The 71,155-nt window shown below is 47.3% G+C and overlaps 1 protein-coding gene across 1 annotated transcript; it reads right to left on the bottom strand.

Moving 5' to 3' along the window:
* Window positions 1-13,955: 13,955 nt before the first annotated feature.
* Ca12 (carbonic anhydrase 12) lies at window positions 13,956-70,717 on the bottom strand. The gene is made up of 10 exons (XM_052712925.1): window positions 70,128-70,717; window positions 66,657-66,677; window positions 35,243-35,422; window positions 33,839-33,984; window positions 30,528-30,623; window positions 29,526-29,589; window positions 29,111-29,268; window positions 27,788-27,914; window positions 17,355-17,442; window positions 13,956-16,621 (listed from the first exon to the last, which is right to left on the bottom strand). The coding sequence occupies exons 1-10, from the start codon at window positions 70,210-70,212 to the stop codon at window positions 16,552-16,554; spliced, it is 1,035 nt and encodes a 344-aa protein (XP_052568885.1). The 5' UTR covers window positions 70,213-70,717; the 3' UTR covers window positions 13,956-16,551.
* Window positions 70,718-71,155: the final 438 nt, after the last annotated feature.

Genomic DNA, 71,155 nt, shown 5'->3' with positions numbered 1-71,155 from the left:
TGCTAAGGGTGAACCTGCAGATAGACATTAAGCTACCAGATTTCAAGCTGGCATGTAACTTTTAATCTTCAGCAGGTTGGTCTAGGTTTTGGTTGCAGTGAAATAGAATTCTCTTTATAAGAATACCCAGGGGCTTTGTTGGGCTTATTTAGGTCACCTGACTTCCTTTTTATGATAAATGCTACTTATGGAACTGAGTGTACTAACTGTTCCCAGTCGAAGTCTTTTGGGAGCTTAGAGTGTAAAGTAGAAATTACCTCTCAGGAAAGTGGTGAGCCCAGCACATCCTTGCACATTTACAGAAGCAGGAGCAGCAGGGAGAGGGCTTGCAGTGCATGGAGATGAGCACGACAGCATGTGGTGACAGGAAGAACATGTGTGTTTTTTACCTCTGATCCAAACCTTAATTGGGGAACAAACACCATGCTTAAAATGTTTGAGTGTCTCAGCCGGGCGGTGGCGGCGCACGCCTTTAATCCCAGCACTCGGGAAGCAGAGCCAGGTGGATCTCTGTGAGTTCGAGGCCAGCCTGGGCTACCAAGTGAGTTCCAGGAAAGGCGCAAAGCTACACAGAGAAACCCTGTCTGGAAAAACCAAAAAAAAAAAAAAAAATGTTTGAGTGTCTCAGTGTAGAGATGCAAGAGGAGTGCAGCTTCTAGGAAGATTACCTATCACCAGAGAAACACTGCAGTTATGCCCTTAAAGGTTACTTCAGCACTAAGTCACAGCAGTGCTTCTGCTGGAGTTGGTGGGTTTTGCAGCTTTATATAAGATTTTCCCTGGACTAAAAAAAAACAAAGATATAGAATCCAAACAGTGACCATCACTGTGCTGAACCGAGAGCAAGAAGATGCCCATAGAGCTGGGATGTGTTCCTACCCAAGCATAGTATTTTCTTTTGTTAAGCTAAGTAAGAAACACATTAGTTGGTTATTACTGCTGTCTTACAAACCTTGTATGTAGCTATTCTGATAAAGTGTTTGTTCATCTGAGGTATGGAGAACCTGAGGATTTTACTGCTATGCATACTTGTTGAGTTCTAAGGAAGTTCTCTAAGTACTAACACCATGATATTTGAAATGGGACAATTATAAAATCTCATTTAATAAAAACTCAGATGAAGGGCTGGGAAGATGGCTCAGTGGTTAAGAGCACATATTGTTCTTGCAGAGGACCCAAGTCCAGTTCCCAGCACCCACTTTGGACAGCTATCTACCACTTGTAACTCCAGCCCCAGCAGATCAAGGCATCTGGCCTTCAGCTGCAACTGCATTCATATACTTACACAGACAGGAACATACATATTAAACAACAACAACAAAACCAACACACATGAAAAGGACATGACCCAGTGAAACTGTTGTCTTGTTGAGGAAATTATCCAACAGTCCTTGGTTGCCTGTGGGTGTTCTTACACTGATGGTTGTAGCAGCTGGGGCACAGCTGTGTCAAATAGCCTGCTTTGCCCCTTGCTAAGGCAGCCTCGAGAGAGGTGGAGTCTTCTACATGCACATGGAAATGCTGCTCTTATTAACAGTGAAGAGGAGCAGGGCTTGATGTTGTATGCTGTCCTTCACACAGGTTTTCTGTGCAGAGAGAAAACTGCACATAGGATAGACCTTGCAATTGTGAATGTTGTTTTAGTGCGTGAGTAACAGAGAGTCAGTGGCCATGTGAAAACAGGAATAGATCCGGTTGCTCTCTAATATAAGCCACCTTTATCTTTAGTCTGTTTGAACCAGTGCTCATAACTGGAGGTGTGTGTCCAGTCTGTTCTTCTGGTCTGCCTGACTAGCAGTGCAGTAGCAGTGACCTCTTCAGAGCATCTCGATGATATGTGCTAAAGGAAGTGAGGATAACATCTGCAGACTGCACAGAAAATGACTTCTGTTCCCAGTAAAGAGAAGTCATGTGATGGAAGGTTGTCTCTACCCAGTTCTTGTTACATTAGCTTCAGCCCTGTACCAAAACAGGTGTTAACAGTAGTAGATGTGGGCCCCACAGTGACACTGAAGCCTCACTGGGGATTAGAGGCATGCACCACCCATCAGCGAAAGGATCCTGTTGATGATTACAATGCTTATCTTTTTAGTCTTACTTTAGGCTTTTAATATTTTAATATTAAAATGTTAATATTAGGCTTTACTCTTTTTTAGTGTTCAGATGGGCACTGTCTGTGTATCATACATTGGGTTTTTAGATGCTGAATCTTTATGTCCTTGATTCTGCAGCAGCAGGCCCTCCCCCACCCCCACCCCCAGGTCTGTAGTTTTCAGTGGACAGTAAAAAGATTGTGGACACTTCATTCTCTCTTATTTGGAAAAGAACATCCTTCAGTATCTGTTACTATAGTTTTTGCCTCATTTGAAACTGGACTGTGCATTCTGTTGTCTATTATTGATCAGCTATGAGACTTTTCAAAGTGAGGTCTATTGGCTAATTTAAAATTCACAAAGCATGTCTCATATCTGTGTGTTCAGAAGCAATTTGGTGCAGAGCTGTTCCTTGAGGCTTCTTAACCCAAGTAGAGAAAAATCCTCAAAGATCTTGGAGCCTCACTTTGAAAAATCTCCTAAGTAATTGTGAAAGAGTGTACTTACCAAACATCACATAGCAGTGGCTCAGACCAGAGACAGGTGTAAAAGAGCGTGATTTAGCTTCTACTTGGTAGCTTTGGGTAGTTTAATCTTTTCATTTTGCCTCCTCCTGGTGAGATGGGGCAGACAGAAGTTCCCTGACAGAAGGTTCAGGGAACTGTGAGGACCAATCACTGGAATCCATATGGTGGCAGTTGGCTCTGTTTGAAATGAGGCTGTTCCAGGTTTATACTGATCATGGCTCTGAGCTACTGGCCTGTAATACAGGTGAAGAGGTGCACACTCCTCAGCTGTCAGCCCAAAGTCGGCTACAGTTTCCTTGGCCCTTTCTCAGTAACGCTGTGAGTCTTGTTAGTTGTCATTTGTTTGGCTTTAAGTTAGAATGGAGATTTCCCAGTGACCAGCCTGGACACGTGAGAAACCTCCAGTGGAAAAATGTAAGGATTTTGCTTTTTATCTCATCAAAACTTAGAACAGAAGAACCACTCAGCTGGCTTATTGTCCACTTTTGTGTAGAGCACTTTTATTCCATGCAACAAGCTCTAAAATGACCGTTCTAACTTGTGAGTTTCAAGATTTTAAGGCTCAATGACTTGTATGTGATACTTGTTATTTGAGTGTAAATCGTGGTAAATCTTGTAAAACTATGTTTTTATGTACTTGTGTAAAATCAGAAATGGAGCTTATAGTGCTTTCTCCAGGTTGGCCATCCCCACAACACGGTTCAGACAGACTTATCGGGTGGCAGAAACAAGATACTCTAGAGAGTCTGTCATTGGAGAACTTGTAGTTAACCACGTAGATTAGTACATCTAAGTTTTAACCAGCCATGAAGCTCATACCTGTAATCCCAATGCCTGGAAGGATGAGTTAGGAAGAGCACTGTCATCTCAAGGCCAGCCTGAGCTACAGTGAGACCCTGCCTCAAAGATCTGTAACTATTATGTTAAGGCACTTAGAACATATACTACAAATTATGAGTAATACAAAAAGCTTGAATATATACCATTTCAGATTTTAGGATGACCCTGGGTAGTTTATATAGATACAAAATAACGGGTCCTGGCTGAGAACCCTGGGCTGGAACCCGAGTGGGAACTGGAAAGCGGGAGAAAGAAGTGAGAGAGGAAGGGGGGAGGGAGGGAGGGAGGAAGAGAGGGAGGAAAAGTCATGGAAGGTGTTCTGCTGGGAGCAAGAGCAAATGCTATCAAATGCTTCGGACTGGTGAGTAAGCAGAGCAGGAGCAGATGGTAATGTTCAGAGAGATGAAACTCGCTGGTGACCTTTATGAAAGCAATTTCATGGTGGAGATAAGGCTGACCACTTAAATGGAGTGGTTTCTGGAGAATGGGAGGACTTCCCAGCTTCTTGGGTGCAGTATTGTAAGAGCAGTGGGATGGCCTGAGGAGGGTGTGGGAGCTGTGGAGGCTGTTCTTTTGTGTTATGATAAGGGCTGTATCTATGTTGGGGATTTATTATGATGGGAATGATTCAGTAGAAAGGAAAAAAGTTGATGTAGGAGAGAGGAAAACAGTTACTCAATCAGAGTCCCTAGAGAGTGGGTAGAAGGGATATATTTAGCTTCAAAAGCTTGTTAGATAAACATGGATGTTCAAAATCAGAAAATAGGAAAAGAAGGAAAAGCCAAAGCTAAAGGAAGAAGAAAGTGAACAACATAGATAAGAGCAAAAAGAAATCAAGGACTAGCACTAAAACAGCGGAGGAAAAGAAACGTCTATCATCTGGTTCTTTAGGATAAGATCAATAACATTAGTAAAGCCAGTTAGATTGATAAGGACAAAAGAAAGGTCACCAAGGTCATAAATGAAACATCACTAGAGATCTCACATTAATAGATAAAAAGGGAATACTGTGATCAGCTTAATATCAATAATTTAAATTTTCAGATGAGGGCTAAAGAAATGGCTCTGCAGTTAAGAACAGTCGACTGTTCTTCCAAAGGAACTGATGTGGCTCCTAGCAACCATGTTTGGCAGCTCAGAATCATTTGGAATGCCAACTTCAAAGGGATCTCGCACCCCTGGCTTCCATAGGTACCTTTGCTCACATGCATATACCCACATACAGGCAAATACATGTGCATAGTTAAAAATAGTATTTTTTAAATTTTAGATTAAATGGACCAGGTCCTTTAAGAAGCAATCATAAAGCTTACTCAATAATTAGAAAAGCTTGGGGGTAAGAGAGGTAGCTCAGTGGTTAAGAGCACTTGCTGATCTTACAGAGGACACAGGATCAGTTCCTGGCACCCACATAATGGTTCATAACTTTCTGTGACTTCAGTTCCAGGGGTTTTGACACTCTCCTCTTTCTTCTGAGGGCACTGCATTCATGTGGTGCACATATATGCAAGCAAACATACATATTGATAGAAATAAACGTATTTTTAAAGAATATTTAAAAAATCTATATCTTTTGCAGACTCAGCTTTTTTTTGAGTCTTTTCCCATTTCCGTGTGTGTGTGTGTGTGTGTGTGTGTGTGTGTGTGTGTGTGTGTGTATAGAGACACATGCACATGAATGCTGAGGTTGATATCAAGAATCACCCTTGGTTTGGTTGTTCTTCACCTTATTTATTGAGACAGGATCTCTCAATCAAACTCAATACTTGAAATATGGCTACTCTTGCTATCTAGCTTGCTCTGGGAATCCCGTCTGTCCACACTCTGAGGCTGGAATTACAAGCAGGCCATCACATCCACCTGGCATATACATGAGTTCTGGGAATCTGAACTCCTGTCCTCATTCTTGAACAAGTGCTTTAACCACCGAGCAGGAGCCCCCTTTTCTTGCCTCTTAATATGGCTTGTCATTATCTCTTGAGAGCTGGAGATCACTTAGTAAGTAAAATAAACCATTAGGGTGAGTTTCATGTTAAACTGCATAGAATTAGACTACATTTAATGTTTGCTGATTTGTACCAGAAACTTGGGGTTCTCTTGTTTTGCCGTCCTCTTGACTTGGGCCTCCCTGAGTGCTTATTTTAGAGACTCTGTCTTGACTTGGGCCTCCCTGAGTGCTTGTCTTAGAGACTCTGAGTCTTGACTTGGGCCTCCCTGAGTGCTTGTTTTAGAGACTCTGTCTTGACTTGTCCCTCCCTGAGTGCTTGTTTTAGAGACTCTGAGTCTTGACTTGGGCCTTCCTGAGTGCTTGTTTTAGAGACTCTGAGTCTTGACTTGGGCCTCCCTGGGTGCTTGTCTTAGAGACTCTGAGTCTTGACTTGGGCCTTCCTGAGTGCTTGTTTTAGAGACTCTGAGTCTTGACTTGGGCCTCCCTGGGTGCTTGTCTTAGAGACTCTGAGTCTTGACTTGGGCCTTCCTGAGTGCTTGTTTTAGAGACTCTGAGTCTTGACTTGGGCCTCCCCGAGTGCTTGTTTTAGAGACTCTCTGAGTCTTGCACCTCTTTCTGCTGTAACACACTCTTGCATACTGGAGCTCTACTGTTGCGGCAGTAAGATGGGGATCATATCCTGTAATCTTCAAATTAAGTGTCAGCTTTTCAGTGAGGTTTATCCTCGGCTTTCGCTTAGCTTTCTCCTCATTTGTTAAGATGGGAAGAATTAAAGGGGAGGGAAGTTGGAGAAACCCCCTTGATCCACATAATATGAGGCTCTGATAAACATTTTTTTCTCTGAAATCAGGAATGAGGAAGACACTAGTATCCACTTGTTCTACTCTTACATGGCACAGTAATTGAAGTCATAACTAGAGCAATAAGGGACGAGAAAGAAGAGACATCCAGATAAGAAAGAAAGAAAAATCAAATCGTCCTGTACTTAAAAGGCTTAAGGGCTCTACCAGAAACCTCTTTGATCTGAAAACACTTTCAGTAAAGTAGCAGAATATAAAATCAACATACATAATCACCTTTTCTATTACCAATAATGAACATGCTGAGAAAGAAATCAGAAAAACAATCCTGTTCATGATAGCCTAAAAATATTCCTAAACATAACCAAGGAGGTAAACAGCATGTACAATGAAAACTTTGAGAGAGAGAGAGAGAGAGAGAGAGAGAGAGAGAGAGAGAGAGAGAGAGAGAGAGAGAGAACAGCAAACTGATGAAAACAATAGGAAAGGCTTCCCATGTTCATGGGTCAGAAAGTTGATATTATGAAGCTAGGTTTGGGAGCACAGAGCTATAATCCCAGCACTTTGGAGGCAGCTTGGTCTGTCTATATAGCAAGTTCCAGTCAGCGCTATAGAGCAAAACACTTTCTTTAAAAAATATTATTGTGGGCTGGAGAGATAGCTCAGAGATTAAGAGCACTGGCTGTTCTTCCAGAGGTCCTGAGTTCAATTCCCAGCAACTGTAGCTAGAGTTTTCCTGCCTGGCCCACAGTCAGGACAAATCTCTCTCATCTGCCAGTCCCACAGCCGCTCAGACCCAACCAAGTAAACACAGAGACTTATATTGCTTACCAACTGTATGGCCGTAGCAGGCTTCTTGCTAACTGTTCTTATATCTTAAATTAATCCATTTCTATAAATCTATACCTTGCCACATGGCTTGTGGCTTACCAGCATCTTCACATGCTGCTAGTCATGGCAGCGGCTGGCAGTGTCTCTCTGACTCCGCCTTCCACTTCCCAGAATTCTCTTCTCTGCTTGTCCCGCCTACCCTTCCTGCCTGGCTACTGGCCAATCAGTGTTTTATTTACTAACCAATCAGAGCAACATATTTGACATACAGAACATCCCACAGCAAGCAACCACAAGGTGGCTCACTCACAACCATCTGTAATGAGATCTGGTGCCCTCTTCTGGTGTCTAAGCACACATGCAGACAGAACACTGTATACATAATAAATAAATAAATCTTTAAAAAATAGTATTATAAAAACAGCTATATTACTGAGAATGGTCTGTAAATTCAGTGAAGTCATCATTACAATGCCAATTATACTCTTCACCAAATTAAAAAAAAAAATCAAACCTAGACTTCATCTGGAAGCAAAACCCCAAACTGCTAAAGCAGTCCTAGACAGAAAGAGCAATGCTGGGAGTTTCACAGTCCCTGGTTTCCAAACATACCACACATCCATAGGAACGGAAACAGCACAGTACTGACGCAGGAACAGACATATGGACTAATGGACTAGAAGAGTATCCAGAAGTAAACCTCAGAGCTGTAGCCAGCTAACTTCTGACAAAGAGGCTTTGAAAAACATATACTGGAGGAAAAGCCAGCTCTTCAAATAAAGCTGAGAAAACAATATTCACATTGAAATTAGGATATCTCACCCTGCACAAAAATCAATTCAAAATGAACCAAAGGTCTACCCTCCCTTCTTGGATATTCTCAACTACATCCCTGGGGCTTCCTTTATTTAGTTGTGCCATGAACTTTCATACCTCCACATTTTTATTCTTTTTAGTTCCAACTAGGAAGCCCCTGATTTTAAGTCTTTCTCAAGTGTCATTTCCTGTGATGCCTTACCTGACTTGAGCAGACTTGGAAAGGTAAGTGGCTTTCTCTACCATGATCGCTTACATGCTTTATTCTTAAATCGGGATAACTGGCATACAATAAAATAACTTGTGGTTGAATGTATGTACACATTGGCCCCCATGTACTCTGCTGTCAATCCTCTCCTGCCAAGACAGAATATTTCCTTCCCTCAATGGGTGCTCCTCCTCCTTTCAAGCCACTCCACATTGACACAACCAGTGGCCCTCACTTCTATCATCAGAGATAAATTTTGCTTGTTTTGGGCCATCAGGATGGCCCAATGGATAAGGGTGCTTGCCACACAAGCCTGGTGACCCGAGTTCAATTCCCCAGAACCCACGTAAAAGTCGACTTGTCCTCTGACCTCCATGTGCCCAGTGTAGCTTACATGCCCTTTCCCCAGACACACACAAATATATATATATTTTAATTTTCAAAAATACTTTGTTTATTTTTGAGCTTTATGTAACTAGAATAATATGAAGTATACTTCTGTCTTTGGCTTCTTTTGCCCAACAATATCCCAAGATTCATTTGTTTTTGTGAATATCAATCAGTATTTACCACTTTTTATTGCTAAATAGAATTCAGTTTTGTGTATATGCCATTATTTGTCTAGCCATTCTTCTGTAATGGACAACATAGCATTGTGTTCAGGTTACTATATGTTACAGTTAGTGCCTTTTGTCTCCCTAAATGAGACTGTGAGCTCATTGATAGAGAGATCCTGTCGAAATCATGCCAGAGTCCCCACCACTTACTCTGCACCTAACAGATAATAGTTGCTCATTAAATCTTGGCTTTCAAATGAGATGGTATATGTGAAAGTCAATTGAAAGTGACTTTAATCGATAGGAAGGACATTATCTTCATTTCACTGGTGGTTAAAAGGGAACGTTAAGCTCCTGAGCTGTGTTTGTTAATGGCTACATGGTCCTCCATGGAAAGGATTCAAATGGTTCTATGTGAGTCATAAGGCGAGACACTAAGATATGTGAGACCTGGTTTAATCAGATATGCTAACTAGTTATATTATATCCGTCACTAGACAAGTCTTTGCTTCTCCAAGAGAAGCCTGGCTGTATCATCACTGAGTAGCTGTAGAGGTCTCAGTATGCCCTTGAACTCAGAGATCCTGTGTTTGTTGTGCACATTGTAGGCAATTAAAAGAGTTAATGTTTGAAAGGAGTGAACTCAAGTGGAAATGATGAGTTTGACTTACAATATTGAAGGTCATACATAGCTGGGCAAGTGAATAGAGATCATGTTTCTTCCCATGATAGGAGTCCAAGGGAAGGGTGAGGCCAGCCCTGGCCAAACCTCTCCTACTTGGTGGCCAGGAGGAGATAAGGTGTGGTTTGCCTATATATGGTTGCCCCTTTCCCTCCATATTTATTGAATTATGTAATTGCTATAATTGTATTTAAAGTGTAAAATTTGAACATTCTTGGCATACATGGAGAAACCAAGCCAAGATAATGAACATATCCACCAGTTCAGCCGCTTTTCATATACTTTATATTATACTCATATACTCCTTAAACACACACACACATACACACACACCACTCCACCTCCCCAGGCAACCATTAATCTGTTTTCTGTCACTATGTTTCTATTCTTTTGAATTCTCTCATATGAAGTGATGTCTAAATATTGATTGAGAAGCACACACTCACACTGTGTGTATTTAGTGTTTTTCTCTAGACTTGCCTTAGGAAAAGAGAAAGCCCAATAAATGTGGCCATGGAAATTTAGTTTTACTGAAATAAGTGGTAAAGATAATACCCTGGGAGCTGAGGCAACTTCTCTACCCAACTGTAATTGGTGGTGCCGGATCAGACTGTACCTAAATGGAAGTCAGAGCTTAATGTCACCAAGCAGGCTGGAGGCAGGAGGTTATTGACTTCCTGGAAATCATTTAGTGCCTTCAGGCTACGGGATCATTGCATGATTGAGGTAAGGATAGTGAGTTCTATTACAAGAAAGTGCTTCCAGACCAGAGAGATGACTCTGAGCAGAAGTGGCTGCTGGCAAGGCTGTAGGCCGAGGTTGGACCGACAGGACCCACATGGTGGAAGGAGAAAAATGAGGCCTGCAAGTTGTTCTCTGATTTCTGCGTGTGCACTATGGCAACTGCCTGAGCACACATGTGTACACCACACACACACACACACACACACACACACACACACACACACACACACAGAGAGAGAGAGAGAGAGAGAGAGAGAGAGAGACAGAGACAGAGACAGAGACAGAGACAGAGATAGACAGAAACAGAGAAATGAAATATTAAAAAAAAATAAGTTGCTTTCATGGGTCCTGTGGAGGGGACCCTCATTCTGATGACCATAATGCTCTTTAGCTAGCCAGATAATTGTTTCCTACTTAGGAGATGGAGGCACCCTTTCCCTGGGTGACCACATCATGGGATAAAAGTCAAGGCTGGTCAAGGCACTACCAAATTGCTGGTTGACCTACAATCATAATGGTTCAGTCCAATGTATGTCACCTGGTGACACATACTTTTATGGTGAATCATTCAGTGCAGCAAAGCACTCTGGTCTTTCTCTGTGCCAAGTCATTATGTAATGAAGGGGCTTAAGTGGAACAGGGTTCTCCCCATGGCAGCCAGCCTTACATCTCCCTGCACCCTTGCAACAGTCAAATCTAAGTCATAGGAGCCACTGTGAGCCCCTGGCTGGGCGACCTTCAGAGTAGATGGCAGCTCAGTGTGGCCATACCCAGATCTATCCTGCAGATGGTGACTAAGGGTTGTGCCTCTGCTTTCTGCAGCTGCCCCGGAGGTCTCCATTCCTCCTGGGAGTGAGCCTCGTGAGACTTGTGACTCCCTGACATACAGCAGATCCATAGTGAGCCATGCAGGCGACAGGGTTCGTGTGTGCATGACTCTGCTAGAACACAGCCTCTTCAGCCTGACTGGCACCCAGAGCCTAGAAATGCCTTGTAGGTGGAAGGACCTAACGACTTTAAGGAGCTGGAGGTGCGGGGGAGGGAAAGAGGAAGGGGAGGTTCTACTGAGGATAATCAGGCGCCAGCTAAGTGGGAGTTAGGCAAAAGCGCTCGGACACCCCAGGTCCAAGTCACTCCTCTGCACCTGGACCCCCCAGGCAGTATCCAGGGTCAAGAAGGCTAAGAAGTTGAGCCGGGCGGTGGTGGCACACGCCTTTAATGCCAGCACTCGGGAGGCAGAGCCAGGCGGATCTCTGTGAGTTCGAGGCCAGCCTGGTCTCCAAAGCGAGTTCCAGGAAAGGCGCAAAGCTACACAGAGAAACCCTGTCTCGAAAAACCAAAAAAAAAAAAAAAAAAAAGAAGGCTAAGAAGCTGCTGATACTACAAGGAAGAAATCGGAGGAGAGGAGGGACCAAGTCCAAGGTCTGGTGCTAACCTGCTCACCTTGGCTTGATTTTCCTATTCCTCCTGTCTCATTGCCTCTCTGGTGTCCTCCATAATCTGTCTCCCATCTCCATTCTTCTAACCCCAAGTTGGTCCTCTAGACCTGCCCCTCCTGTGCAGTAAAATATGGTGCACATGTAAAATATACGATAGATTTTAAAAATAGGTAATAGCATAATTGAAATACCCCATTAAAGTGCTGATTACACATTGGAACAACACTATCTCAGGTCCTTTGGATTATATAAGATGATAAAATGTCGCTGCTTTCTTTACCCCTTTTTGTGTGGGTTCTAGAAAGTCTAAAGTGTACTGTATGTGGCATTATACTTTATCTCTATTGGATGGTACATTCATTGTCCTTTGGTTTGGGATGCCTCCTTTCCATACATCTGTTCAAATCTACTTTTTTTTTTCAAGATGGGGTCTCGTTATGTAGTCAAGGCTGGTCTTGAACTCTTTGTTTGTTTTTGTTTTTTGTTTTTCGAGACAGGGTTTCTCTGTGTAGTTTTGGAGCCTTTCCTGGAACTCACTCTATAGCCCAGGCTGGCCTCGCACTCACAGAGATCTGCCTGCCTCTGCCTCCCTGAGATTAAAGGGATTAAAGGCGTGCGCCACCACCGCCCGGCTGGTTTGAACTCTTGATCCTCCTTACCTCAGCCTCTCAAGGGCCAGGAACACAAGTATCAAGTGACTTTCTCTTCAAGGCCCAGCTTAGGTAGTTTTAGCTATATTTAGAGGAGGGAATGATAAAGCTGAGGGAAGAATGAATGCTTTATACCCCTGGCAGCTCCCACCTCCACGCTTTATACCCCTGGCAGCTCCCACCTCCACGCTTTATACCCCTGGCAGCTCCCACCTCCACGCTTTATACCCCTGGCAGCTCCCACCTCCACGCTTTATACCCCTGGCAGCTCCCACCTCCACGCTTTATACCCCTGGCAGCTCCCACCTCCACGCTTTATACCCCTGGCAGCTCCCACCTCCACGCTTTATACCCCTGGCAGCTCCCACCTCCACGCTTTATACCCCTGGCAGCTCCCACCTCCACGCTTTATACCCCTGGCAGCTCCCACCTCCACGCTTTATACCCCTGGCAGCTCCCACCTCCACGCTTTATACCCCTGGCAGCTCCCACCTCCACGCTTTATACCCCTGGCAGCTCCCACCTCCACGCTTTATACCCCTGGCAGCTCCCACCTCCACGCTTTATACCCCTGGCAGCTCCCACCTCCACGCTTTATACCCCTGGCAGCTCCCACCTCCACGCTTTATACCCCTGGCAGCTCCCACCTCCACGCTTTATACCCCTGACAGCTCCCACCTCCACGCTTTCCTGGCTTAACCCAGACGAGTCTTGATTGTATAGAATGGGGAGAAAGGCTGCAGAGAGAGGAGATACTCACTACCTGGTTCAGGAAGTGTCTTCCTAGCTTCCTGCCTAGACACAAGAGCAGGTCCAAAGCATGAGCATTTCAGGGAGCTCTATGTCTTGCTCCCAACCTGTCTGCATCCCTGCAACTGTCCATGACACATGGGAGGATGTGAAAGCGAAGAGCTGGAAAATGCTCTGGTTCTCAATAAAGCAGCCGTCAATACCCATGGTTTGTAATGTTTCTAATCCAAAGCTGGGTCAGCTGCTATGTCACCTCCCAGGGCATGTTATTCATGAATAGAAGGAAAATTGGAGGCTTCTCTGAATAACATACACAAACAATGATGGGACCTCTTGTAACCTGCACAGCACCTCTTCTTTAGCAAAGCAGTGTGTGAAGTCTAGATTCAGACAAAAAGTGATAGCATGTTTGCAAAAGGATTCAAAATAAGGGAACGGCAGCCAAGAGAGGCCATCCTCTCAGCATTCTCAGAGTAAGAAGAGACACAGACCTGTTCCCTGTAGTCATAGCCCTGTGGTTTGGGATCCCTCCTCTTTTTCCATCCATCTGTTCAAATCTAATATGGGTATGGGTACACAAGAGCCATAAGAGGGTGTTAAATCCCCTGGAGCTGGAGTCACAGGTGATTGTGAGCCACTGGACATGGGTAGTAGGAAGCAAACCTCAGTTCTCTGCAAGAGCACCAAGGACTCTTAACTACTTAGACATCTCTCCAGTCCCTGGCCTTCGACTCCTGATGTTCCTATCTCAGCCTCTCAATGGCTGGGAAAGCAGGCATCCTGTGACTTGTTCTTCAAGGCCCAGCTTATACCCTGTTTCCCCCCTAAGCTCTCCCCTAATTACTCTGGATTTCCCAGCCTCACTAATAAGCAGTTACATGACTCAGAGCTACACACACCATATATCTTCATACCCCTCCATCCTGAGGGATTAAGTCCATCTCTGTGTTTTCCTGTGGAGCCAGAGTCTAAGAGCTGGATGCAAACGACAAGACCATTTGTTCTCATTAGTTACTTATCACCAATAGAAATGCTTCATCCACTCTTACCTTTGGGGGGAAAAATCAATCTGATGTGAAAAACATTTTTATTATAATTTCTTATATTTTCAGTGTATGTCTTCATTACAATCATTGGTACAATAAATATAGAAGTGCTAAACAGGCCATCATCACAGTGGCCTATGGATGAGAGACACAGGGACCCAGGGATACTGTCACCCCTGGTACTTTCTCAGGGCCGATCAGGAGGCCTTCAAAGAGTACTGAGAGGACGAGGAATAGAAATATGATTAAGACAGTCAGTGCAGCAAATTCTAGAATACTATGAAAGCCACGGATACATGTTTTACTATAACAGAAGACAGACCCTAAAAAAACCACAGCGAGACTCAAGTTCTCCAGTTAGAGGCCTAGGAAAACTGCAGAAACCAGTGCCTCCCCCAGGTCCCGGGTGCATGCCCCACCCGCCCATGCCTGGTGTCGGTCTTCTTCACCTGCCATGTGCCCAGCCCTGTGCCCACGCAGGCTCTCCTAGGCACCCACCTTACACCTCACACAGCCGAGTTAAGGCGTGTAAGGCAAGCTGTGCTTCATCCCCCACAGCACTGGTTTCCCTCAGTGGTGGCCAGAATGACTGGGAATACGAAGAAAGCTGCATCTTCAAGAGTTACCGGTTGACAGCGCTGATTCTCGGAGCGCTCTTTCTGCTCTCTGGCTTTGTTTCATCTCAGCCATGAGGACTGAACGAGGACTGAATGTCTGGGCCATGCTGAATGGGAAGAGGGAAGGAGAAAGGCCGCTGTTTCCACCTCCTAGCACATCTCCCCTTAGGACCAGTCTTCGTGCCAGGGATGACAGTCTCGCTGTGCTCTCACATAACTGGTCGGCGCATAGTTCTTTGAGACAGTCTTGCTGTCCTGGAGGGCTTTATGCTAGTTTCTGGCTGACCGTTCTGGCCCCCTGCATTGTGCTGCTGCTGCTTCTTGAGGGTTTTCTTTTCTGTGATGATACCATTGGGCATGTCAGCTGCAAGGCCAGGATGGCACCCAGACTCCAAGGCTGTTAGTGATCTTGTGTGCATGCACATACACTGCACACACACACACACACACACACACACACACACACACACACACACACAAGCCCCCATTGGATCACCTGTAACCTCGCCCAGTGAATTATGTTACAAAGACACAGGGCTGGCCACCGTGAAAAGTTGTAATGGTAGAAAAAGATTTTTTTTATCAAATCAGAGGAAGGAGTAGAAGGAAAAAGATATAAAAAAAAAAAAACAAAAACAAAAACCCTTGTGCTTCAAGAGGACATTCCATGCTGTCAAAATGAGACTAAATCAGAGAACTGCAAGGAACTAGGAATTAGGGGCTGGTGGCCGAGGCTCCTGTAGGGCTGTGGAGCTGACTGCACTCCACAGAGTTCTCACCTCTGTGGGAGGGACATGAAGAAGGAATTAAGTATTCTCAGAAACTGTGTGACTGAGGGGGAAGAACAGGCAGAACCTGGGGAACATTCCATTGGTTTTGGTACTTAAATACCAGGACCTGGTTTGGCTCTGTGCATCTAGCTTCCTGCTTTGATAGTATGAAAATACATTTTGACTAAACATCGTTTAGACTTCTCCACAGCCAGAGGAGTAGACAGTCCTGACACTGAGTTGGCAGAAGGGATATCAGACAAGGTTGAACTGACATTTGGGCAAAAGAGACAAAGCTGCACAGTAGTCTTGCTTCTGTCTGTTTCCCATGGGTTCAAAGCAGAGCAGATCATTCATAAATCACATCTACTCCAGGAGAGAGAAAGCAACTCCTTTTTCCAGCAATGGAGTAGAGTATGAAACACAACTACCCTCCTGAGGCTAAGTAGGCGGTAACTTAGACTCAGTTTCTCTTCCACTGTCTCTTGATTCCAGTTCTGACTCCAAAGGAAGACTCCCGGACAATGTATGCCTTCCCATTGCCTCCGTTTCCCCTTTCCCTGTCTCCCTTTTATCCCCACTAAGAAACAGAACTTGAGCCTACATGGCTGTAAGGTTTGGTCAGTGTCTCTAGCCCAAAAGACAGGACTGTGGAAATGCCCTAGTATATTATAGTTTTTCTTTTTTTCTGATCATCTGATGCTTCCTGTCGCAATTCTCCATAGGCATGAGGTCAGGCTGGAGGGTCTGTCAGGGCAGAAGGAAATCCAAGGAAGACAGTTCCTCGCTGAGGAAGGAAGCTGAGTTTCAAAAGCGTCACCTGAGCAAAGGACACACACTCTGGTCTGGAAGGTCAGAGAATAACTGGAATGTCCATGGCACTGGGGACATATCAAGATTAACCTAGAATGGAAGTGGTTTCCAAACCCTAATAGTTCACCAGCAGGTTCGGTTTGTGACCCAGAATCCTAAATCTTCAGTTATCTCACGCAGCTAGAGAAATCCACTGAAAGCTCCTGCCCCCTAGATCAGTTCATCCCACTCACTGGTCACCCTGGGGTGGTTGTGACAGCAGAACAGGGGAGGACCAACTGGAAGCCTCACAAGAGTCTGGGGAAGGGGTTACAGTTGGGCTCGAGAGAACACCTTGAGGTATTTCAAGTGTCCAGAGAGCCAAAGTATGTAGTGTCCAAAGCAAGGTCCTTCCTTGGATGTCTGAGAGTGCCAGGGACCTCAGGCGTGGGCCTCAGTCTCCTTCTTGATGGCTGGCTTATAAATGACTCCCTTGTTGTCACTTTTTCTGCTATAGGAACAATAAGAACACAAGTCTTGTTAGTCAAGAGGAGAGAGAGGAAGCCAGAGAGCAGCCTGGCTCAGGCATGGAATAAAGGAGTTTTAGAAGTCCAGATTCCTCTCTGGGGGACATTTCCTCTGTTGGACTTGAGAGAAAATGGTGTTACACCAAGCTTTAACTAAAACAGAACCTATTTGTTTTCTGTTTGCAAGGCCTGGTCATAGCAGACCTGCATCCTGAAGCAGGTTTTACTATTACTCCCACTCCAAACTTCTCATGCCATAATTGGAAACCTTATTTTCCATACCAAGAAAAATAAATTGAGTTAAGAAAAGCCAAGCATGGCAATAAAACTATGGGCAAAGGCATTTATAGCTAATATGAGTGAGGGACCTGATTTTTCTTCATTTTTCATTTTGGATTCATAGAAGAAACACCAGATGGAAAGATCTTAGTGCCAAGCAAACACACATCAGAAGACTCGCCTAAGGTCTCACAGCTAACTAGTAATGGAGAAAGGCTGGTAAAGTCACCAGCACACCTGAGCACAGTAACCCTTAAATGACCAGTATTTCATGCAAGGAGCTAGACCCTGGTGTTTGGAGAGCAGCGCTCTTAGGGTAGTGTGGGTTATACAACAGGAGCTCTTCCTTCTGCAGAGCTGCCTCTCCAGATAGACCAATCATCACAGGCACATAAGCCACACATTCAGAATGGGAATTCTGAATCCAAACCAACTCACCTCTTCTTCCTTCTGAAGAGCCAAATAGACACTGCCAGAACAATGGAGATGCCAAGAATACCAGCCAGGACCACGGAAAGGATGATACCTGGTGAGGAGGCAGGGAGCCCATGTCACATTCCTCCTTTTCCTCATTGATCCCCATAGCACATGGGTGTGAAATGATGAACTAGCTATACAGTTGTCCCCAGGGCATTGTGATCCCCCCACCTCTGTTCTCAGGATTCTGGCCTCTGGCTTTGTGGGACTGACTGGCTGGAGTGCTTAGGGGGCACCTGTAAATTGCAGTGGTTTTCCCTCAGGGGCTCTCAAAGTTGCACAAGGATCATCTGAGGATCATGTTCACAATGTAGACTTCCCGAAAGGTCAGCCCTAAGAGACTTGGTTTGGTCTATTGGGCCTGGGACCCAGGAAGCTACATTTTATTTTCCAACATCTCCAGCTGATGCTGATGCTGATGCTTGCGGTCTGTGAACCACACCTTGAGAAACCCTGGGCTACAGAATAAGATCTCAGTCTGCTTTTGCTTGCTGGATGTAAGGTCTCTTGGGACGATTCTATCAATGTTGTCCCCAATTTTCACTCCTGCAGTCCCAAACAACCAACCCTATGGCCAAGGTCATGTGACCAGCCACCTGACCTTGGGCTTAGGTATGTTTTTAAGCAGTGCCTTCCAACCTTAACCAACAGAATGTCTTAAATGGGATTTTTGCATACACACCACAGAGTGATTCAGTCTTTTCATTAGAGAAACATTTGATTGGCAGTTCATTTTTTTTAATTAAAGACCAGCTTGAGGGATACCAGAAGCCAAAGCGACAGCAGAGAAGCAGAAGAGATGGGCTGAAAGTATCACAAAGCCCAGATCACATGAAAATCACGGGATCACCCAGGTGTAACATGCACACTCAGGAGGTCACATACCCAAACTCAGTCCTGTGTCGGTAAGGAGTCCTACTTCAAAGGGGGAGAAAAGACTGGAAGTTAATCTAGAGCCAGACCGTGATGGATCTAACCAGTGCATAGCATAAAACTCTTATTTTTGGTTGGTATTCCAGGGCTTATTCAGATTTTAGGATGGTGACCCCTGTCTTAGGTTGATGGGGTAGGGAAATTCCCACCTAGGGATCCATACTGTTTCCTCCTCCATCCCCTGTTCCTTTACCACAGTCACTTTCTTTGCTAGGGCAAGACTTCAATTTTTTTTTTTTTTTTGGTTTTTTTGAGACAGGGTTTCTCTGTGTAGCTTTGAGCCTTTCCTGGTACTCGCTTTGGAGACCAGGCTGGCCTCGAACTCACAGAGATCCACCTGCCTCTGCCTCCCAAGTGCTGGGATTAAAGGCGTGCGCCACCACCGCCTGGCCTAGACTTCAATTTTTAATCATGGTGGCCAAAGAGGCAAAATGAAGCTGGATAAGAATTAGCCTACCTTGGCAAGTTTTCTATTTCTCTGGCACCTGTCTTTCTCAGTGAGGAACCTGCCACCAGCCTTCTCTCCTCTCCCATCTACTCTAATGTCATGCTTTGGCTCTTTCTTTTCCACATCTGCTTGACCCTACTGGACAAACTCCTCTGCTATACCAATCTATCTTCTCTGCTTCATGAGACTGAGGTATTATGACTTCCCCCAAGGAATCACTATTAGGAAAAAGTAGGATGAATTGAGAGTTCTAAGGGGTACCCAGCCATCGAAGGTAAAATCCCACAGCCTAATAGGGATCTCCAAGGGCGTAGTCACCTGTGACTGCATCTTTCTGAATAAACAGAGGACCCCAATCACAACATCCTCCCTGAGCAGCCCCTAGCCTGCCTCCTATGGTTTCTCACTACTCTTCTCTTCCTCTCAGCCAGGTCCTCCATCTAAAGAAGTCTGTTTACATACACCCTCTTCTCGGGTGCTTTTCTGAAACTTTACAGAACGTGTGCGTGCGTGCGTGTGTGCGTGTGTGTGTGGGGGGGGGGGTTGCATGTGCACGCGTGCGTGTGCCTCCCTGCCTGCTTTTCTGTCTATTCGTGGTGTTTGTTCTAACTCACACTGGAAGCCTGAGTGTGACAGGCTGTGGTAACCTGGTACAGTCTGTACCTGTATAGCCCACCATAGGAACCAAGATACTAGGTGAACCCTGGCCAAGTGTGAGGGGCCAGCAGAGGGTAATAATTCACCCTTGGGGCTTTCATCATATGGAGGCACAAGACCTGAGGCTGCAGGGTAAGGTTTTGCTCACCTGCCTTCTCCTATCCTGTGGCCAGAGTCTGGCTGATTCCCCAGGAGCCATAATACCTGTACCCCTTTCTCTACTATCCTGCAATTTCACACCAAGCCTGCCAAGCCTCTGAGACAAGCCTGAGTGGCCCTGGCTGCTGTGAGAGTAAACTGAGTCGGCATCAGGAGAGTGTCCCCAAGGACAGGTGGACTGTTCCTGTTCTCACTGGCCACCACCAGGAGTTCATAGCTCATAAGTAGCTCCCCTGGTCAGATTGCCTGCCCAGGCCTCCCTGGTAAACTGAGCACGGGGAACAATTAATGTCTCGAGATGTACATAGGACAGGTTCCCACTCAGGGAGAATTTTATGCATATTGTGTGCTCCCCCTAGCCTGGGGTCCCAGCACAGTACAACTTAGTATTTGAGTTTGCTGGGGTTGTTTGTTTGTTTGTTTGTTTGTTTGTTTTTAAATGGTACCCAGAGACCTTGCTCATTTCTATCTTAAACAAGCTCTGGCCTTTCTTCTCTAGCCCTGTCATGAAACACGATTTTGTTCCTCAAGCTCCAGAAGCTCATAGTGCTGATCCAGCCACATAAGACTGTCACTAGCTAGCCACCTGGCTAGGTTGTCCAAGCTGGACCGTCTCTTTCACAGTCACCATAAACATGTGAGAGTCACATGGGCCCAAACAGCTGAGCCTTCCTACCACATGGCTGAAGGAGTTGTCTGTGTGCTATGGGTCTTGGGTTGCTGAGCAAAGCCCATGGAGATCTAGGCCCTACGGTGATCTAGGCCCAGCTTGGTGGCTTCTCTGGAAGAGGAGTCCAGCGTTTCCTTGCTTGCTCTGCAACGTTTTGACAATAGCATAATTGAACCCAGTGCTCCAACCCAACTTTTTCACTCCTAAGTGGACTCTGTCAGGGACTAAATTGTCTCTCTTTGGAAACAATGATGTGAGCCCACACAGCAATGGAGACAAAGAAAGTTCCAGAGACTGGAATAAGTGAATTTTCAGCTAAGACTTTGATGTTGAAAAAAACAAAGCAGCTAAGGTGCCAACGAAGAAAAAACGCTTGGCAAAGGGTGTCACCATAACAGTTCTACCTCCCCAGGATGCTCAAGGCAGGAAGGTGTGGTTAGAATGCCATCCTACCAATTTAGGCCGTACCAACCAAGGTCTGCAGAAAAAGACCTTGCTCAGAGGGTCTTTTTGAGGCCCACTGAAGATAGGGCTAAAGCATCTGCTGACTAAAGAGCCAGGGAGCTAGCAATGAGCCTTTCAGGGCATAGGGAGAAATGTCGAGATAACTTGAGAACTTGAGCCAGAAGAAGAAGAAGGCAAAGTATTTCTCAGTAGAGGCTCAGCCAGGTGAGGCTAGTCTCTGGGCAGCTAGAGTACAGGTATCAAAGACGGTGCAGGATGGGCTGATCTGGAGAAGGTTGTGTTCAGCTTAAACAAAGAAATTAGTTGTTTCCAATCAGGGACAATAACATGTAATTCCTAAAGAAGAAGGATGAGACAGATGGGGAAAATGGAGACAGGCTTGCTCTCAGAGGTGGTCCATGACAGCCAGCTGATGAGAACCTAGCGGAAAAGACTCCTGAGATAGATAACTCAAGCTTTGAAGATGGGCAAGCACTGCCTGCTCAGTGCCTCCATAGAGCACTTAGGGACCAGCCAGAGTGAACAGAGATAGAGCAATGCGACACACAAAAGGAAACTGCGCACAGGTGCAGACAGCTGCATTGTCCAGGAAGGTACAGCACCTGGAGAAGGTCAGGAACTGCTTGACACAAAGGCCCCTTACTACCTGGACTAGCTGGCTCAGGAGCTGCCTCTTCCAGTGGCATCTGGCTGCACCGAGGATGCTGGTTAACTGCTTTTGAGGTGTTCTGAAGCCTCAAGTACAAACACAGACAAGTCCAGCCCGGAGAGCAAGCACTCATTTACACATCTTGGAGTACCTGGAACAACAGTCTAGTATTTTCTAGTTCTACGTTCAATTCTGTTTGATTGTGGGATGTAATCTCTTATTTCAAAGTCCTGTCAAAGCACGGACTGTTCTCAGAGTCAACATGTTGTGCAGGGATGATATATCTTCAGTGGTCTCCAGTCTTATGACAGAAGCCAGGAGAGTTTAGGTTTACCAGGGGTTTGGTTGCTTATGAACATGACATTGACTTAGAATGATAACAAGTTACTCTTATTATATTATTATTTTGTACCCTTATGCTATAAGCCACAGAGTCAAGTGACTGCAGTGCTCATGTTCTTTTCCAGTTGTACTTGGCTTAGGAAAACGCCCTCAGTGACCAAGCACACATTGCTGCTGCCTTTGGAGGGTATCTTTCAACCAGGCAATGTTTTTCATCAACCCTGTATAATCCAGTGAGAGAATAACTTCTCCAAAGAAACCCGCCAAAAAGGCACCACTAGGCAGATTATAAAGTAGCTGGCTTATAAAACTGTGATAGAAACTGAGGGCTTTGTCTCCCAGATTGCAAGCATGCCTGCCACACTGTTCTGAGCCAGCTGCCATACCAGCTCTTGAACTTGGAGTTGCATTCAGTGGTCCAGGCTGTCAGGGATGATGGCTAATAGGATGGGGAGCTTATATCCCCGTCAGCTCAGAGCCACAACAAGTGGGGCATCATCAGCTGGCAACTTCCTCCAGGCCTTTAAAACTCGGTTGCAAGTTCTAGTCTTGAATTTCCTTTACATATGGTTTTATTTTAACATGGTTGGAAAACTTAGAAATTTGACAACTGGCCAGGTGTATGTGTAAACCATTCTAGAGAGAAGATACTGGGGAGGAAAGGGAAAAGGAAATGGTCAGTTGTATCTTTTAGCAAGCTTATAACCTGCACCAGGCACGGTGCCAGGAATAAAGAAGAAATGAGACGCGAGACATCAGGCATCCTTTCCGTAAGGATGTAAGTGTATAGTATATAATATTCTCTGTCTGTCTGTCTGTCTGTCTATCTATCTATCTATCTATCTATCTTCCTACCTACCTACCTACCTACCTATCTCTGGTTTGATTGTATTGTAATAAATAATTGCTTGGTTAAATGCCACATACCACAATAGAGATGAACAAGTCAGATGAAAGAGGCCGGTAATAAGCCACCTCCAGGGTGATAGGGAGGGCTTCTGAGAGTGTGTGATTAAAAGACTTAAAAGAACTTTGAGAATGAGAGAGAGCCATTCCAGACAAAAGGAATAGTGTATGTGCCTTCCCTGTTTTTAGGAGGCCCTGCAGTTTGGGAGGCTGAGGCTGAGAGGGCAGGGATGGCGGCCACAGAGAGCTGACATGGGAGGATCAGTCAGGGCCTCACCAGGAATGGGTCCATCCTTATGCCTGGCCCCTTTCCCAGCTGTTGTTCCTGAACTCAGCCTGCTCTGAGTCAGGGGCTTGTCAACAGGAGCAAGATGGAATGCTGGGGAGGGGGGTTGGTTTTTGATTGTTTTTTTCTGTCCCATAGTGCACAGCAAGGGCACGCTAGGGAAACTCGTGGTATGTTGAGGGGACTGGGACTTCACTTCTTAGTACATTTGATGATTGCTGATCACAGTTCAGACCCCTGATCCAGGTCTGGAAATCTGAAGGTAGAAACTTCTCTGTTTTCCCATTGGATGCCTTGGAAGAATTGATGATACTCTTCCATCTAATAGCTTTTATTTATAAATAGAAAGTTGAAGAAACACAAGGTCAATAACCACGGCATATAAGTTCTAGTCTCAAAAAAAAATTAATCAGCCATCTTAGCTGGATAAAATTTCTCTCTTTTGCAAGTTTTTCTAAAACTATGCAGGTCTGTCCAGGATAAGCAGGCTCTAATTATGTTACTGTGCAAATGGCCATTGGTTAGAGCCCTCCCCCTCGATGTCCAGCAAGCTCAATAGTACAGCACACTCACTCATCTAAATGCCCCTCAGCTGGCTCTAGATCCCTAGTGAGTGACATGCAGTTCCTCAGAGCAGGCCCACTAAAGACATGATTATAGAAACTTTTTGGCCTTTTCCTGTCTCTCCAGTTTCCCTGCCCCTAACATGCCTAAAAGGAAATAGACAATGTTAGTATTTAGGTTTGATAGACCCTTGCCTTACTATCCATCACCATTTGGACTCGGAGTTGGGGTCATTGACTGGGAAAAAATTAACCCATTTCTGGGCCCTGAACTGTGCTCTTTCCAGCATCCTCACTTAGGGTACCTGGCTCTCAGGAAACCTGAACTGACTTTAGCCTCCTCTCTGGCACCCCACCTTGAGGGCAAGCTCAAGTCTTCCTTGGAAGAAGGCATTTTCCGGAGCCCCTGCAGGATCTACAGCTTTCCATCTGGAGTAGGGACTTTAAGCCATCCAAACGGCCAACAAGTGAGGTGGGAAGGAGACAAGGGCTGACGAGGGCCCTGAAGAAAGGTGCTCAGATGAAGGGTCTGTAGACTTTCCCAAAGGAGCCTAGGTCTCTCTCTTGCCACTTCTCCTAGCTTTACTGGGTTATATAAGAAGGATATTTAGTTAAGTTCTAAAGGGCTATGGAAACAAGGCTTCTCTTGGGTTAGTTAGTTTGGCATCGTCATCACCAGACTCAGGTTTTCAGGACATAATACAATACAGACTAGAGATGGCTCCATGGTTAAGAACACTGGTTGATTTTCCAGAGGAGTTGGGTTAGATTCCCAACACCCACAGTGTTGGAAATGGTGGCTCACAACTGTCTGTAACTACAGTTCAATGGAATCCAACAGCCTATTCTGATCTCCTGGGGCACCAGGCATGCACATGGTATACAGACATACATACAGACAAAATACCTATAGACATATAAAATAAAAATTTAATAAGAAAATAAAGATCAGAGCATGTGATACTCAACTTTCGAATCCTATACTAATGGGGAGAAAACCAGTCCTAAGCCTACAAAGTCACTGACCAATCCCTGGGATAGTGGTTCCCAATGGCGCCATTTTGCCTCATCTCCCCTAGAGAACTGGGCATTGTCCAGAGATACTGTTTGAATATCACAAGTGGACACATGCCACAGGCATCTAATAGGTAAGGATGAGGGACTCCTGCTAATGCTACAGGGCATAGGGAGGCCCCACTATAAGAATTATCCTGCCCCATGTGGCAGTAGTGCCAGAGTGGAGAAACCCCTCTCTAGGGCTACATCATGGCTAAAGTACAATCCCCTTCCAGGCAGAAAGCACGTTCTGTGCTGCTTTTATAAGTCTGTTCTAGTAATAGCAGTTGAATGGTTCAGTCCTATGTGTTTCAATTTGATTAAATCTCAGAACACACACACACACAGCACACAGCACACACACCCTTGCATTTTCTCTCCTAGAGATTTTCTTTGCTTTCTTTTCCTGGAAGAATGTTTGGATTCCTTAGCTCTCATTAACTTTCGAAGGAAACTGCATAGAACAGACCCTAATCATCAATGGGCCTCCATGGAAGAGTCTGCAAAGAACTGAACCCAAATCACTCAGGGGTCCTGTGGACAAACAGGCCCACGCTATAAACCTGAAAGTGCATGTTAGCCAGACCTGCCCCAGGTTGGCTGGGAGAGGCCTTTGTGAATTCAGGCACCTGTGGGCAGAGGAGGGCAGGAGCTGAGCTTCCAAGGGGCTGCTGCTTCATCTTGCCTCAGGAAGCAGCCTTGCTTGCTGCCTGTGTTTTGGAGTATGAGGAAAGGAGTACTTTGGCCAAGTTTCTATAACCAGTGTCTAAAAGTTTGCCTTGGACTGCTGCAGATTCTCCCAGGAGAAAGCCTTGCCTCGTCTCGCCTCACGGAAGCAGCATCTCTGACCAAGCCATGCGGGAGGGCCTGTGGCAAAGCTACATTTGGGCTTTGGTCTTGATGTCCTAAGCCAGGGATTAGTCTTCAAGCTTCTGTCTAGAGCCTTCTCAGTCTACTCCAGCCAGACTTGCAGGATCTACCAAAGCACTCAGCTACAAAGCTGCCTGTATGGTCCAGTCTACAAGCAGCTACTTAGACCTGAGCCCATCTGAGAAGATGGCTAATTAGCGCCAATGCCACAGTCCATCGGTACAAGTGGGGATTACTTTTAGTTGTCATAATCAAATTCCTGCACGGTTTCTTCTGATCCTCTGTAACTGCCCCCAAACACTGACCCTGCAATGTAAAGTCAGGATTGGCAGTTATTAGTATCCATTTTGAATCATAGTATGTTGGCGCTGAAAGGATGTCAGAGTAGGTCTCCAGCCTGGCATCCTGTGGCCAAGGAAACCAGGGCCAAAGAAGGGCTTTGTTCACATCATACAGTCAGGAGAAAACAAAGCAGTGCCTTGAACCGAGGTCTCCTGACTTCAGGGAAAGCATCTGTTACCCTCTTTCCAGGTACATATACAGACTAGATTAGAGAGCAGCTCTTACAGCCCTTGAACCATAAGCAAAATCTTGCCTGATCTTTGTGGACTATGGTCCTCACCTCTAGGTGTTTAAATTTAAGAATTGAGGCCGGGCGGTGGTGGCATATGCCTTTAATCCCAGCACTCGGGAGGCAGAGACAGGCGGATCTCTGTGAGTTCGAGGCCGGCCTGGGCTACAGAGTGAGTTCCAGGAAAGGCGCAAAGCTACACAGAGAAACCCTGTCTCAAAAAACCAAAAAAAAAAAAAAAAATTTAAGAATTAAAGTATCCATACAGAGTATGATGCCTCACATCTATAACTCCAACCTCTTAAGAGGCTGAGGCAGGAGAACCACAATGGCCAGCCTGGACCTATGTAGTGGGTTGAAAGGCAGCCTGAACAATAGGAGACCTTGTCTCAAGAACACAGAGAACTGAAGCACCTTCATTCAATTCCACATACTTCATAGTCTATTTAAAAGAACAGGGAAGGAGAGTGCTGTGTCCATAATGGAGAGCAAATGAAAATCTCCCGGGCATTCAAATCATTCCCTAGAAAACAACTGAGCTGTCGCTGTCTTACACATTCTCAGGTGATAGGAAGGGCCACCCTGCTCCCAGATTGTGTTTCAGACTCAGAAACTGAAGAGACGGGGAATGACCTTAATTGAGTGGTATCTGGAGAGAATACAAGGCACAAACCCTCGGGCCTGAGGATAACCCACAGAGATAGCCTACAGACACAATGCTGGCCATGTCAATGGGTCAGTTCAGAAGGGCTGATTTCTAATGCCTCTGGGAAGGGCTTTGAAAGGCAGTCCTCACTGGCTCGTGACTAAACTGAGCAGATGACAGCTATAATCTCACACAGTAAAGGAACAACAACAATAAAAAGCATCAGGTGAGATGAAGGGCACGGCTCCTCTAGCAGGTGGGCTTATGTATTGTTTTAAAATACGAACGCCTGGCGCTGTCGAGCTCTGAGTGACATACAGAGATGATGGGGGCGCTTCTGCAGATCGCCACTGCTTCTGACCATCCAAGATTCCCAGATTTGGCAAAGCTCAGGAAGGCGTGGTGAGAAAGTCGCCTCAGAGGTCTGAAGATGGGTGTGGATGGCAAGAGCTCTCCTTCTCCCCCATGACCACTTTCAGTGTGCTGATGGAGGCACTGAGCAAGTGAAACGCTAATTTCCTCCTAGTCACCACAGTTACAGACTTAGAAGGAATGACGAGTTCCTAGTAGTTGGAATATACCAAACTATTAAGCTTTATTCAGCTCGGAATGTGTTTGCTGGTGCTTATACAAGCTCCAAGATTAGAGGGGGAAAAAAAACTGTGAACCAGAGTGCTTTCTTGCTAATGGGTCCTGCTACATTAGACTTTGAGCGACTGTGGCCATGAACATGGATTATGTCCTTGGCCTTACAAAGAAGCATCTATGGATGCTTGTAGGGCATATGTAGCCCTTGATACCAAGAGAGTCTAGGGTGGGAAGTTAGAAGTCTCTCCCCGTGCAAAGGATCCCAATGTGTTGTAGGATAAGGAATCATTCTTCAGAGCAGAGAAGTCCCCAAGAACATCTCATCCCCTACCTGTAGGTGACTCCCAGAATTAAGGGCTCTGGTCTGTGTACCTCAGGGTCCTGGCCTTCTCTCCAAGGACTTGAGGAAGTGGAGACCACTGAAGGGGCACTGCAGTAGCCCCCACACCAAAGTTCTAGACGTGCTCTGGTTCCTTGGCAGTCAGGGGACTCTTCGCCAGTCTCCTAAGGGCATTGTTTCCTTGGTAGGAAACACACATCTGGCAGCACACTGCTACCCCTCCCTTCCCCCAGGACCTTCCTCACCTTGTCGGAAGGAGATATACACCAGCCTCTCATCAAACTTCTGGACCTGCCGGAAGTTGTTGACCATTTCTCTGGGGGAAGGATCATCCATGTGTGTGAAATACAGAGCTGTCTCCAAAGCCAGCAGCTGAGGGGAAAAATGGAAACAGGTCTCATGAGCAGATAATGCTCTCTGGCCTGACCTCCTGGGGAGAGGACTGGGGACAAGCCTCTGGAATCAGCCCATGAGGTGCTTGACAGGAAGTATCTGAAAGCAATGGGAAAGCCAGAGAACTACTTCTCCATCCTGAGGGTCGCACTAACTAGCCACTGCTGGGTTGGGCTGGGTCCTTCCTGCTGTCAAGGTTCCCAGTGACCCCAGGATCTGCCCCAAGTGAAGGGAAAGCTGAAGAGGACTCCTTAGCCTCTCACCAAGACCACATTCTTCCTTTCATGACCTTGGATTGGAACCCAACTCTTAGAGCAGTGGAGGCTGGGCTTGTTTTTTATAGTCAAATCAGAAGAAAAGAGAGAGGGAGGAGGCCCGCTGGCGATCTGACTGCAGGCTCACTGGCATTGTCACACCCCCACGAATATGATACAATCTGTTTCCATGGCAGCTTCTGGGTTAGGCTATGGCTGCTTCCCCACACATCTCACCTCTGATTCAGCTCATCCCCTCTCCCGTCCACCCACCAGCTGCCATTTATCGAGGTTTCTCAGTTCAGAAACTTGTAGTAAAGAGCAGGAGTTTGTCGGAGAGGCTGGCTGGAACAACCGGGGTGGGGGTGGTTATTATGCAGCACCATCCGACCTTCTCTACACTCCTCCTTCATGCTTGTAGGCTGTGGGGTAGCAGGATGAGCAGCGACTCAACTCAGAAGTCAGGTGATCCGGAGAACTTCTAACCCCGACTTCCAACATGAGTCCTTGCTAACGGCAGGGCTCCCCAGCTTGCACCTCTAGACTGTGAGCTCCAAGGGCGGTGAGTGTCCCTCTCACCACTGCACCCCCAGGGCCCAGGTGTTAACCTGAGGTGATCTTTATTCTGCCCCACCAGCCAGGCTCTTCCACCTAGACAGCAGATGCCCCCCAGCCACTGAGGGGCATGCCAGCCAACTCAGCTCTGCCGCTCTCTTTAATGGACTGCGGGGAGTCTGTCCATGTTCCTAGCTTGATGTCTAACGCCTCCTAGAGCTCAGTCTGTAATTCCTACAGCGTTTCAGTGGCAGGTCACTGGAGAGGTTCTGAAGAGCTGCTAACGGATCTCAGAGGGAATGGAGTCGTTGATTAGAACAGCTTATGGCAGGGAGCAATGTGCTGTACAGTCCCCTGGCTTGTTACCTGATCCTGGGAAATCTGCACAGGGTTTCGGAAAACTGTCCAGAGCACGGTAGGGTAGCAAGGAGGTGTAGTCAGGGACCCTTCATAGCGGTAGTACTCGCCGGGGCTCTCAGGCAGAAGTTCTTCAATGTTGAAGCCTGGGATGAGGGCTTGTTGGCCTGGAGAGACATTTTGGGAGTGAGGGTATCAGCTACCTCCTGCCAGGAGAGGCATAAGCATAGTAACTGAGGAGCTTAAATACTCACATTCAGGCACAGGGAATGCGCTCTTTTCTGGGCCACCTGACCCGGTGCCACAACACTGCCCAGGAACACAGACAGCACCCACCCCTTACGCTGTTGTTATTCTTAAGGTGACACAGGTGTGACCACATCCTGTGTCACAGTGAATGACTAAGTAGTCAAGCACCCCTCACCTTTGTACTTAACGTGTTGAAGATGACTGAAGATCTTGTCATATGATGGGTTGATGGAGCCTATCTGCAACACAGACAAGGCAGGTTGAGCTGGGACGGAATCCACTAGGATCAGCCTGCATTCACAGGTACTATCAGCAGGCTGGGCTGGAGGCCTTCCCCGAGGAACTGCCTCACAAAGAAAATTCTGACCCATCGCCAGACTGTTGGGAGTTAATATAGTGGTCGTGACCTTTGGCATCAAACAATATCTAGTTTTCAGCTTAAGACACCAGGTTTGAGTATCCCAGTATATAGGGTGTGTTCCTGGGTATCTGATAGGAGCCCAAAACCTATACCAATCCATTTAACCCGGAACTTAACGGAGCTTTGAGTTCACAAAAGCCAAGCCAGATAAGTAAGCACATTGGGAATGGGAACATATTGCCTTTGTTTTACAAAGCAAGCTGATCATTCCCCACCCCTGCCCCCAGTTTTTGAGATAAAATCTTGATCTGTAGTCCATGCTGGCTTCAAATTCTCAACAAGCCTCCTGTCTCAACCTCCAACCTACCTGCTGGGATTATAGGCATGCACCACCATACCAGGCTCCATTCTTGTTTCCCAATATTACATAATTCATTCCAAAATGGAGTTTGGATGCTAGGTATTATAATCAGTGACAGATGCATCTGAGAGTGCAGCCTAAGGATCCGTGTACTCCACAGGCCCTCCCCAGCCAGGTGACCTCATACCATACAGTAGGGCTGGAGATAAGGGAGGAGGTGCTTTCAATATTTTCAATGTCACAAAAGCTATGTCTGTTTCAGCTGCCTAGATACAGAAAAGGCTTCCTCTGAGAAAAGAGACAAGGAGCCTTATGAGGAACAGCCCTGCTCTAGAGGCAACGCAGGGCGATCCAGGAGCAGCTCACTACCGATTGCCGTGCAGAGAACACATGCCCAGTCCTGATACCATCCCTGCTACAGACTTCATGAAGGAAGCCCTCTGACCACCTCGTACCTCAATGAGAACAGCAAGGACAGCGAGACCTTCTGACTTGTCACTGGCGGCGCTGAAGTTGGGGTACAGGTCTGAGTTATAATGGACAATGTGCAGCTGCAAAAGGAGAGGAGGGACCCATGAGGGGACAAGTGACTCACAGCAACCTTTTGTTTCTGCAGAAGACTTGAATCCAACTAGAAAGATAGACCTCTGTCCCTCCTCTCCCCCAACAGAACTGATCCCTGACCCTTAACATCTGTCCCCAGTTTCCCCTTTCCCCAGTCCTCTTCGACCTGTAAACCAGGGCACATCCTCTTTAATTCATGAGATCTCTAGTGTCTGATAAGGCGCCTGTAAAGTAGCAGAGGTACAATGGACATGAATGAATGAATGAATGAATGAATGAATGAATTGGTTTTTATATTAACCATGAGAAGACTTTGGTGCTTTGGAGCTCTTCTCCCTTCTGGTTTTTGTTTGTTTGTTTGTTTGTTTGTTTGTTTTTTTCCTGGAGTCTGGGGCCAAGTGGTCTCCTGTAATTTGGCATCTCTGTACTTGATCTGGAAGCCGTAGGGGTGAAGCAGGAAACCAGTTGCCAGCTACAACTTAATCATAATTGATAATGCATGAAACACTGGCGTTTATCCCTCAGGCAGACAGAATCACAGCATGGCTTTTACCAGCTGGGTTTAGCAGTCAGATTTTCAGAGACTATAAAACAAAATGACATTCCACAAATGCAGACTTTTATCTTTTCAAAATAAAATTGTAAATGGTGGAGTTTTTAATCAGCTCAGGAATTAATTATTAAGGTAAAGAAAAGTTTTTGAGAAATCCTAAATTTACAAAGTGTAGATACACAGTATTACCCTTGTTATTATAAATTCTGGTGATGCTTAATCTGACTTTTAATCCTAAAGATAGTATCACCTAGCTTTCAGAAAACTTTATAGTGGATAGCTCTAGATGCAAAATACATGCACTTTTATTCTGTGCCCTTGAGACTATTGCGTATTGAAATCTTTATCTCAATTTCTTTTTTCCTATTCACTTATCATCTCCCTTTTTGAAAGAAATTTAGCATAAGGTCTATTTGTAATGCCGTTACATAGCCATTTTGCTGTTTTTCATTTTATTTTATTTTATTTTTATGTGTATGGATGTTTTGCCTGCGTGTATATCTGTGCACCATGTGCATGCTTGGTTCCAGTGGGAGTCAGAAGAGGGACCTTGGTTGGAGTTACAGATGGTTGTGAAATGTCGGGTGAGTGACTAGAACCAGAGTCATTTGGGGTGGTGGGCAGAAACTTACTTGTATAGCTTAAGCTAGCCTTGGGCTTGAACTCTCCTGCCTCAGCCTCTTGAGTATTAGGGTTGCAGGCATGCACCACCACGTCTGACTTTCATGTTAATTCTTGTAAGTTATCTTCTGTTAAGGCTTCCTCGGGGGCTCTTGCTTCACCATCTTTCCCATAAAGGATGGCCCACCACATGGCCCACACCATCTTAGAATGGCACCACGGAGTAGACTTCTATTTGTGTAAATTACCCAAAGATCGTTATTGCTTGACCTTTGACCCTCTGGTGTGCGTCAGCTCTTACCATTTTCAGACGAATAAAAAAAGAGGTTGAAAACTAACCTAGGTCTGTGGGCACTCCCTGGTGGGGGCTTCAGAAAGTCTTCTGTCGTCACCACCCAACAGAAGAACCACAGCTTCAAAGAGATCTCTATAGAGAATCTGCCTGATGGTTTTTTCCTCTAGTGTTAGCAATTATGGCCTGTTTTTACCAGGCTTTGTCTGATAATTAGCTTAAGAGCAGAGAATACAATAATTAGTAATATTCTTTAAAGATTTTATTTTTGTTTTAGCTAGGCATGGTGGCACATGCCTTCAATCCCGGCACTCAAGAGGCAGAAGCAGGAGGATTTCTGTGAATTCAAGGCCAGCCTGGTCTACATAGTAAGATCCAGGCCAGTGAGAGCTACATAGTAAAACTTTGTCTCAAATGTTAAAAAGATTTTGTGTGTGTGTGTGTGTGTGTGTGTGTGTGTGTGTGTGTGTGTGTGTGTGTATGTGCACACATGTGAATGCAGTGTCTGAGGAGGCCAGAAAAAGGCATCAGACCCACTAAAGGTAGAGTTACAGGCAGTTTGAGCTCCCAAAATGGGTTCTGGGAACCAAACTCAGGTCCTCTGTAAGAGCAGTAATGCTGTCTTAATTGCTGAGCCATCTCTCCAGCACCCCGGAAATATTTTTAAATGCGTGAACTCTCCAAACCTACATCCTAGCTGCCACTTTATTCTCCCAGGGGGAAGCAGAAGCCTCAACATTGCAATTAGCTTGCAAGAAATTGCAGTTCTTGAGCTCCAGGGAAGGAAGGGTCTGCTCTGAAATACGTGCGCCTCCAGTCATACCGTTCTATCGGGCCAGAATCACATCCCCTCCACACTGGTAACAGACCTATAATTAGGTTGAGACATTAAGCAGCTCAGCAGTTGTGAACAGAGGAGAGAATGGTTGTATCATTATTTAGCATGGGATCTGCTGGCTGGCCAGCAACATTTATCCCTTCCTATCTGTTTCCCTGTATACACTCAGAGCCACATCCCCGACTCAAAACTTGGAGTGGAAGAACTCAAGACCCCTCCCCATCCCACCCCATCACATGCCTGTGGTACCGCAGGAGCATCCTGCCTCTCTTCTCATTCCCTTTGGTATGTTAGATTAGAATCTCAAGACGACATGTCACAATGCTGTGCCCACATCCCAAACCATTTCCAGAGAATCTCCGATCACAGCGATGCCCTGCACATCTTAATGCCAGTCACCCCTTACTCTATGGCAAGCTACAAGACAGTCCTGGATTGGGGTTCTCATATTCCCAAGTACAATTCATGGCTAAGAAGAGGAAGGATGATGTGGGAGAGACATTTGTAAGCAGCATGGTGTGTGACGACTGAAAAGCACAGAGGAGCAATGAGCCTGGTATGATTAAGCGATGAGCTGTGACAGCCAGGCGGGCTGTGAGGTCTTCATCTGCACAAAGCAGGAGGATGTCTAGAAAAGGGCCACGTGCATCCCACCATGCCATCTGCAAGGCTGGCCTTCCCAACAGTATCACACAGTAAGAGGAACAGGTACACTCAGTATGCTCCAGCAAAGGAAGAGACAGAGACACCCAGATAAATGCAGGGCAGTGACCTGGCTCCTAGACTTCTCTTCTAGGAGAGTGGTGGGGACAAAGACTATGAAGGTTTCTCTATCCCAGTGGCCACAGAGAGGGGAGCCAGCGCCAGGTACTCTCCACCAGACTGGCCATTCACTCACCTCGGCGGCAAAGTGCTTCCCACTCACAGTGTGTTCAGAGCCATGGGGGTCATTGCGGTTCCCCCAGTGCAAGTGCAGCTGCTCCGCCCTGTATTGGTGGGGCTGGAGGCCCTGGATGTACATGTCCGAGTTCAGATTCAGTCTCACTGTGAGGAACGGAGGAGCAGCCTTCAGAGCCCTGGCCAGCTGACCCTTGGCCAGACCAACCCTGCTAGAGAGCAGGCAGGCAGGCAGGCAGCCCCCGCACAGGTACAAGTGCCTGCAGGAACAAGGCACAGACCAGAGCAATAATGCCTGCAGGTCAGAGGCCAGGCCTCTTTCCCCCAGTGCAACTCCAGTGGCACCAGCACCTTCCTGGATCCCCCTGGAAAGCATCAACTCTACGCCAATGATGGTTGTTTCTTTACTTACCCATGTATCAGGCTCCTGTCTATGATAACAGAACTGTCAGTGAAGAACTTTCCAAGTTGGAAAATTATATTCCAATGACAATTGCTATCTAAGAAGCACTAACTATACAACAGACTGTGATGTATCCAGTCTGTAGTGTCCACGGAACAGGTCAGTGGGTCCCTCTTCCAAATGACAACTCAAGGAAGTTAAAATTCTTTTTTTTTTTTTTTTTTTTTTTTTGGTTTTTCGAGACAGGGTTTCTCTGTGTAGCTTTGCGCCTTTCCTGGAACTCGCTCTGTAGACCAGGCTGGCCTTGAACTCACAAAGATCCGCCTGCCTCTGCCTCCCGAGTGCTGGGATTAAAGGCGTGCGCCACCACTGCCCGGCCTGAAGTTAAAATTCTTACCGGGTCTGATGGCTCATTAGTATCTGTGATGGCTAATCTTGGTTGTCAACCTAATTACATCTGGAATCAATTACAACCTAAGCAGCTGGGCACTCTTGTGAGGATTTTCTTGGTTGGATTATTACAGGTGGAAAGACTTACCCTAAACCTGGACTCTCTCTCTCTCTCTCTCTCTCTCTCTCTCTCTCTCTCTGTGTGTGTGTGTGTGTGTGTGTGTAGCAGAGTTATGATTCAAACCCAGTCTGTCTGATTAAACCCCAAGTGTCCACCCTCAGCAACAGAATTGCTGGTGCCTTGGATAGTTTGTGATGACTCAGAATTCACCCTGGAAGCTTAGCCAATGGACCAATGGGATCAGACTTATCTCTTCCCTCTCCCTCAAACAAGAGATGGACTTCTGAAATATGCTGCCCAGGAAGAATCACTGGAACCAGGATTTTTAGCACACACACAAGACAGTGGGCCAGGCATGACTCACAGCCTCCCCCTACCCCCGTCTTCAGAGTGCCTCAGAGGAGCCCATCCCGGCCAGATGGGAGAGTCAGGACAGAGAGTCAACGGGGCCTTGGACCTGCCTCTCAGGGTCTCCAGGGTCTCCCCCTTACCTGAATGGCCATCATTGGTCAGGTTCAACAGCTTTTCAGCAGATACATTGTAACCTTGGAACTGTAGGGGTGCGAGGCTGGCATCGTACTGGAGGATGTCGCTGTGTAGGTCTATCGGGGACTGGAGGAGGCCCCCACATGATGGGTACTTCTTGGACCAGTTCTTTTCCCCAGCAGGACCTAGAAGGAGAGATCCAAGCTCAAGCTCTGTTCTCCACAAGGAATTTTCCTCACCTTTTGATCTCCGTTTATACAACAGTTTCTCTTTATTCCCTTGTCTTTCCATAGACAACCACACTATTCTACATGAGACAAGTGTTATGTACTGGTCCCTTGGCATCCTGTGGACTTCATCAGAGAGTGGGAAGAGTCAGAAGGAATACTTGACACCTTTGCTCATTGTAACTGCTATGAGGGAGAAGAGTTGGCCCCAGTTTTAGAGGTAAACTGTTCAAGACCTGGAGATAGCAGCTTATAGAATCAGGTCCGGCAAACATCTCAAAACCATCTGCCATTAAAGTGCTGTGGAAGGTGAAAGACTAGAGTAGCCCAGGCCAGAAACGAGGGCCCCCACAACCTCCACTTTATCCCCATGTTAACGTAATACATAGCCTCCTACACGAAGACTAGTGACATCCAGCAATTTACCATCTGCTTATTGAGCACCTACTATGTGCCAGAAATTACTCTGGGTCTTGAGGCCACCAAGCTATAGGGACATCCAAGGAGGTGTTCTAGTGGGGAAAAGTGGATGAATCTGCCAAACTCTGTCAGGTTGTGCAATTGGTATCTGACTGCCCACAGCTCAAGAAGGTCTTTGAGGCTGGTGGATTCACAGTGTGATGTTCCTGAAGGAAGCCCTGGGGATACAAACTCCTGACACCCACATCTAGAGTGCAGGACGCAGTCCCAAAGGGATGCTTGAAAAATATTGAGTAATTACAGGCCTAGGATCACAAAGCCAAGTACAGCAGGGTTTTAACTGGAAGGAAGCCTGGTAATACTACAGGCTAATTATTGTAATAAAATTGACAAGTCCTTGGTGAGGAGAAACAGGTTTAAAAGTGAAAATCATCCAGGGCTCATGCTCCTTGCTAAATACTGGCTAGCAGTCACTCCTCTGTGGATAAAAACAAAGATCCCATGGTCAGATAAACCAGTGGTTCTCAACCTGTGGGTCAGTGACCCCTGAGCTCAAACGTTTTCACAGGGGTTGCCTAAGACTATTGGAAAACACAGATATTTACATTACAATTCATAACAGAAACAAAATTGCAGTTATGGAAATAATTTAGTGGTTGGGGGTCCCCACAACATGAGGAATTATACTAAAGGGTCACAGCATTAGGAAGCTTGAGAACCGCTGAGAACTCTGTTACTCCCACAGGGAAAAGTCTTGAAAGAATGTAAATCTGTGTTTAAAAGATTATCTTCCATGGTAATTAAATGGATTTTCAAGCTACTGGCAGACATTTCCCCAAAAATAACTGAGATCTTGGGAGGCTATAAGGAGGAAATTGTGTAAATTGTGTCCTACATAGTCATCATTAGAAGTTAGAGCCATGTTAGATATTTGGGGGCAAGAGAAATAAGCATGTTAAAGACAGCAGAGTCAGTGTGGCCAAGGCCTTCAGGAGAACATAAGGTGGGAATGTGGAGTGCCTGGACAACAAGCCTGCAGCAACACCTATCCCAGGGCCTTGGTGAGTGACCACAGCCAGGTCATGTTCCCTCCTGGAGCTGCTGCCAGCCTTGGTAGAAATGGCAGGGTTGGATACTGTATTCTGGAAGGTCCCTTTGGCTCCAGAGATCCAATATTTATGAAGATTACAGGACTGAGCACCTTCACCCTCTGCACCAGGCAAGTTGGAACGGCTCGCCGAGGCTCGTTCATGTCAAGGCAGCGCTAGCGCGTGTGATGAGATGCCCGGTGGGAACCAGCTTCAAAAGTGAAGGCCCAGGATGCCGGTGTCCCTGGGCTGTCTGGGGTGTAGACAGCACCTCCCCTGTCCTGGCCTCTGTCCACAGGCAAGCTAGTCATTGGCACCAGTCACAGGCCCTTGTGGCTGCAGGGTCTAAAAGAGCCTTTTCCACCCTCCATGCATCTTTCACCGTCAGCAGCATGGCTTGTTTATTTTAGTGGTTTTGATCCTTCTAAAAATCTATAACCTTGGCATAGCCAAGGGGACAAGATGAGAGTATTTTGTAGATGAAATACTTGGAGTGGAGTGATTTGTCCAAAGATAGACTTTGGCCTAGTACCGGAGTTACCTGGCTTGGATCATGAAGCCTTGGTGTCTTCTCTCTGGGTGTTTATCTGAGACAGTTTGTGCATCTGTTTCCTCCTCGTCTCTCCTACATTCTCCTTGGGGGTAAGGAGTGTCTCATTCATCCCCACATTCCCTACAGTGCCCGGCACATGGCAGGTCCTCACAGGTTTACTAATTCTCTCACCTGGCTCCTGCTTATTCTCTCTAAGGGTACTTGATTACCCGTTTGAAGTCCCCCACATGCCCTTTCCCCTTTAAAAAGAGAGTGGGAGCTAGTTATGGTGGTGCATATCCAGAACCTTAGCACTGCTTCCTGCTCCCTCCCTCTGTCCCTCCCTCCTTTCGTTCATGTCTGTGTGTCTGTCTGTCTCTGTGTGTCTGTCTGTCTCCCTGTCTGTCTGTGTCTCTGTCTCTCCCTCTCTCTCTCTCTCTCTCTCTCTCTCTGTGTGTGTGTGTGTGTGTGTGTGTGTGTGTGTGTGTGTGTGTGTGTGTGTGTATAGGTGCATGCATACTCTAGGTTAGCCAGCCTGTGAGCTTCTGGGGAGATTAGATTCTCCTGCCTCTGCCCTCCATCTCAGGATAGGAATGCTGGGATTATAGATGTGTGCCACCATCTCCTGTTTCTTCACATGGGTCCCAGGAATTGAACTTGTGACCTCAGGCTTTCACAGTTAACACATTTACTCCCTGAGCATCCTGCTGGTCCTCTGTAATCCTAGTACTTGTGAGGTGGAGGCAAGAGGATCAAGAACTCAAGGCCAGCCTTGGCTGTAAGTTTGAGACCAGCTTGGCTACATGCGACCCTGCCTTAAAAAAGAAAAGAATGTTTGAAAATGAGTTCACTTGTTCAGGTTCAGAATGTCTCTTCTTAGCTTTGAAGTTCACCTGTGTGAGGATTGGTTCTGGGTGGCTGGGACTACTTGTTGAAAACCAAACCTGCCTCCATCCTATAGTGCAGGCTGTGGCCTGGTAACTATGACTTCATAGTGTTTATAGACCTCTCCACAACTGCATTAGGGCTCTTTCCCCTTGCACATCTGGGGACACTTATACAGCCTCATGGTTTCCTGGCTTGAGAATTAAGAAAGGGAGGCACATGGTGAGGCACCTACATAACCAATATCAATATGACAGCGGCAGACTCTGCCATTGTCCTCCAGTTTCTGCCCAGCCCATGAGTAACCTGAAGCCACAGTAAGCCTGGGAGGGTCACTAAAGGCTACAATTTCTCAGCTGAGTCTCAGCTTTCACAATCTTTTTTTTTTTTTTAACTGAGACCATGTCTTGTATATCACAGGCTGACCTTGTACCTCTGACCCTCTGCCCACATCTCTCCAGTGCTGGGATTACAGGCATGTGCCACCATGCCTAGTTTAGGTGGTGCTGGTGCTGTGTGTCAATCATTCTACCAACTGAACTCCATACCCAGCCCCAGCTTTCAAACCTTTGCCAAGTGCTCTTTGCCAGAGAGCCCGTGCTGGGAGCAACTCTTACAAAGCAGCTCCTTAAACACTTGCCTTTGCTCTGGGTTTCCATGGCACCTCTTCCATTGGTTGGACCCCCATCCCCATCCCCACCCCATGACCATGAAGGAGACCATGTACATCCCAAAGCTTGTTTTCCCAAGTAAAAGCAAGGCATTATTTCTTTCTAGTTCATGAATTTCCCTACTGGTGGCAAAAAAGAAGTGGACAAATCTTTGTTTTAAAATATAGAGGAGGATTAACATGGCACTGTTCAAAACGTCTCTCGTGACTTCTGACTGGGAATTGTGAGGCCCGGGGTACAGGACCTGCATTATCTGAGGAGCAGATTATCTGTGTAGGGAAAATTTCAAATGTGTCCAACAGCAGAGAGAGAAAAGCAAGGTGAACACCACATCACCCAGCTGTGACAGTTTATGAGTTACAGCCGATCCTGTTTCATCTTCACCGTCTGTCTGGATAACTCTGAAACAAACCAGGTTGGTTTCATCTGCACGTGTTTCAGTAGGCTTTCCTAAACCAGGAGCGCTCAGAGCAAAAACTCAATACCACTCTCACCCCTGCAAAGTTAAGTTAGAATTTAATATTACCAAATCCAATCAGCATTCAGTTTTACAACTAGATCATAACTTCTTTTTTTTCCCAAGGAAGCAAAGTTGGAGTTTATTAAGAAATGGTGCTAAACTGGCCAGTGGTGGTGGTGGTGCATGCCTTTAATCCCAGCACTTGGGAGGCAGAGGCAGGTGGATCTCTGAGTTCAAGGCCAGCCTGGTCTACAGAGTGAGTTCCAGGACAGCAAGGCAGTACAGAGAAATCCTATCTTGAAAAAAAAAAAAAGGGAGGGAGGGAGGGAGGGAGGAAGGAAGAAAGGAAGGAAGAAAAGGAAAGAAGGAAAGAAAAAAGAAAGAAAGGATGATAACAGATTTATGTGTAGGTGTTAGGGGACAGAAGGGCAGTCAGGAAATGGGCAGTATAGACCAGGTGCAGACTTCTAGAGGGACTTATATTTAAGTGTCTTAGCATTAGCCCCAGATACAACATTGGTGGCTTCTGAAGTTACATTGTTCAAAAGGCTTCTAAGAGCTATTCTTTTTTCTTTTAGTAAATGTGATCATTGGGTGGCTTCTAAAAGTACGGGGTATTACAGGCTGATAGGATTAAACACATGGGTCGCAGGGGACTATGGAGTCTTCACCAGCTCTAAGTTAGAAAGAAGTCCAGACATGTTTTCACTGTAAGCAGTGTTTGTGCTCTTGTTTGTGAGATTCTCAGAAAGTTACGGCTGAGGAGGAGGTAAGGTTAAGTCCAAAGGTCATGAGGCAGCGAGACAACGCTGCAGGGAAAGAGCTTGATGCACAAGCCTGATGACCTGAGTTTGATTCCCGGAACGCATGTAAAGGTGGAAGCAGAGAACTCACTCTACAGAGTTGTTCTGTGTGCCTGCATACATACATCATACACCACATGATACTTTTTTTTTAATCCAGAGGTCATACATGCTTAGGCTTTAAGCATAATTTATTGCTTTTTAAATTTCATTTATCGTACATGTATGTGCACCTGTGCACATGGGTTTATAAACATGTGCATACCACCAAGTTCATGCAGAGTCAGAGGACAACTTGTGGGAGTCAGTTCTCTTCCCCCACCGTGTGGGTCACAAGGATCACGCTCAGGCCATCATTCTCGTCGGTAAGTGCCTTTACCCACTGAGCCAGCTCACGGTCCTTCATTGCTATCCTAGCATTCTTTTTAATTATTGTTATTTGCAGTACTGGTGATAGACTCTATGGCCACATGCATGCCAGGCAAGTTCACTACCACTGATTTCCAGCCCTAGCCTCTGCTATTTTAACATTCTTATTTGTAATATCTCTATGGAAAAGAGAATATTGTCTCTATGTGGGCAGTATTCACAATGAATTTTAGTTTAGTTAAAATTCTTGGCTCTCAGCTGAAGAGAGGCTTCAGCCAGTCTCCAGAGGGAGGGGCTCCTTTTCCTTCTTATGTCCTCTCAGTTTTCCCCATCTTTCTATCCAGCCTCAGTTTCCCCCTCTTGCAATTGGGTCCTTTAATATTATGGGTTGATGGTGACCTAAGATTTCAGTTTTTGAAACTTCTTTGCTGCTGAGCAGGGATACATCCTTATCCTGTGAGATCCTGCCTATCCAGGATGTAAAGTCTAGACTTGCCTTCCCTGAGGGGGAGGCCATGAGAAAGTCTCAGCTTGGAACTTGGAAGATCTTCATTCCACGGAAATCAATAATACTTGAGTGTCATCTCAGATGGGCCCCTGGGGCAGATGGCAGTGGCAGTTTGGGGCACAGCCTTATACTGCAGCCTCTGGGAGCCTGACATCTACTGGGTGAAACTAAGACCCATGACTGCAGAAGAAAGTCATTTCAGTTTAAATCCAAATGAAGCGAAGTTGAAGCTGACAAAGAAACTGTTTTAACAGAGCTCAAAGCATGGACGTCAGGAGGAGAGGACACTTCGGGAAAGATGCACACATCCAAGACAGTGCAGGCTTCTTTTTTTTTTTTTTTTTTTTTTTTTTTTTTTTTTTTGAGACAGGGTTTCTCTGTGTAGCTTTGGTGCCTTTCCTGGATCTCACTCTGTAGACCAGGCTGGCCTCGAACTCTCAGAGATCCAACTTCCTCTGCCTCCCAAGTGCTGGGATTAAAGGCATGTGCCACCACCGCCTGGCTCAGTGCAGACTTCTTGAGAGAGAGCTGCCAGCTTACAAGTTATTAATGATTTTTGTTATGTTTTGTTTGTAAAATTTAGCATTTAGTAAGGTCTGCACATTGCAACAGTCAACAGGTTGGACCCAGGTCACAGTTTGATGGTGCGGTGCCTTGTCAGAGACCAACCCCTGGGCCTCACCCCTGCAACACTCGAAATCCTAGCCCGGTGAGCCCTGCTCATCCCCGGCCCTCAGTTGGTTGAGTCCCAACTTTCCATTACCACCTCCTCCACCTCAGGCTAGACCCTCACCATGTCTCCCTGCGAGGGCCCTCCATGGGCTGCCCAGTCTCTACGCTCCTTGTCCCACTGCCAGGCTCCCTCTCCTGCTTTAGTCAAATTAATCCCATTATCCTGCTGTAACCAGATTGCTCTTGTGGTGGCCTTGCTTCTGTGGCCTGGTCATTCCAAACACTCCCTTATTCCCAACATGCTCTCCCCAACCCCCAGTAGACAAAGCAGAAACTAGCTGTTTTTCACATTTTTAAAATGACCCAGACTGTCAAGGTTTTCAAAAGTCCTTGGTTTTCCCAGCCCCGCACTTTTCTTTCTCCTTATCCAACCTTCCTTCACTGATCTCCTTTGCCATCTGCATGGAGCATCTTCAAGTCTCCCCACTAAGGAACAGGACAAACCTTGTGTAACCTCTGTTCTTTTCTCATCCCTTTCGGGCTGAATTCCTAAAATGAGTTTAAGAGCCTGTCTGTATCCATGGTTTGTAACCGCCATTATGTGTTCATAAGGAATATGAACATATTCGGAACTCTTTGGAGAGAGCTGGAGTCTGGAGATAGCCTTAGGCAACTCAGAGGCAGAAAGGGTTGAGTCACTACCGTTGTGGGAACTTTCGGTCCTTTGGCTGAGAAGTTCAGCCATCATGAAGGAGACACTGGCTTTGGCAAGATTTGAACTGGGCTTTGAGACACAGATGAGCTTTGGAAAGGCACAGATTTTCAGCACAGACCATTTGTGAAGTTTGTGGGCACAGCATGTTCAGAGATTGGAAAAGCAGACCTGACCAGGCGTCAAATGGAGGTGGGGGTGGTCTGGTGTCCAGCTTGTAAGATCAGAATTCACCATTCACCCTGGGTGAAGAAGGCACTCAATGAGGGTTTGTTGAATGCTGCAGACCAGAACACATCAGCCTGTCTGAAAATGACACCCAGATAATGAAAACCCCAACCAGAAATCCTGAGATTGTGCCGGCTGCACAGATAATGGAAGAGCAGAGTCAGCTATGGGAAGACTGGTCTGAATGGCTGGCGTTCTGAGAGGGATGCCGCCAGAGCAAGCCAGCCAGCCTAAAAACAAGCATGTGATTCCTAACCCTGCACTCATCTCTAGTTTTCTGTTTTGTTTTGTTTTGAAATACACTGTATCTTTGCTATCTTGTCCTTTGGTTGTGTTGATTTTGTTTGAGACAGGGTCTTACCATGTAACCTTGGTTAGCCTGGAACTCAGTACATACACCAGGCTTGCCTCAAACTTGGGAGAGGCCTCCAATCTCTGACTCTCAAATGCTGGGATTACAGGCATGCACAACCACATTCAACTCATTATGCATCTTATTTTGAGTTTTAATTTCAGAAAATTTCTAAGCATTAACAAAAAATAAAGACACATAATATGGGCTGGAGATGAAGCTAGATGGGAGATGGTTTGCCTCAATCCTACAGAACTCCAGGAATGATCGCAGGCCTGTAATCTCAGCACTCGGGAGATAAAACAAGAGCTCAAGCCCAGCCTAGGTCACATGAGGCCCTGTTTTAAAAGGAAGAGAGAGAGAACATGAGAAAGTATATAGTGTAAAGACCATGTACCATCTTTTCATGACTTCAGTAGTTTGAGCTGTGCCCTGACTTCCTCCATCCCCTCCCCTAACTACAGAAGAAAATCGAGGGCTGGCTAGTTTTGTGTCAACTTGACACAAGCGACAGTCCTTTGGGAAGAGGGCACGTCAAGTGAGGAAATGCCCCCACCAGACTGGCCTGTGGGGCATTTTCTTGATTAAATGATTGGCGTGCGAGGGTCTGGCTCACTGTGGGTAGTGCCACCCATGGTCGGGTAATTCTGATTTGTCTAAGAAAGCAGGCTGAGCCAGCCATGGGTAACAAGCCAGTGAGTGGCATTTCCTGGCTTCTTCATTTCTTGCCTCCAGGTTTCTGTCTTGAGTTCTGGCTCTGACTTCCCTCAGTGATGGAGTGTGACCTGAGAGTTGTAAGCTCAAATAAACCCTTTCCTCCCCAAGTGCTTTCTGGTCATGGTGTTTTATCATAGCAATGGAAACTTTGACTAAGACACTGCTGATATGTATGTATCGTTAAAGATAAAGGTTCTTTAAGCCATATGCCCATTTTACATGTGAAACCTGTTATAATTCATTAATATCATTAACTATCCAGTGAGTTTTCCAATTTCCTTAATCATCTCATAAAGCAATTTTAAGAGTGTTTGTAGCCTCAGTGCTCAGAAGGCAATCCCACACACAGTGTGAGATGCGCTATTGCTCTGGGTGAATAATTTATGCAAGAGATTGAAGGATAATTTTATAACCTGTTTGCAGACATAGTGTCTGGGTAAAAAGATGCATGGGTTAAGTAATTTCTTAGGTTTATATACTTGATACATCCACATTATAGCATATATCATAATAATAAAAGCATGACACATGTAATTACCCATAAGGCTTGTTTACAATTTCTCACTGACTATCCTGTATGCTCAAGATTAACAACAATATTTTATTATTTTTAATTATGTGTGTATATGTGTGGGTGCAGGTATGTGCATGTGAATGCGGTGCCCAGAGAGGCCAAAGGAAGAAGTTGGACCCTTGAAACTGGAGTTAAAGACAGTTGTGAGCTACTTGTCACAGGTGCTGGGAGGTCTCCTGCAAGTGCTCTTAATCACTGATCCATCTCTCCAGCCCCACAGTTTGAAAGAAAAAAAATATATTGTTTGTAATTTGACAGGATCTTATGGAGTTTGGATCGACAGCAAGAATAAAAAATAAAGATATATTCATTGTCTCTGATTTTGAGGTTGGCCTTTGGCGTCTTGCCTATTGCCCGACTCTTGGTCCCACTCTCTGAGGTCAATGCCCTGGGTATCTGCATGAATGCTCAAGGCAGGTAGCTGCTTAACGATTGGCTACAGGCCATGTCTCTCCAGACTGGCTACAAAAACAGATCAGAACTTGACTGTGTGGCAAAGTTGACGTTCTAGATGTTGGGGAGACTTTTTGCCCAACCAACAGTCAAGTCATACTTCTCACACAATGACCATTTGTAGGTTTTGGTTAGTCCCTCAAAGGCTTTGGTTAATTTGTTGTACTCAGAGGTCTAGAAAAAGTAAAACCATGGCTAGTCCTCGTTCACAAATGTGCATGAAAGTGACTGTAGACCACCCACGCATGTACACTTGACCACACAGAATGCCGTTACAATAAATATAGAGTGTTCAGGGGCTGGGGCGAGCGCTCGTTTGGTAAAGTACTTGTCATTCAAGAATGAGGATGTGAGTTTGATCCTCAGCACCCACGGAAAAAGCTACATGTGCATGCGCTGGCAATCACCGTGCCGGAGAGGCTGAGACAGGAGGCCTCCGGGGCACACTGGCCAACTAGCCTAGTCTAAAGACTAGCAAGCCCTGGGTCCCAGTGAGAAACCATGCATCAAAAATGAGGTGGTCAACTGAGGGACAGCACCCAAGGTTGACCTCTGGCCTACACACACACACACACACACACACACACACACACACACACACACACACACACCCTGAGTAGCCATATACTGACCAAAGGAGAAAAATCTCTAACTAGTTTTCTTCCTGGACTGCTATTTAATCTTGAAGTGAATATAATCATTTCTTCAAAAGGCGCCTTCAGTGCGCCAAGCATTATACCCAGTGTTGAACAGGATGGATGACAAAGCAGATCTACCTTCTGTCCTTGTAGAGCTACATTCCAGGGATCAAGACCAGTAATGAACCACAAATAAACAACCACTACACAAGTCAAACAATTACAGCCTGCAGTTGGTGCTTCGAAGGAACTCCCCAAGGGCTGTGATGGAGGAGACAGAGAAACCGCAGCTGGGCAGTGTGGTACAGGTAGACTTGCCGAAGGAGGTGCCCTCAAAGCTGAGGCTTAAAGAACGAGATGAAATGACCCGTGAACAAAGCTGGAGGAACAGCCTTCCAGATGGAGAGCCTGGAGAGCCTGCTAGCGCTGCTAGCTGGTTACGTCAGGTGCACAAGTGGCATGTACTCAGAGAGAACCTGGGGTCCATTTGGGCTTCTTGCCAAGGAATAAACTGCTCTGGGGTTGAGGCTGAGCCGGAATCATGTGACACCTACTGATTTATGGTCCTTCACATGTTGAAGAGATCTTCCTCTCCGGGGGCTGGTACCCACCTCTCTCTGGAGAGGTCATCCATCAGTCCTGATCCTGTGGCTGGAACCACAGAAAATGCAGCTAAGCCCCAGAATCCCATTCAGAAGGAAAGTGGCCCTCCGTTCCCTCTAAAACCAACTCAAACCACGTATCTCCAGGACGTTATTTGGATATGGAACCACATTTTAAAAATACACTTAAAGTACATTTTAGTTCCTGGAGTTCATTGAGAAGTTTTGTTTTGTTTTTTAAATACATATGGCTTCTCACAAGGAACCTAAGCACACTTGGCTGGACCTGGCCTGTCAGACACATGCAAGATCCAGCCAGAAGGAAGGAAGCCGCCAGGACCACAGGTTAATAATTGATGGCTAGGTCTTCTGATTGTGGTATTTACTAACAGAGGTCACAGAATCACACGGCATGGAAATGTTCCCTTTGTTAATGTTATAGATGAATCAGGCCTTGGCTGGGACAGGGAACAAAGACGAGAGGACCAGGGTGACTCCTTACTTAGAAAGCTTGAAGGGGGCTGCCCCAGAGGCCACTCTTTCCCTTAGATTTTACCTTATAGACCAATCAAAATAGAGTTTTGTAAAGATGCCTAAACCATCCTTTGTATCCAGATTTTATCTTTATTGTGTCTGTTTTAATTTGGGCCAATTTTAAGAGGCAGAATCAGCGTGGGCCTTGTAAAGTCCACTGGGGGCCACACTGCACCATGTCTGTTCACGCTGTGGTGGAAGAGGCTGATGTGCAGGCTGGGAGGATGAGGCTGGGGCTGTCAATCAGCTCTGCTAGCCACTGCAAACCTTCTCTTCCTCCTGCCCTTCCACACCCACCCCTCACCCCTACCCACCCCCCACCCCTACCGCCCACCACCCCCACCTATAATCCTCTCCAATATTCTCCGGGGTAAGGGACAAAAGAGCTCCATAATTATTCACACTCTGACGTCAAGGCTTTTGTCGAGTTCTTTCTGGAAGAAAGCTTTTTATACTGAGGAGGGTGGGGTTTCCAAGATGCCAAAGGTAAATTATCTATTTGCTTTTGCTCCTCCATCTCAGCCACCCCCTTGGCAGGCCCTCAGGACCTGCTGTCCTAGAGTCTGTCACAGAGAAGCCAAACCACCTCCCTGGACTGCTATGTTCTGTGCTCACCTTTCCTCTGGATTCCGGTGGGCTGAACCTCTTTACAGCTCCCCAGAATAAATCTACCTGCTCACACCCTAAGGCAGATCAAAATATTTGCCCTCCTCTGTGCTATGCAGGGCCCTTTACACTCTTCACCCTGCAGCAGCTACACTTACAAAAGAAGGCTTGGTCTTTCTACCCCAATAGTCCAGTGATAATTAAAGTGCTCCCAGAGAAACAGCACCACCACCACCACTACAACCACTGCCACCACCACCACCACCTCCCTAGAGCTCCTTCAAGATATATACTCTAACCAGGAATGTAGCTCAGTTGGCAGAGTGCTTGCCTAGCATGAAAAACAGTCCCAGATTCCATCGCCAACACCAAATGAAGTATAGAAGAGCATATGAGGAATTCCACCTCTCAGGAGGTAGAGACAAGAGGATCTGAAGCTCGGGGTCACCTTTGGCTAAAAATCAAGGAAACAAGGAAAAGCAAGCAAACAATGAAGGTGCTCAGGCCCCATCCTAGACCTACTGAACCAGACTCTGGGGGTGGACACAGCTGAATGTCACCTCCCCAAGTGATCCCGGTGTTTGCCAAGGACACAGAAACTACAGTAACTCCAAACCAGAGCAGCACGTGGCTAACATGGCCCTAGCCTACCCTGACGATGAAAACAAGCAGCTGCCTGTGCAAGCTCAAGGCACGATGATCTCGCTGGTCTTCTTTGAGTCATGGACAAGGCAACTGTGCTCGGTGTGAAACTGCTGAGTCCACAGCAGACTGTGGCCACCAGCCTGGCCAGACAGCAGCATTATTCATAAAGCCAGATAGTGGAAATAACCCCTATCTACCGACAGAAGAATGAATAAGCAAAACCGTGGCATAGACATCCAATAGAATATTACCCAACCATAAAGGGCCCATCTTATTCCAAGAACCTAACCCACAGGATGCTCGAGGGCTTGGGTAGGCCTCTATATTTTCACAACAGCCATCACTAAGCCAAACACACAACAGAGGCTCCTAGACTTTTACTCAAAGGTTGAAGAAAGTGTTCTCTGGTTCACATGGTCTAGGCTCCAAAGAGTGGCTGCCACACTTTTAAATGGCTTGTCACAACACACAGGCTGCAAAGACTTTCTGAAACCCAGTATTTCTGATACCGTAGTTTGGAGATGAAGCCTCGAACTCTGCATATCCAATACATCCCCCTAAAGAGCTGCTGATGCTGGGCTGGGCCCCACATTTTCGAACCACTGGCCTCAGGCAGTATTTCCCAACCTTTGCCACACACAGGAATTTCTGTGAGATTCTAATCTTGCCTGGCCCTGGCTGTGAGGTTTTGCTTAACTGGTCTTGAGCTACCCCAGTGATCTTGATGTTCAGCTAAAGTTGAGAAGAGCTGGTGAAGGCCCGCGTCTGATCAAAGGCCTTGTGGTTGGGCTAGGGCTGTGTTTTCCTCTCCTGTGAAGGCAAGGTTGCCGCTGTTCTGTTTTATAACAACAGCCAAAAAAATTTGAGACAAGGTCTTATATAGCCCAGGCTAGCCTCAAACTCCCATGCAGTTTAGAATGACCTTGAACTTCTGGATTCAGAGTCCATAGTACTCACTGTCACATCATAGAATCCATTAACTTTGAACTTCTAATGATCCTGCCTCTACCTCCTGAGTCCTGGATTATAGATATATACAACCACATTAGGTTTTATGTGGTGCTGGGACCAAACCCAGGGCTTCATGCATGCTAGGCAAGCACTCTACCAACTGATCTACAACCCTAGTCCCCCTTTTAAAACCTTTTTTAAAAGTTATATTTATTTATTTTGTGTGTGTGTGTGTGTGTGTGTGTGTGTGTGTGTGTGTGTGTGTGTGTGTGTCTCGGGGTCTGAATATAACTTGGAGGATCAGTTCTTGCCTACCACCACATTGGTCCCAGGAATTGAACTTGGGTGGCCAGGCTTGGTGGCAAGCACCTTTATCTTCTGATCTATCTCATCAGCCCCCCCCCTCAGTCCCATTTTGTAACTAGTCTTTTTTGTGTGGAATAATAGACAAAGAATAAAATATTCACAGTGTGTGTGTGAAACCATCAACTCTGTTTAGTTCTAGAACATTTTCATCACCCCCAAAGGACTCCCTAAACCTAGTCAATGGTTACTACCCATTCTCCCTCCTTCCAGCCCCTGGCAACCACTAATCCACTTTCTCTATGGAGCTGCCCGTTCTGCATATTTTATATAAATATAGTCATGTGGTGTATGATCTCGGAGTGGCTTCTTTCATATTTTCAAGGCTTGTCTTTCTAGCATTAAGTCACTCCTCATTCCTTGTTACGACTGAGTACTATGCCATTCTGAGTGTGTCCTACAATGTGCTCATCCATTCATAGGGTTGATCTTATTATAATTGAAGTATTTGATTCTAGTCAAACTGATTTTGTCCTTTCGTGTAAAGCAGTTGTTGGCTTAGGTCAACCATCGGTAGTTTCTCCCTCTCAGGTTTCAGAAAACAAGCTGTGAACGAACCTGGAAAGCAGTAGGAAAAGGCTGGGGGTCAAGAGGGCCATTATTCATAACAAGCTCCTGGGTGGAAAGAGAAGACTCTAAATTTCATGGGCTACAAGAGGCTAGACCAGTGTTCCTGGCACAGAAAGGAGACCCGTGGGAGAGTAAACACTGTGGTGGAGGCGGCCTCCCTGGCAGCCTGCTTCCCTGGCACAGAGAGATCTGCAGACGTCACAGGTGCTTCTCTCCAGGGGTGCAGCTGCTTGCTGCTGACAGGCACTCTGATTTCCCTCCCTCCCTCTCCACATCCACCTCCTCAGGGCTCATCTGTTAGACATGAGAGGCTGGGGGATGGGACCAAGGCTTGACTGGCATTTGCACAGGAGGTCAAGGAAAACTGGAATATCTAAGTTGGATGTCACTCTGGACTGGTGACTAGCTGTGGATTTTCCATGTCTGTCCACTGGGTGAGATCCTCCCCGCTCTCCCTGGTCTGGCTTCTCTCCACTTTGAGTATCTTACAAGAGCTGTCTGCCTGCTCACTTCTGCATCTTCTCCTCGGATTCAGACCCTGGCTGCTCACTCCGCTCAGCTCCATGTCCACAGCCCACTGGGTCCGAATGCTCGGTCTTTTCCCTCTTTTCTCCTCAGACTTCACCCTTGCTGTGCTCTGTCTTGCCCCGGCGCTTTTCTTTTCCCTCCCTTTCTTCCTTGTCATGCTATAACACGAGGTCTCGCTGCGTGGCCCAGCCTGGCGTCAACCTCCTCAGCCTCCCGCCTCTGCCTCCCAAGTGCTGAGATTACAGGTGTGCACGATTCGAAGCAGCCCTGCAGCCCCAGCGGTTTCTAAAACTTCTCCTCACTGTTTGCAGGACATGGCTTTGTCTGAGTTGTCCCCTTAAATCTCTCGCTCTTCTGAATCTCTGTTGTGGTTGTGCATCTAACCTTTAAGGGCCAAGCCATCTCTCCAGCCCAAGGCTGCCTGTCTCTCAATGTGGGCTGTTTGGTGGCTTTTTCCTTGGCTTTTCTTTTTACACACGCCTCTGGGATAACCTCTTCCCTTCTTACACCACATGATTCCCAGGGATCAAAATCAGGTTGTCAGATTTGGTGGCAAGCACCTCATCACCGAGCCATCTTGCTGTAATATCTGTTTTCATGTCTGCTTCGGCTTAACCATCAATCCACTTGGGGTAAGGCTGTGGTCTTGATCCCCCCCTATATACCACCCAATGATCAGCCCACAGAGCAAACCGGTAACAATGTGGGGGGGGGGGAGGATAATGGATCATTGAACAACCAAGTATCCAGAAACTCCCTCAGCAGTGGAGTTGGATATAAAAATGAAGGAGAAGCTGACGGGCTGGCGCAGGGTGGGATGCATAAGCATGTTCACACCCTGCGGCAGCCTTCCTAGCATTGTGGGAGCAAGCATTTTGGAAACCCTCCTGGGCTAGGGAGATGACTCGGTCAGGAAAGTGCTTGCCATGCAAGCCTGAGACCTGAGTTCGGATCCCTAAGGCCGATGTCAACATCAGGCTCAGTGACAGCCCCGGGGCTGAGGTGGGACAGGCAGGCAGCTCCTTGGAACTCCTTGGCCAGCTGGTCTAGCTAAATCTGTGAGCTCCAGGTTCAGTAAGAGATTGTCTCAGAAAAAAAGAAAGAAAGTTATGGAGGAAAACACCCATTGTTGACCTCTGACTTCCACACACACATATACATATGTGTGTAGGTCCATCCACACACTCACATCTACATATACCACACCAGACAGAGAGACAGAGACAGAGACAGAGACAGAGACGGAGAGAAACCTCCTCTTAGTCAAGTGAAGCTGTAGCTCATGTTATATTGCTTGCCTAGTATACACGAGACCTTGGGTCCAATCCCCTGCCTAAGAGAAGAGAAGAGGGAAGGGGAGAGGCCGTGAGGGGAGAGGGAGAAGCCTCTTAGGAACACAGGGGTCAGTAGCTACCCAAAGTCCTCAGGCCATGTGCAGCATCAGCTGCAGAGTCGAGCAGAGCCCCCCCCCCCACATTCTATTGAATGAAGCAGCAGGATGGTCAGATATATGCACAGCGGCTCTGGGCCCTTGCCCAGAACCCTGCTTTTCTGAACACGAACTTATTCTGTGCTGGACCCCGTTCTTCTTACCTCACCTGCAGTGTTATTTTAGACTAAGCCTAGTGATTTTCAGTTGGAGCAATTTGCCCCTCGGGGAACATTTGGCAATGTGTAGAGACATTGTTGGCTACCACAAGTAGGGGCATGCTGTCAGCATCTGCTGGACAGAGGCCAGGCATGCTGGGAAATACCCTACAAGGCACAGGACCATTCCATGATAGAAATATCCCACCGCAAAGCTCAGTCATGCAGAAGCTCAGAAGCCCTGGACTAGAGGAGTGTTCTTGTCCCACCAGGACACGGGGAAGGAGGGACCAGATGACATCCACAGAGAACATTTTCTTGAAGGGAGTGGATGTTCTCACTGTCAGTCAGTCATTATGGGCAGAAGAGTGGAGTGGGGGCCTGGCCTTGGGGATGACAGGACATAGTCTCGGGGGCTACAGCCCATGGAGGCAAAGTTGATGTCTATAACAGGATGGCACTGTCCCCTGCCATCTGAAAAGGCAGGACATGGTAGTGACCCTCAGGGAACACTGACAACACGTGACTGCTCTGGATTCCCCTCCACACCTTTTCTTTGAGAGACAGCGAGAGAAATTGAGAGAGATTGAGATCATGTATGTGCACGCCAAGGTTTGAGTGAGAATATCAGAAGACAGGTGGCAGAAGTCAGTTTTCTATTCCTGTGTCCTGGGAACTGAATCAGGCTAGCAGTTGGTAGTGCCTTTCCCAGCTGAGCAACCCTGCCAGCACCGAATTTTCAATATTCCTTGTCTCTCTTTTTCCTGGTAGTGAGGATGAAACTCAGGACCTTGTACATGCAGGACAAGCATTTGACCTCGGAACTGTGTCCCCAGCTCACTCCCTGTCTTCTGGTCTCCTGTAGTCCAGGCTAGCTTCAGACTTCATGTGCAACCCAAGATGACCTTGAATTCCCGATTCTCCTTATTTTACCTCCCAAGTACTGGGATTTGACATGTTCCACCACATGCCATTCATGCAGTGCTGGGGCTGGACCCCAGGGCTTTGTGTATGTTAGGCAAGAAATGTATTAACTGAGCTGCATCCTCAGCCCCTAAATTCCCCTGTAAGACTATGACTGCCTTGTGTCATTCTAGACCAGAAGCTTTCAACTTGGAGGTCGAATGACCCTTTCATAGGGGTTGCACAGCAGATAGCCTGCATATCAGATATTGACATTACAGTTCACAACAATAGCTAGCAAAATTACAGTTACAAAGTTGCCATGAAAATAATTTTATGGTTGGGGGTCACCACACCATGAGGAACTGTATTAAAGAGTCCCAGCATTAGGGAGATTGAGATCCACTGCTCTAGAACCACAAATAAATTTTCTTAAACTCCAAGACCTAGTGGGTTTAGAGTTCTTTACAAAGTCATGATTCACTGAGCACTGACTATGCCCTGGGCAACTTCTTGATAAGTCATTGACAAACTTTTCCTACAAAAAGCAAGATCAGGATTTCCAGCTTTGCAAGTTACACGCCTCTGTCACAATCCAGTTCTGCTGTCGTGGCATAAAAGCAGCCTCGGAGAATATGCAGGCAGAAGACCAAGACCACACTCTTGTGCAACTTAATTCAACAGTGGAGGGCTGGGCCGCAGTTCTCGGTTATTTCCATTTGTACAGCTACCCTATAACGTAGATAGCTTGCTCTCATTTAGTAGATAAGTTAACTGAGCTCAGAAAGATAGATAACATGGCGTGCTGGCTAGTTTTATGTCAACTTGACACAAGCTAAAGTCATCTGAGAGGTAGGAACCTCAGTTAAGAAAATGCCTCCATAAGATCCAGCTGTAAGGCATTTTCTTAGTTAATGATTGACAGGAGAGGGCCCAGCCCATTGTAGGTAGAGCCATCACTGGGCTGGTGGTCCTGGGTTCTATAAGAAGACTGAGCAATCCATGAGGAGCAAGCCAGTAAGCATCACTCCTCCAGGGCCTCTGCATCAGCTCCTGCCACCAGGTTCCTGCCCTTCCTGTCCTGACTAGAAGTATAAGCTGAATAAACCCTTTCCTCCTCAACTTGCTTTTTGGTTATGGTGCTATTGGTTATGGTGCTACTGGTTTGGTTATGGCATTAGAAACCCTAAGACGTATGGCTACTCACATAGCCAGTGACTAGAAAGGCTGAGCTGGGAACTGTGGAAGCCCTTGTTCTCCACCATAGCAACCTCTCCACACAGTCTGGGCAGTGATCGGAGGTGGCCAGGAGATAAAGCCTGTGGGGTAGGTGAAACTGGATGAGAGAAAGGAGGTTGTGACATTCCAAAACGTCCCCTTAAGCAGTCCCGGGGGAGCCAGAAATGAGAAGCGTGGGGTTGTTTCTAAGATATCAGCGTGGGCTGGGCTGGGCTGCAGCTGGATTGGTAGAGTGCTTGTCTAGCTCACGGGAAGCTCTGGTTCAGTCCCCAGCACTCCAGAAAGCCAAAAGTAGTGGCACACAGCTGTTATCAGAGGACTTGGGAAGTCAAGACAGGAGGGTCAGGAGTTCAAGGTCATCCTTGACTACCCAGCATGTTAAAGGCCACCTGGACTACTACTTGAGGCCCCGTCTCAAACAGACAGACAAACAAACAGACAGACAGACAAAAAGACAGCTTTCTGCCCTTCTCCAGAGTGGAGTTTGAGTGAAGGTGAAGTTGGAATAGCCTCTGAATGCTGAGCCAATGCTTAGTTGTTTTCATAAATGAGGAAGTCCTTTCTGAGAGCTGACCTACAGTACTATGGTGTGTGTGTGTGTGTGTGTAACTAACTACTCCCTCCGCTTTCCCCTTATGGAAAAAAAATGGTGTTTTGACGGTTCTTATACTTGATAACGTTCGTTCGTAGGCTACTTCTAACAGTCTTTCCCAGCGGTGTGAAGTACAGCGGGAACTCAAAGGCTCTGAAAGCATCTACCAAGGCTGCCGCTCACAGCTGTCCTGGCTGTGAGACCTTGGGTGCCTTTCTTTGATCCTCAGAGCTTCACTGACAGAACAGCTGTCTCACAGGGCAGCCATGAGGAATCGGTGTTACTTCAGGACAGTCTAGACAAGATAAGATATATTCCTGGTGCTTGAGTCTTTCAGAAGAATCCCAGTTCTTCCACTCCCAGATTTAGGGGCAGGTTTCCAACCTTTCACAGTAGGCTCTCCCTTCTACTTCACCCCAAACACCCCTAGGGCTCCCTGCACGTCTTGTTTCATGTCTAGTGCTCAGCGGCATTGTATTTCCTTCCATACTATGTCTCCTTTGAAACCCTACCGTCCTAGATCAAATGTCATGTTCTCAGTGCCTTTTCTGAATCATAGAGCTGCGTCCACAGATGGATGTTTCCTGTGTACCTCCCCTGAGCTAGTCACAAGATCTGGATCCTGAGCAGCCCCCAGGGGGAGGGAGGAGAGCTCCTTCAGCACGTGGTCACACGCCCTCTGAGTAACTCTCCTCCTGGGCACACCTGGCTCCTTACTGACCCATTTCCACTCAAAGGCCCTGGAACACTGTCCTGTACTCAGCAGGATCCAGATCAAAAGCTGCCGCTGAGGGAAAAGGTCTTCGTCGATGGTCACCAAGCTCATGAAGCAGGGACCTGTGCTTCCTGAGGCAGTTAAGCGTAAGGACTGTGCTCAAACCCTGTGGTTCTCAAGTCTTTTTCTAGACCTCCATTTAGAGATGGGGACCTTCCCTGACTCCTCCTTGCTGATGGACCCATCACACCAACAGGTCTGTCAAAAGTGGAGACTCTCAGGGGATTGCCTGCAGAGCTTTGGCTTTAAGATGGAGGCAGGTGGAAGAAGTAAAGCCCCAGACACACAACTCAGTAACAAACTGAGGCTCCCTCTGCGTAGACTGTGGGAGACGGAGGTGTCAGGAGAGGGGCATAGCTGAGAGCAGAGATCATGTGTGGACATGGGTGGGCATGCCGAGTCTGTCTTCTCACACCCTGCAGGACCTCACCTCCATCCCTGTGGAGGCCAGCAGGCCCTCCCTCCCTCAAGTCTCCACTCTGCTCTCCACCCAGCCACTGTACTCCTACCGACCGTGGCAGTCCTAAGGCCTCAGAAAAGGGTGGGTTTTTTTGTTTCAGGTTTTTTGTTTTGTTTTGTTTTTGTTTTTCTGAGACAGGGTTTCTCTGTGTGACAACAGTCCTGGCTGTCCTGGAACTCGCTTTGTAGATCAGAAAAGGGCACTGATTCGGGGTTGCTCCTAGAGAAAGCGGCATTTCCTCCCCAGACATTAACAGTGGTGTAGTGACTTAGACGCCATCGATTTCTCCTCTGAGCAGTCACACCAGCTTGGTCCACATTTCCCACGAGCATGCCACAGTGAGCTGAATCAAATGTTTGTTTATATCAACAGGTATTAGTCTATTGTGTTTTCCTTAACCACCAAGCGTTTTATCCCTTTGAGGGGAAGAAAGGTGAATTAACTTAGCGTGATGTGTCCCTGACAGGTCTTCACTGTCTACTTTTTTTTTTTCAATCCCCGCAGTTCCCCTACGGCATGATGTGTCATGTAAGAGTACAATCCCTGGAATAAAGTATGCATTGTCAAATGCCTGGGGACGTGACTCAGGTGAGGGCCAGGAGACCTGGGGCTGCCGTGCAAGGCCCTTTTCTCTGCTTAGCCCCCTTGCCAACTCTGTTCTCTTGGGCTTGTTCGTATACAGGGGTGCAGTTTGGAGGGGTGCAGCTGCATTCGCTCTTCCCCACCCTCCCAGGCAATAGTGACCGTCAGGGCCTAGCTGAATGCTCAGGGAAGCCGAGCTGAGGGGGCAGTCGCTCACAGGCAGGCCGCACCGTTAGCTGTTCGTATGTACAGCTGAATCATCCCAGCAGGTCCGTGTCCTTGTTACCATTCTCTTGATCCAGATCCTGCTCCCCGTCCCTCGTTCCTCTGGTCTCCCCAGTACTTTCCACCTACTCCATTTCCCATCCCACAGCAAAGGTGGTCCTTCTCAAAGCTTACCCCTCACACAATTCCTCGACCTAGAACATTCTAGTAGCAGCTTCCTGCTGCCTTCCTAGCTGCCTGAGGGCTCCTCAGCCTCACTCCAAGTTCCTTCTCTCTTCATTGAAGTCCTGCATCACATCCACACTACACCAGCCTCCTAGCTGACCATTGTCCAGGTTGTCCCTTTGTCCTCAGTGACCTTTCCCTGGCTCTTACATGACCTTCAGGACTCGGCTCATGCAACCTCAAGGCACTTCCCCCTAATCCAGTGTTTCTCAGCCTGTGAGTTGTGAACCTTTAGCGGGTCAAACTACCCTTTCACAGGGGGTCACCTGTCAGATAGTCTGACTATCAGACATTTACATTACGATCATGACAGTAGCAAAGTCACAATGATGAGGCAGCAATGCAATAATTCTACAGTCGGGGGTCACCACAACGTGAGGCAGTAAGTGGCCGCAGCATCGGGAAGGCTGAGGACCGCTGTTCCAATCCTTTCCTGAAGACTCGAGGTGGGAGCCTTCTGCTCTGTGGCTGAAGAACCTGTAACCTGCTGACTCTCCAGACAGCCAGCCCCGTAACGGAGCTCAGCCCTAACGCCGGTCTGTTTCCTCCGCACAGTGTCCGGCCCGCTCTTCACTCAGTAAATATTTGTGGTATGAAGTAAACTGATTTGATTCTCTCGGGTGTTTTGAAACCTACTGTCTTTGATTAATGAATTGCAGCCAGCTCGTTAATGTATTCACTTTTAAAAATCAGACATGAGCCGGGCGGTGGTGGCGCACGCCTTTAATCCCAGCACTCGGGAGGCAGAGCCAGGCGGATCTCTGTGAGTTCGAGGCCAGCCTGGACTACCAAGTGAGTTCCAGGAAAGGCGCAAAGCTACACAGAGAAACCCTGTCTCGAAAAACCAAAAAAAAAAAAAAAAAAAAAAAAAAAATCAGACATGAATTGGCTAGGGACATAGCTCAGCCGCTCCGGAGCTTGCCCAGCATGCACCAAGTCCTAGGTTCAATCCCCAGCACTGCATAAAACCAGGCGTGGTGGCACACACCTGTAATCCCAGTGCTTGGGAGGTGGGAGCAGAAAGATCAGAAATTCAAGGTTATTTACAGTGACAGAGTGAGGCTGAGGTCAGCCTGGGGTCCATCAGTCTCTGCCTCAAAAATAAGTAAATAAAAACAGACATTTACTCAAGTTGGAACTACAGCTTGCCTCTGGCCTTCCTGGTAACCAAAGCCAAGGAGGGACCGGTGGCTTGCACGACTGCCTCAGACCTGCTACAAAACACCTTTGTCACCCGACCCTGAGTGTCACCTCTTTTCCATCTCCATTTCTCATGCAGTTTCCAAAGAGCGACTACTCCAAAAGAGCACCCAGGCTTCATCGGCTAATGTCACCCTTGGGTACAATAAGCAAAGCCCACTCTCATCATGACTGAGGCACCTCTGCCAGCCGTGTGTCATGGAAAGGGGGACAGCAGGCCTGTCTGGTATGGAATCTGCACGTCCCTACAAGAACTGCACGGGTCTTCTCTCTTCGACCCAGAGGTCCCGCAGCTGACTGAGTCACACATAAAGGATTACAAAGTATTGTAAAAAGTAAGGCGAACTAAACAGAACCATCCGACTTAGAGTTATACTAGTCCTGAGTCAACCTTTATAGACACAAGGAGGTGGCAGCCGAGATTTGTTCCTTCCTGGTTGGCATAAACCAAATGACAGGCAGGGACTCAGAAAGCTTGCTCTGTAAAGCGATACTTCTGTAAACCAAAAGGACACGTTAAATTACATTGCTGAAAGAATTGTACTCACCCAGCACTACCTGAGTGTGTGAGCTGTGAACCGATGGAAGCTTGCTTGGTAAAGTTATATTCAAAATCCACTGAGTCCCTGTCCTTACTGGGCGCTGTGAGCCAAGTGTGTACAGGCCATCGCCCTTCCCATTCTTTGCCCTTCTTCATTTTCACTACTTACTGAAATCAATCATTTCTGCCTCTTTCTCCACATTCCTAGCACCTAGAACTCTGTTTCTCGGTGAAGACTTGTGAAACAGCTACCACATTTTCATGGTTCGAGATGCCACTGATGACAAGATCCACCCCCAAATCTACAGAGTGAGTTCCAGGACAGACTCCAAAGCTACACAGAGAAACCCTGTCTTGAAAAAAAAAAATCCATCCCCAAAAGCTCAATGGGTTGTGCATGTCTCCAATCCCAGAACTCAGCAGGCAGAGGCAGAAGAATCGTAATAAGATTCAGATAACCTGGGATACCTGGTGAGGCTCTTGTCTTAAAAAGAGCTATCTTGGTTTTAGAAATGCTAAAATGTAGGGAAGGTAGATACTCAGGAACCAATAAAATAGGGTCTTTGACCATGGCAGGTGCACTTACTATATCCTCATCCCATGGAGCTGCCCTGGACAAGTCTGGCTGGGACACCAGGGCTCCTTCACTGCCGGGCTGCCTGGCAGGGGAAGGTTAGAAAATGATCAGGAAAGAGGGCCTGCTCCCTCGAAGACTGTGGGTTTCTCTAAAGCATGCTGTGCACCATTTTCTTCCTTGCTATTGTGGTTTGGATTTGATGTGTCTCCCAAAGACTCATGTATTGAAGGTCTGGTCCCCAACTGGTCCCCAACTGGTGATGCTATGGAGAGGTGATTAGCTCGCCGGCACAACAACTTCATCAACAGAGTAACCCGTCCATGTGTTCATAGCTTAATTGGCTCTCAGAAGGTGGGACTGATTGGAGGAAGAAGGCTACTAGGAGAGGTTTGGGGAAGGGTATATGTGATGTTCCTGCCTCTCTGCTCCCTGGCTGCAGTGAGGTGAGCAGCCCTGCCCCAGCACACTCTCTACCATGATACCATGATGTCCTGCCTCACTCAGGCCCAGAGCAATGAAGATAGCTGGTGAAAGCTGTGAAACCATGAGGGAAAAAAACCTTTTCTCTGTTAAGCTGTTTGCCTTGCCAGGTGTGGTAATATATGCCCTTAATCTCAGTACTTGGGAGGCAGAAGCAAGGGGATCCCTGTGGGTCCAAGGCCAGCCTGGTCTACACATCAAGTTCATTGCCAACCAGAGCTACACAGTGAAGTCCTTTCTTAAAAAAAAAAAAAAGTAGCCGGGCGGTGGTGGCGCACGCCTTTAATCCCAGCACTCGGGAGGCAGAGCCAGGCGGATCTCTGTGAGTTCGAGGCCAGCCTGGGCTACCAAGTGAGTCCCAGGAAAGGCGCAAAGCTACACAGAGAAACCCTGTCTCGAAAAACAAAAACAAAAACAAAAACAAAAACAAAAAAAAAGTGTTTTTCTTAGGCATTTTGTCAGTGACACATTCATAGGAACCAGACCTATTAGTACCTGCCTGGAACTGAGACACACGTGCCGCTGCCCCCTCCCCCTCACACACACACACCAGCTTTGATTCAGCCCTTTTGCCAAGTTACAGCTCTCTTTTAGTCAAGTGCATAGGAAACCATGCATGCACTCCTCTCAGATCCTGCATGGGTCTAGGCATATGCAGTTCAGAGCCCCATCAGCCCTAGGTCAAGGTCATTTTCACTCAGGCTCGGGCACCCGGGATGGGCCTACCTCCTGGGAAATTGGTGCTTGGGTGAAGTGACCTTTGGATGTGCAACCAGATACGTGGTGTCTAGGTGCCAAGAAAGCATCAGGAGGTTAATTCCACCTTCACCCTGATCCGAAGGACAAAGCCAGAAAGGGCATTCTGGGCTAGGAGGCTCTTGTGTAGCTTTGTCTGATTCTTCCCTTCTCAAAAAGAAAAAAAAAATCCTTTGTTTAATCAAATATAAAAGGGTATCTACTGGCTATAAAAAACATAGTTCGGAGAGAGAGAGACCACATGGGTACATTGGTGCTCTGGTGTTATCAGGTATTAGAATAGACAAGGACGTGGCTTTTAGCTTTGAGCCAGCCTCTTTCCATGGATTGTCTTACTTGATCCTCATCACAGCCCAGTGAAGCCCAGGGTACTTCTCATTTGAGTACACACCAGACCTATACAAAGGGTTTGCTAAAATGACAGCTGAGCCTACCCCAGCAGAGGTTCTGAGTAGTGGGGTAGGCCTGGGGCAGGGCCAGGAACCTGCATCTCTAACGGTCACGTTGATGCTGATGGTGTTGGCCCACGGACCACGCTTTGAGACACACTGAACTAGCTGCTATCACGCCCAGTTTTCTAGCTAAGGAACTAAAGTACCGAGCACTCAAGCTGCTTTCCTAACACCAGCCAGCCAGAAAGTGGCCTAGTGGATATGTCCAAGATCTGTCAGCTTCTGGAATCTCACTTCCACATCCCAGTTTTCTGCCAAACTACCCACCCAGCCATCACCCCCAACTGTAGGGATGAAGACTGCTGTCTCTGTCCTTTCTAAGGCCTTCTGTAGTCGTTAAGACACAGGAATTTGGGAAGCTGCAGACCAACAGCCTCCAGGACACACTCAAGCCCCAATTCTGCAACCCAGAAAAGATGAGGCCCATTGCGAGTGGGCAGACCACACCACATCCCAACAGACCCTGCATGCCACTGCTTTAATTAGCAGTAACTGGGACTGGAGCCCAGATTTAATAAATGAGAGTGGGTCAGATTGCTGGTCTCAAGGAAATCCTCTGACACAGGGACAAGGTTCAGTTCTCTAATAGGAAAAACATGTCTGGCCTTTTCCAGCTCTCCAAAGAGTACTTAGGGCCTCTTATTCATGCTCAGGATGGCAGCTGTGGGACACTGGAGAAAGACATGCACCCCCTTAATTAAATCCACCTTGTAATTGCATGTGCCCCCCAGCTGCCGTTTTCGGCCCTTCCTCTGGCTTGGACAGGCCTGCTCTTATTACTGCAGTTTGGGGGTGGGACCACATGGGTCTGCATCCCTGCTTTAGTGTAGAAAGGAAAGCTTCATTTCCAGGCTCCTTTCCTGGGTTCCATTTCTGGGTCTTAAAGGCTGAGAAGGGCTTAAAGAGAGCGTGCAGGGCCCCAGGGCACATGTGTTGGCAACGGCTTTGTGTTCCGGCAGAGGCAGGCAGAGGGCAGGTGGAGGCAGGGCCCGAAGGACGTGAAGGACGTGAAGGATGTGAATACGATGTCTGCTGCTATGGAGGATCCCAGCCTGATTTCCAAAGGGAATTCTCTATGTGTGTTCATGTTCATGTGTGTGCAAGATGAGCATGTACACATGTGTGCACATGGATGTAGAAGCTAGAATCAATCTCTATGGTCCATCTTTAGACTCTGTTAAGCTTGTGGTTTTGAGACAAGGTCTCTCGATGGGACCTAGGGTTAAGCGGTCGGGTTAGGCTAGCTGGCCAGTAAGCCCCAGGGATCTGCCTGTCTCTGTCTCCCCAGCGCTTGGATTACAAGACTGTCACCACTCCCAACTCTTATGTGGTTACTAGGGATGGACCTCAGGTCTTCATGTTTATGTGGTAAGCATTTGACTAAGTGGGCCATCTCCCCTGCCCTTCAAAGGAAACTCTTTAGGATGGAGAATCCATTGTGTGTGGGAGGAACGGAGGCATGGAGAAAGGACAGCAGTGTTGGGAATGCATGGCAGTGCCTGGGACACACCAAATCTTCCCCAAGCCAAAGACTGCCCAAGCTATCACTAAACTGAGCAGGAAGACCTGTGTTCTACTGCAGCCCACCATTGCCCCCCAACACAATCGAGCCCCCATTGATCCCAAATCCCACATATCAAGATGGAGAGGCTAGCCTTACAGATGCCCTGTGGGGTGATGACTGGGAGAGACGTGCGCTTTCCAGGGGAGACCTTGGTGTCCACGTTCCCCAACATTATGATGTCTTTAAGGGTCGTTTTACCTGAATCTCTTTCCAAGCTAGCTCAAATCTGTAGACAACCAAACCAACGTCTGATACCAGCGGATGTCAACACCATGACCATTCTCTGCTCTTGGTTCATTATTTCCAACACTGACATTTTTTTTTTGGTTGCTCCATTGCTTCATATTCACTGGATTTGTGTGTGTGTGTGCGTGTGTGTGTGTGTGTGTGTGTGTGTGTGTGTGTGTGTGTATGTGTGTGTGTATGCATGTGTGTGTGCATGCACATACATGTGCCATGGTGCATATAGAGAGACTAGAAGAGAACTTCAGTAGTTGGTTCTCTCATTCCACCATGTGGGTCCCATCTGAGCAAACTCAGATTCTCAGGCTTGGCTGTAGACACCTTTGCCCGCTGAGCCATCTCTCTGGCCCACAATGGGATTTTTGTTGTTTTCTTGATATAAGACTTTCAAAACCCGCCTATCTGAGAAAAAATGACTCTACCAGCTAGCTGGAAATTTTCACTTCTTGCATTGAACCTGATGTACATACAAGCAAGTGTATGTATCATAAACCAACAGCTTGATGAATTTTCATAAACTGAACACAGTACCCATGTCAAGGAACTGAATACACACACCCAGCTACCCCTGATGTCGCTTCCTAGGCACCTCTTCCTCACCACTCCCAAGACACCCCCTCTTATGACTTTCAGCCACAGATCTGCTTTACTGGGCTGGAGTTTGTCCTCTGCTCACATGATACCCTAACTTGCAAGTCAGTCACTCAGCAGTTGAGCAGGTCAAGTACCCAGCTCTACGGGGCTGATGGGCACTGGCTTAAAGTCGGGGTGGGTGGGGGGGGGCAGGCTCTATCCTTTCCTCTCTCATGATTGAGTCTTGGAATTCTAAAGCCAGCCCAGGAACAGATGGGTAGGACTTGGCCCATCTTGGCAGGAAGATGGTCCTGTGTCTGGAGATTCACCGTGAAGTCAACCATGAGACTCAGTGCCAGGGACAGGAGTAGAGTTCTTTTTCCACATAGAAGTTCCATCGTGTGCGGCCATCAGCCCGAAGGCTGGAGCAAGGTGATTCAGTGTAGCCGTGTGTTGGGTTCTAGACCCTAGGAAGCCAAGCACATGGTTGGGCTTGTCCTGTTCACTTCAGCCCTTACTGCTGAGAAACTGCCTCCTTCCGGCACTGATGCTGGGTCTGCTCTCCACCTGTGTGCTTCTGGGCACCGGTGCCAGCTGCCCGCTGCCAGCCTGGACCTGTTGCCTCCTGAGCTATCCTCCTTCTGCCCTCCTGCACTCGTCACCTCTGAGGGATGACTGTGCACACTAATGGAAACCAGGTTTGGGCTGGGTTTGTAGCCCAGTTGGTAAAGTACATGCGCAAAGCCCCACGTTTAATCCCCAGTGCCCTGGAAATTGGGCATGGTAGCACAGGCCTGCAATCCCACCTCTCAGGGCATAGAGGCAGGAGGATCAGAATTCAAAGTCATCCTTGGCTACATAATGAGTTTGGGGGGGGGCCATCCTGGGCTAACAAGAGACCCGGTCTCTAGACAACAAAAACAAAAGCGAAGGCTAGGTTTGCCAATGTTCTTGCCATGTACCATCAGATTTTGCCCTTCGTCCTCATCACGGAGCCACTCTAATTGCACAGTGTGGGAGGCAGAGGGCTATCCTGGGCTAGTGATCAAGAAGAACAGCACTGGGCCAGGCCACTTCCTGGAGCAATGCTGTTGGCCATAAAAGTGATATGACTGCTCCCACCTCGTTCTGCCAGCTGAGGGGCTGTGACAGAGCTGCAGGGAGCCTCGTAGAGACTTGATTTGTGTTTCCACTATGTGTGAGATGCCGGCAGAATCGGTGAGACAAGTTAGCACTGACTCTTGGACTAGAAGGATCTTGGGAATCCTCTGCATAGAGTCCCTCAGTGACACGCATGAGGCCTGGAGTGGGCACTGCTCAGTGGGCAGTGCTCATCTAGATTCTAGAGGCCTTGAGTTAGAGCCTCAGCACACCATAAACAAACAAACAAACAAATCTATCCTTGGGGAATGTTTTTAAAAACTCGGGTTTCTCAGATCCCTTCTTTCCAGAGACCCAGAAACTTGCATTTTCAGAATGAACTCTAGAAGATTCTGATGTAGTTGATGCCAAGATGTAGTCCGAGGAACACTGGTCTAGATAATTCCACCCCCAGGGTTGCAGATGGGGCAAGGGAAGCCCAGAGGGCCCAAATGGCTTACTGAGAATCACAGAATCCAAGTGCCAAGTGCCAAGAATCCATTGTGCTACACACACACACACACACACACACACACACACACACACACACACACACACAGCCTGTATGAGGGACCCTGTAGCCCAACTCTGTCTATTCTTTCTTTGCTGGATTTTCTTTTTTTTTTTTTTTTGGTCTCTTCTCACCCCGCCCTTTTATAAGGTATGTGTGAAGACAGGGAACAGAACAGTTTCCACAAAGGCCCAACACTTTCCTGTCTCCCTTCCATCTGCCCAAATGCCTTCTTCCTAAACCCAGATCTGCTGCCTGCCCTGCCCCACTGCGTGCAGAACAAGTTGGAATTTCCTGGCCTCCTCTCCTCGACCCATCCTTTCTGACCTCCAAACCCATGACTCTCTATAAACCCTTGTCTATGCACTTCCTTCAAATTCCAGCTTGCTCAGCCTCCCCTCTGTCCATGGGATGCTCTTGGCACCTGGGCCAACAGGACTTCTCCACCTTCCCCAGTCCTCCCATTCTCTTAAGGCCTAGATAGAAGTCTGGTTCCTTCGGGAAGTTTCTTAACTTCCCAGCCCTGGATCTCTCCTCTGACAATCAGGGCACTGGACCATTCATTTACAATCTGCTGTTACTATTTATTATGTTCTGCTTTGAATTATGAACTTTTGTAATTCCCAGCTACAGAGCTCAGCATACCCTTCTAATTACCCACCCACCTAGTAACGTTCCTTGCACATAATAAGTACATAAAGGATGTTAGTAATAGTGGAGCTATGCAGTGCTGGGAGTGGGGAGGAGCAGAGTGCCTGGAGACCTGGCCTGGGAGAATGTGCCTTTTGATTCAGTGACTTACCTATGTTTCCTGGGCTACCAGAACATTCCAGGCTGATCTTTGCACATGAAGGTTGGACTTCCCTACAGTAGGATTCTACTCTCATAATCAGTTTCCCTGACTGTCCCCACCCACAGCCATTGCATTTCCTGGCTTTAACGTTAGCAGAACGTCTCTGCTTTCCTCACCCACCAGGGCCAGGGAGGTCACTTCTATGCTGTATCTTGTGCAGTGTCCGTGACTCTGTCCTTATCAAAATATCACCAACTTTTCCTGCACTCGCCAGAGGGCCAACCAAGTGCCTGCCTTCCTGTTCCCGCTCCAGCCGGCAGCAGTGACATTGCTGGTTCACTGCAACATTGTAGCTCCACCAACCATCTTGCAGGTGGGTCAGGCTGTCTAACATGTTCCTGACCCAGCCCCCACAGACACCCTGGACCATATTTAATGTGAATCAAGCCTCCTTCTTCTCTAAGGACAGACCATCATCTCTGCATCCATGGCTTGCTTACAACATGGCCACAAGAAGTTAATTTCAGGTCTACTGACAGCTTAAGTTCTAGGGCCCGAGCCAAACTTTTAGAAAGGAGCTCTTTCTTCTTTGTTTGTTGTAGGAAAGATGTGAGGAGGAAGGGTTCTCTCCGGCCAGGGTCCCTGCCGCTGGAGGTCTGGGAGAAATCCTTACTGGAATTTGAAAGTCTTAATACCGAGTCTTACAGTTCAGGGGCCTAGAGCAGGTTTTCTGCTTGGGGAGAATGCACTCTGCAACTCTCATGAAGAACCATTCTCTAATGATGCCCAGCTTTTCCCAACCACCCCACGCCCCAAATAACCGCTACCAAGTTTCTAGGTTTCTTATTAAATACAGTTCTCTCCTAATCAATATATTTAAAATCTCTACTCACCAACATAGGTCCACTTGGATCCTGTAAAGAACAGAGAAACAAATAAGTACAACACAATGGAGTTTTCAAATGGGGGAGACTGAAAAAGACATCAGTGCCCCCAAATACCAACTTCTCACTCGGAGCCAGAACCACGACTCCCCGGAGCTCAGGATGGGGAGTTTGTGGAGGTGTCTGTGGACTTAGTAGGTGGCATCTGGAATAGATGCCACTCCCAGACATTGTAGGAAAGCCAAACATTATTAAACGAGCAGGGGATTCCTTGTGACTTGAAACCCCAAAGCAATCCAAGTATTCATCCAGTAGAAGTGCTCTCTCCCCGCCTCCCTTCCCTCTTCTAGTAGACACCTTGTGTGGGGGGTGATGGTGGGCTCCTCACAATGGGCCAGACACCCACGTGTTCTATCCACTCCCCTACTAGAAACACTGTTTAGTGTCTTGCTTTTTTCCACTTGACAACATATCCTGGAGAACTCATCACATCAGTACCCGGAGAGCAGAAAACTCCCACAAATGGAAGCTGTGTTTCCTCCAAGGGAGCTGCCATCCTCAGCTGAGTTACGATGCCAGCAGTGGCAGAAACGTGGAGGAGAAATTCTGTCAGGAATAGAACCCAAGCAACCCACCTGCTCCCACTCCGCACCTTTCACACCTCACACGGGTCCTTCATCCTTCCATCCAATGATTTTAAACACTTGTGACAGGACTCTGCCTGTAACATCTGTCATCCAGCCTGCCCACTCTCACCTTCTTCTGGAAGAAGACTGGAACCCCAAGCTGAGTGAGATGTGTCTCCCTGCACACTGGAGGACAATCCAGCTAGGGACAGTACAACTTGTGAGTGCCTCTCTCTCCTGGATCTCTGAGTGTCTGTGGTTGAGAGGAACAGCTGGAAGACTAAGAACTGGCCTCCCCTCTCTCCATAAAACATAGTGTCAAGGCTCTGGCCGCTCACCGTGAGCAGGAATTTCCTACTCAAGCCAATGGTGGTTTCTAAAGGCTAAAAGAGAACTTTGCTTTTTTATTTCTTTCTTTTTAATGTTGATTTCATCTCCTTTCCCCCCATTATTACTATTATTGCTTTGTTTAATGTCTTTGCCTCCATGTTAATTTTGTTTTTAATTTTCCAAGTTAATTGGTAATTTTGATCAAATGAGACATCTGTACATAGTTTAGAGCCAGATGGCTCCACAAGGCTTTTTAACAGCTATCAGCCCCCCCTCCACCCCCCGCAAGTCACTTGCCATTTACTTGCTTCCTAGGACAACCATTTTTGGTTCTTTTAAATAATACTTTAAGTATTTTCTCCATACCTTAGAAAACATGTTTATATTGTCCCCATTTGGGTTTTGTAGACTCAAGCACTATTTATTGACATCCTACCTTGGAAGAGAAGGATTTAGTTTTCACAGGTGAAGTGACCTGTCTTAGACTATGTGCCTACTAAGAGTCTCAGCACATCTTCATTCATGTACCATGTATGTTCTCAGGAATTTCAGGAGCTCCCTAAGGGGGTCAAGCTCCTCCTAGAATAGAACCATTACCTTTCCCAAAAAGGCTGGATTTGGGCAGCTCAGCAGTGCCTGTTGGAACCTGCAAACCCAGCTGGCACTGGGCAGGGAGATGCCCTGAGGAAAGAGGATTTAGCAAAGTCCAGGCCAGGGGTTCAGGGTCCTGCCCTGCCTGCTTTCTGCCTTGGGTGCTAGCAGCTTCCAAGTGCTAATGACTCTGCATCCAAGCAACATGAGCTTGTCCAGCTCTCCGCCTTCAGTTCAGGCAGAGCTCGCTGAAATGGCCCTCGACCACAGTAACAAAGAGCTCCATTCTGTCTCCAGAAGACCTTCAGCTTCACCGTATGCTCCTCCCACCCCTGGGCCAAGGGCTTTTCTTGGGCATTTATTAGTTCCAAACTGTGACAAATTCCAAACCCCCAAGTATCGGGCAGAGCACACTTTGACCCCTTACTCAGCTAACCCTCCAGCCCCAACCTGGGATTAACTGGCCTTCTGTCCACCTCAGTGAGTTTTGTTTGACTTTATCCCCTGAGGCAGACAAGAAACCGGCCCGATGAATAGCAGTATAACAGCTTAGAACCTAGAGGCAGAGAGGACTGGTCAGGGTCAAGCGGAAGTGGAGTGTTACTACAAGCTCCCCCTAAGGCAGTTTGGAGGATGAGGAGGGAAGGGGGGGCCAACAAGGATGGGGAGTAGCTGTCAGAGAAAGGGAGCCCCCAACTTGGGAGAAAAAAGATCAACAGAACAAGCCCTTCTCTCCTCTGCGTAAGGTGTCCAGTACTAAAAAGAGTTCTGGTGAACTTCAGTCTCCACAGAGTTCTTGAGAGTTACCAGTTAGCCAGAGTTAGCAGCTTTCAAAACTGATCCCCATTTTGGGGGACTTCTCCCACCTCCTGCTTCTTCCTGACTGGGGGGGGGGGGGCAGGTGACAGTAGGCAGACCCTGCCAGCCAGGAGATGAAGATTCAGTGGAGGGATAGCTTGTTGCTCACAAGTCCAGCGTTCTCCACAGGCACAGTGACCTCCTCCCAGGAGGAAGGAGCGCAGAGCTCTGAGACCACGGAGCAGGGCTGATGCTCTCCCCCTGCTGCCTAGCCAGAGGGGTCGGGTTTTTCAGCCATTATGGTCACTCTTGGTCCTTTCTATAAGTGTTGCAACCCAGGAATTGTAGAGCCCCAAGTATCTCCACGGTGCGGAGATTGTCACAAGCAGGACCTACTCACCGTCCTCTCCCTAAGAAAAGCAGCTGAGAAAAAGGCAGACTAAAGCTGCGTTCCCGTTCTTGTTCCAGGGGAGTCAATTAACCAGGCTTTGGACGTGAGCCCACAGCTCACAGTCCTCTTCCCACCTCATCCCGACACCCCCTATTCAGCACCCCTGCCCTTTGGAGTTCAGCCCCTTATTACAATTACAAATAGGGGGTGCACGTGCACACACTTGTAGGTTCAGGGTAGTAGAGTCCTCTAGGGGAAAGACAAGGATTAAGGACGGGCTACCTTATCCCTTTGACGTGTGGGTGAAGCCTACTGACTCACTGCCTCTGAGGGTTCTGAAGACCAGCCTGACTCCCCTTTTGGCGCATCGCACCCCTCAGGAAGCCAGTCATTTCTCAGCGCTCTGCAGGTGGTTCCGGAATTCCGGCTAGCAATTTAACAAGCCCCATCTCCAAAGCTAGTGGCACTCAGAAAAAAAAAAAAAAAAAAAAAAAGGCAAACGAGTCACGCCAACCGTGCACAAAGCACCATTTAAAAAGGCAACGTGTCTCCAACCTCAGTAGATCGTGGATCCTAAAGGAAAAGCGGGCATCCTTCCTTGAAAATGTGCTTGATACACAGCTCCTTCCTGCTCCCTCAGTAGTGATTTTATTCTAGCTTGCAAGAGCCTGCCAAGAAATCCTTCTGCTCAGGCACGGCCGAGTGTGCAGGACTTTAAAAAAAAAAAGCAAGCAGAAACTTTACCGTTGAGCGGGGCCGAGCTGGAAGGCTGCTCCTTTAGGATCACCAACAGGAGGGCTACGGCCGCGCGCAGGCTGCGGTGGGGCATCTTTGACCGGGCGAGTAGAGGCTGCCGCTCGCTTTAGGGCTGCGAGGCGCTCGGAGCCGCCTGGGGAGCAACAGCCCAGCCTGGGCGCAGCCTAGGATCACGGCTGCTCCTCCGCAGTGTAGGCTCCTGGCCGCCTCCGGGCTGCTTTTTAAACCGCCACTCTCAATCCCAAGCATGATGTCATCGTGCAAGGGGGCGGGGGCAAAAACGCCCAGCCTACCCGAGGGCTGGAGCCCAGGTCCGAGGTGAGTTGCGGTCCTGACTTAGGTGGCCTTCCGTGGCCCGTGCTGCTGGCGTTCCTCTGGGCCACCTGGGGAGCCAGTTCTCCCAGAGAGCGGTGGGAAGTCAGGGATCCATGCATCACTTCACTGGATGTGGCCGTGGTCTGTCACGGACCTTACTTGAAAGCCCTCCCATAGGATGCTGTTTGAGCCAGGGCCTCCTTCAGGGACTGAATGCTTCTGCTTGGTCTGGACACGGGTTAGCTAAGTAGCTGTGAATTGCACAGCCCATCCAGATTAAGCTCCTTTCAATGAAACCACAAAGAGACTGCAAGTAGGAAAATGGTGTAATGGGATTCACAGCAGCTTTACTCAGCGATTAGAATTTCCCCTAGGAAGAGGCTTGCTCTTCTGCAAATTCGCAGTATCTACCCAGCCTCAGTAGGAAGCTGGGGGAGAAGGTGCCCTCTCTGGAGTAGTAGTGAAAGAAAAGGTCTGGCATCACTACTGAGTGTCTAAAAGCATCGGAGACTGGGCTGGGTGTTGTGTGTCTCAGTCTGGATCAGTGGCCAAGCTGTTTCCAGTGCAGGTTTACCACCTGTTGCTACTTCCGCCCACTTTTCTCCTATCTCTGCCTGCTTTGCAACAAGCACACTTACGCTAGGTGAAAGCATGCGGTTCCGACCTCCTTCGTGTTTAGCCCATGTCCCGCTGAGTCTTAC

The sequence above is a fragment of the Peromyscus californicus genome, unplaced genomic scaffold (genome assembly GCF_007827085.1).
Source record: "Peromyscus californicus insignis strain IS unplaced genomic scaffold, ASM782708v3 Scaffold_11__1_contigs__length_118956290, whole genome shotgun sequence".
Lineage (NCBI taxonomy): Eukaryota > Metazoa > Chordata > Mammalia > Rodentia > Cricetidae > Peromyscus > Peromyscus californicus.
Note: the sequence above shows the minus strand (reverse complement) of the source record. Positions and strands in the feature narration are given on the sequence as shown.

Excerpts from the sequence above, each read along its gene's own strand:
- Ca12 (XM_052712925.1), bottom strand. The coding sequence starts at position 70,212 with ATGCCCCACCGCAGCCTGCGCGCGGCCGTAGCCCTCCTGTTGGTGATC. Across the intron at positions 35,423-66,656 it reads ATCCAAGTGGACCTATGTTG|GTCCTGCTGGGGAAAAGAAC; the intron begins GTGAGTAGAGAT and ends CTCTCCTTCTAG. Across the intron at positions 30,624-33,838 it reads GGAAGCACTTTGCCGCCGAG|CTGCACATTGTCCATTATAA; the intron begins GTGAGTGAATGG and ends CTCCTTTTGCAG.